This window comes from Lipophrys pholis (genome assembly GCF_963383615.2).
Source record: "Lipophrys pholis genome assembly, chromosome: 21".
NCBI classification, from domain to species: Eukaryota; Metazoa; Chordata; class Actinopteri; order Blenniiformes; family Blenniidae; genus Lipophrys; species Lipophrys pholis.
The window spans coordinates 4066529-4138617 of NC_137649.1; the positions used below are offsets into that span (position 1 = coordinate 4066529).

General features: G+C 43.9%; 3 protein-coding genes across 6 annotated transcripts; 1 reads left to right on the forward strand and 2 right to left on the reverse strand.

The window, feature by feature from the left end:
• Positions 1 to 482: 482 nt before the first annotated feature.
• On the reverse strand, positions 483 to 7401 carry pex3 (peroxisomal biogenesis factor 3). The gene is made up of 12 exons (XM_080490096.1): positions 7183 to 7401; positions 6006 to 6137; positions 5837 to 5918; positions 5666 to 5709; positions 5307 to 5428; positions 4623 to 4689; positions 4078 to 4132; positions 2996 to 3134; positions 2846 to 2916; positions 2628 to 2750; positions 2282 to 2378; positions 483 to 1860 (listed from the first exon to the last, which is right to left on the reverse strand). The coding sequence occupies exons 1-12, from the start codon at positions 7253 to 7255 to the stop codon at positions 1777 to 1779; spliced, it is 1089 nt and encodes a 362-aa protein (XP_080346222.1). The 5' UTR covers positions 7256 to 7401; the 3' UTR covers positions 483 to 1776.
• Positions 7371 to 10385, forward strand: adat2 (adenosine deaminase tRNA specific 2). Of its 2 annotated transcripts, none has more exons than XM_080490098.1 (6): positions 7371 to 8068; positions 8942 to 9046; positions 9164 to 9314; positions 9486 to 9592; positions 10131 to 10203; positions 10291 to 10385. In XM_080490098.1, exons 1-6 carry the CDS (start codon positions 7973 to 7975, stop codon positions 10317 to 10319), a joined length of 561 nt encoding a protein of 186 aa, XP_080346224.1. In that variant the 5' UTR covers positions 7371 to 7972; the 3' UTR covers positions 10320 to 10385. The 2 variants fall into 2 exon arrangements, with proteins under 2 accessions (XP_080346224.1, XP_080346223.1); XM_080490097.1 differs by having other exon boundaries at positions 7849 to 8068; positions 9128 to 9314.
• A 6275-nt stretch (positions 10386 to 16660) lies between these two features.
• Positions 16661 to 45713, reverse strand: aig1 (androgen-induced 1 (H. sapiens)). 3 transcript variants are annotated; one of them, XM_080491285.1, is made up of 7 exons: positions 45533 to 45704; positions 45354 to 45419; positions 39624 to 39779; positions 33918 to 34019; positions 20488 to 20603; positions 17639 to 17805; positions 16661 to 16784 (listed from the first exon to the last, which is right to left on the reverse strand). In XM_080491285.1, exons 2-7 carry the CDS (start codon positions 45408 to 45410, stop codon positions 16765 to 16767), a joined length of 618 nt encoding a protein of 205 aa, XP_080347411.1. In that variant the 5' UTR covers positions 45411 to 45419; positions 45533 to 45704; the 3' UTR covers positions 16661 to 16764. The 3 variants fall into 3 exon arrangements, with proteins under 3 accessions (XP_080347411.1, XP_080347410.1, XP_080347409.1); XM_080491284.1 differs by having other exon boundaries at positions 45514 to 45695; XM_080491283.1 differs by having other exon boundaries at positions 45354 to 45713.
• Positions 45714 to 72089: the final 26376 nt, after the last annotated feature.

Here is a 72089-nt window from a genome sequence, read left to right on the forward strand (position 1 = left end):
TTAAATGGATCAGAACTGTTATTGCATTAAATCGATGATATTCATTTGGGATTTGTGTAAAAATAAATGCTGAAATGTTTCAAACGCTGCAGAAGTATTATATTTTAAATATACAGTAAATAATATGCATTGAGTGCCAAAAACAAAAATAACGTAATAATGATTTTTATAGAATTCACATAAGAAAATGTATTATAACCTTCAAAATGTAATAAATGAAGTATAATCCAGATGCATTAAGAGCAATTGTGTCAATGAAAATACATCTTAGTTCTCAAATTAACATAGAATAGAGTTCTAACAGGGGCATTTATTTGCCTTTTATCCTGTTTTCAAATTAAAAGTCAAGTTTCCTCCGTATGAATTAAAACACAGAAACACTTTTAACAGACAGAAAGTTTCATTTCCTCTAAATTCAGACGGAGTGTCTGTCGTCCGGTTGGAGAAAAAGAGCGAGATAAGAAAAGAAGAAACACAGAAAAGACTGGATGTGAAAATCACATTTCATGTTTATTCCTTCGTTGATAAATTTCTACAAACATACACTTCGGCTGCCGTTAGCGGCGGCATTCCGTTTTTACATTCGGACGCGGGGATGTGGACTGGAGCAGCACCGCCTGACGCTTCTGAGGAAACGGGCTGAAATCTGAAGGGTTGGTGTGAACGGCCTCCGCCAATAAAAACCCAAAGAGATGGACTCACTGAACCGAGTTCCTCCAGAGCCGCCGTCCTGCGGGTTTTACACGAATCCCTGCATCAGCGCACCTGAATCTAATGACGGCGTCATCAAAAGCTCAATACGGAGCCCCTCGGTGATCAGGTGCGTTGTGACGACGAGTCTGGAAACTAGATTCAAGCCGATTCAAACTCTCCGAACGCTTCTCCTGTGATGAAGTTGAGCACGAGCGAAGGAAACTAAAAAAAGAACGAGAGAGGAAACATTCCTCCCGAAGAGCCGGGGACGTCCAGTGAGACGCGACCCGGACCGACCTCCCCTCTCAGCGGCGGTCGAACCGTCTGAACTGGACCGAGTTCAAGTTTCACTGCGCAGACCAGGAAGTGCCAACTAAAGTAGAAGCATGGAACTTGGCAAGGAAGTCATTAACGCAGGAGGACTTTGACCACAGTTGAGGAAGAGCGACACCTTCAGGGCTTTGGAGGAAGTGCAGGACTTTAAAAATGAGTTTTGACGTGTTTTTTTCCTAACTTGTTGACCCTTTTTGTGTTTTCATGGAGAAAAAAACTAAGAAATGAACCACCTGGCTGAATGATGCACGTTTGATTTAGTAAATAATAGTGACCACATATTTGATTTCCTACAGGTTCATTATACCGTTTGAGAAGTAATAATGACAACAGTTCCTTTCACCTACTAGTAGAATAGCTTCCGTTTTGTTAGAATACAAAATAATAAAAAAAAAAAATCCCTCACTTCCCTCAGTCAGCGTGGAAACAAACAGAATTCACAGTCAAAGTGGAAAAACAACTAATCAAGAAAAGAAAAGAAAAGAAATGCAAAGAAAGGGAGAGTCTGTAAAACTAGTTTGACTGTGGCGTCACTTCAACACACCAGGCTGATCAAAGACACGCGACGCGGCTCGTCCCTCCTCCGTTAACTTGGACAATCGCTGCAGAGCGGGACGCGGGGACTCTTCCTGTCCGGGACGTTGTCCCCGTCGACTGCTGGAGGATGCTGAGGAGAAAAGTGTCTTGGTGAGTGAGGGACTCACGGTGCAGGAGTTTGATTATTTCCGCTTTCGCGCGTCGTCCTCGGGATTATTTCTGCAGCTCCTGCGGCATGCTGAAGGACTCGTACACGTTGGCGGCAAACTCCTTCACCTGGTCGTTCATCAGCAGGTCCTGGAGGCAGAAACATGGGCAGAGACGGGGTGAGGAGCTGTAGCGGTAGAACAGACACGTTGGGGATTTTTCCCCCAAAATCAAATTTAACTGGAAGCAAAAAAAACATGTTTAATCTTTAAGATGAGGCGAAAACATCTTAGAAAGTTTTATAGTTTTGATATATGAACATAAACTGGATCTTTTGTTGTGTTTATGAAGTTTCATTGACAATTTGAGATGCTAAACTTTTCAGCTGTTTTACCGGATTTTAGAGCTTTCAATCTATTTTTGACGATTTTGACATTTTAGCAGTTTTAACCATTGCAGCTCATTTTTAAGCAGTTTTGTTTTGTTTTGTTTTTTCCCTCCAGCGAATTGACATCAGCCTTTAGGTGCAAACTGTTTTTGTATCTTTTGAAACTCAAACGTTCATGTTTACCTGAACAAAGTGGCTCGGAGTCTCACTGCAGATGGTGTTGATCTGCCCGTTGATGATGGGGATGATCTTCGCCAGTGGCAGGCTGACTACAGACAGACTGAACACACACACACACACACACACACACACACACACACACACACACACACACACACACACACACACACACACACACACACACACACACACACACACACACACACACACACACACACACACACACACACACACACACACACACACACACACACACACACACACACACACACACACACACACACACACACACTATCAATATAATAAACGGGGCCTCATTTATCTCAAGGCTCGTCCGTCTGCAGCTCACCTGTCGGGGGCGGAGCTGGGGGCGGAGTCGCCGGGAGGCGGGTGAAAGAACTCGGCCAGGTTGTCAAGGAGACGAGAGAAACCTCGGTTCAGGCAGGCGTTCAACACGGTGGAGAAGTCCGGACTGAAGTTGTGGAGACACAGACACACATCAACAAACTTAAGTAGAGGATAACTCCCCCCCCCCACACCCTCCATGCACCCCGGTGACGCGCTCACCTCTCCAACATGTCCCGGGTCTCGTTTAACAGCCGCACGGTGAGGATGTCGTTCTCAGTCAAGCCGCACGCCTGCGCGGAGAAGAGTTAGTCAATCGCTCTGGACGGTTTCTCCACGATGTGAATACCGTGCGAGTGAGTGGACAGCGACCTGCTCAGCCAGCGCGTCCTCGTCGTCTGCCAGCATGTACCAGCAGAGCGGGCGCTCGGCGCCGGCCTCCACCTCCGCCCGGATCCAGCTGAGCTGCTGCTCCAGCTCCAGCAGGGACAGACTGTGCTTCAGAGACATGCTGCACAACAACAGCCACAGTTTAACTCCTCAACGTCCATCTGTAGGTCTCAGTCTTTAAGAGGCAGAGATTACTGTCCGAGGCACCCGATTAAATAAACAAACAGAAAACAACCTATTTCTCTTCAGCACGTAACTTGTCCTGAACCGTCGGGAGCACGTACACATTAAGTTTAGTTTATTTATATCATTCACTGTGAAAAGAAAAAGAAAAAGCAAACAAACCCATTCAATACATAACAGAACAAAAGTTTTGCGATTTCTTCGACGAAAGGTAGCGGAAGAAAGAATAACTTGTCCTCCCCTTCCTCTCAGTTCATCCTTCCCACTGAACATTAACCGCAAATTCTAAACAAAATCACTATAAAGTAGAAGTGTGCCATATGAGACGGTGAAGGATTGGAACTTGTTGACGATCTGACAAAGCAGGAGAGATCGTAGAATCGTCGGTCAAAAACATTCTACATGTTGCAGCTCTATGCTGACGTACACCAGACCAGCCAATCACAGCGAAATACGAGCCCGTCTGTTTTGGTTGTGCAGCGAGGAGGAGTGGCTGAAGGAGAAGCTCCACGTCCATCGTGTGCAAATAGTTTGGCTTTTCACCGGATGACAAAACGTAAAGAACCATGATTTGCCCGACGTAATCCGTCAAAACGCTCCTCCGTTTCAGGAGGAGAGGAACTGTGTGTCAGATGTCTGCGCAGTAACATGTTCTAAAGCTGTTAATAATCAAGTTCTAGACACCGTTTGAATCGCTGCACGTTGAGAGAGAACTGAAGAGAAAGAGGCAGTTCAGCAAACCGTTTTCCGCAAAAAAAAACCCTGAAAGATTTGGTGAAAAACACAACATGGAGGGGACGCCAGTCCGCAGAACGCACGAGACTTAATAGGACAAGTTCTAGTTTTAATGAGAATTTTCCCACATGAAATTGGAGACTCACCTTCCCAGTGAGTTCTGCACCGCCTTCTTCACTACCGTCATCAACTCCGTCAGACCTGGAGGAGGCGAACAGACATGGACCCGGGATTCATGATCAGCTGGACTCCTTCATTCACACTAAACTCCTCCTCCACAGTCGGCCAATAAGGGAACGGCGGGTTTACGAAAGGAAACATTAAGTGGTTCTTCCAGGTACTTTCTGACTAATAGAAGCTGCAACGCGACACTGAGCTGATTTTCAACCGGAGTTACTGCCAATTAAAAACTGCAAATCTAGAAAAATCTGATTTGTTTTGACAGCCGAGTCGTCTGGAACGTAATTAGATTTTCTTCTTTGCGTAAAAATGAAAAGGTAACCTCTCTAATGTGTTCCCACTGAAAGTCACAATAAAAAGGAACGCAGTCCTTAAAGCAACGGCAGCACAAACACCAGAAATAGAGTCGCCACTGATCGACGTGGGCTGAACTTCTAAAGATTGACTAAACATACAGGAGTGAACTCGTATCATCAGAGATCCTGGTCGGTGTGTTATTGTGTGACTTTACCGTCTCCCAGGAGATGTTGGATACTGGACAGGTACTGCTGCTGGACATCTGGAGGAGCCAGAGGAGTCTGAGAAGAGACACACAGAGGACCAGTCAGCTTCAGGGACACCGGCTGCATCTCAGAGGGGAGTCGTCCTCATCGGGGGGGGGGGGGGGCAAAACTCCAGCAAGTTTCAAACTGATAAGATATATTTTTGCATAAACTTGACAGAAGCAACCAGATTTCATGCAGGTGGAGTTGAATAGCTGCACCATTGCTCCATCACATGCACACCGCCTAAGGTTCAAGGTTGCTTCATTTGTACCCGTGGGTCCATTTGTGATTGCCTTTGGAACGTCATAAACAAAAATAAACATTATAAACCAGGCAGGTACTTGTTCGAGTGACAAAGACAAATAAGACGAGTGCTCAGGGTTCCACAGTCCACCAATAAGTAAATAAGATCAAAATAGATTAACAAAATAAACAACAATAAAAACCTTAGAGAGATAAAATCCGTCTCCGACATAAAAGGATAAGAACACACAATAAAATCGTATAATTGATATCCAACTTACAAATATCACATAAATGTTGAATTTAATCGTTTCTCCGTCGACGCAGCGACAAAACATCATCGAGTATAACGAAGATTTCTAAACTTCCCATGGAGATTCACTGGAGGTCTGTCCAGCCCGACTCACCGTGGCAGTCTTCCCCACAGAGTTATCCAGGTACAGGTATCCCCCGATGATGTTGAGCTGGATTCTCAGCAGCACCACCAGCATGCAGGTGCTGTAGACCGCCACAATGCTGCGAGTGAAACCTGAACAACAACCAGGGTTTGGATGGACTTTCAGGGCCTGAAGCCAAAACACGACTGCATCTTCACTTGAAACACCGTCGTGTAAACGAGGCCTCGGTAGAATCAAAGTGCGAGATCATAAAATTTTAACATATCTTGGAGAACAAAAGGGACAGAAGCTCCAACTCATTGCACGTTGTTTGACAATGTTACAGTCATAAATTAAAATAAATCAGAGTTATAATGAAGACTACTCACTGATTATCTTCAAATCTTCCCATACCTCCAGTTTATTGGTCGGTCTGACAGAAGGAAAAAAACCCACAAAGTTTATTTCACAAACATAATAACAGAAGCAGAGGACTGGTTTAAGTCTGACAGACACGACAACATGTGATCATTAAGTTTTAACTTCATTTTTAATCTCACTTGGTCTTGAGGAGCGCGGTGAGACTTTCAGAGTTGAGCTGAGTGACGATGGCTTCTCTCAGAGGAGGCAGCATGGACAGCACTGTGTCACACACACACACACACACTTAGAATATCTCACCTTTACACCTGATTATGGGGGGGACAGAACAGTGGTTGGAAGACTCACCGGTCATGTTGCAGGTCCTCTGGTTGCTCTCGAAGTGGAACTGCCGTCTGGCCTGAGCAATGTACTCCGTGGCTTCTCTCTCCTGAAGCTCCCGCAGCTTCTTCTGGGCATATTTACCCAGGAAATACACTCCTGAGACAGAAGAGACGGAGAGACGGACAGCTGTTACTGGACACCTCAAGCTGAAGTAGATGGACCCACATCACTGAGGCCAAACACACAGTCTCCAGGTCTCATTGTGACATTAACAAATGAACACACTCATAATCAACACTTACTGTAGACGTCACTCCTTAAGACATTGTTTGAAATTATACAAACAAACACTCACATTAGGCCCAGTTTAGATAATGTTTCCAGTGAAAAAACATTTGTGTTTTCATTTCAGAAAAGTTGTAGTAACGCTGACAACGCTGATTAGGTTTTATTATGTGGAACCAGCTCCCTTTATCAGATAAGGAGACTGTCACAATCTCTACTATTATAAGGTAAGGCAGAAGACTTTTCTATTTAATAAAGTTAGAGCTACTTCAGGACACCCTGGACCATTTTCTAGTGACGCTGCAGTAGGTTTACACTGCTGGAGGACCTACACTTCGCTTTCTTTTCTCACTCTCCATGTGTCACTATTACATGTCACCAACATTTTTCCCTCTCTTTCAACATGTCTGCTGCGGTGGATTTGTGTCTGTCTGCTTGTTGCTCTCTGAAGGTTTCTTCCTGTAAAGGGGGAGTGTTTCCTTTCCACCGTCTCCTCTACGTGCTGATTAAACCAGTTGAGGAGGTTAACAATAACCAGCACTCATAATGAATGCTTGGGAATAGTTTGAAAACATTAACTAAAATCGTGAATTGTATTCATTCATTTCAGCTTCAATCAAGTAAGTCTTAATATGTTAAATCCTGAACATACTTTGATTACTGTGACATTATTCCCTTTGAGTTCTGCTATTAAGACTAAACAGCATTAAGATCAATGCAAGTCAACATATATCCCTAATTTTACATCAAAACAGTGCATTTCAATGAAATAATGTTTCGTAATGAAATGAGAACATGTGACATTAAAGCCCCAATGTTTACAGCTCTTGTGCACTCTCTAAATCTGGTTAAAAACAAAAACAATGGATTAAAATGAACAAATCGTTTGAGACAGCAGCTAAAGCTAACAGCTTACCTCCAACCACAGCTCCGGTCACAATAAACTTCCTTTTATGGCGTTTCACAAAGTTCCACACAGACGAAAACATCCTCAGTCGGGCAGAGAGTCGAGCCAAACCCCCGGAAACACTTTGCACGCCGCGCTGACTATTTTACAGACATTTTATGTGAAGAAGTTTGGCGGAGTTAGCAAGCCTGAGCGAGCGTGACCCTCTGACGGAAACAGCCGAGAAGAATCGAAGCCTGCCGAACGAGAGCGACCTCCCGCAAGGGATTTTCAAAATAAACCAAGAAGACAAACGCTTTTAAATAAAAGCGTCTATTAGTGTTTCCGAAGAACAAAAATAATATGGGATTTAACACAACTACGCTTGAAAAAGCTTAAAATCTGCAAAAAGCAAATGTCAACAATTGTCTTGGAAATCTCATCTTCACTCGTTTAGACAAGAAATTATGAAATTGTTCAACTCGGAATGAAAAAAAACTTATCATGGGGCTGAAACATCACAGTATCCACCTATCGTGAAAAAAAATCCAGTTTTAATGAATCAATAATGCGATTGACTCAATACAGAAAAGCGAAGCGTCTAAACAATACTTTTAATCTGAAGGCATCCATCTCCTGTCTTGTTTCCGGTGGATGACGCACCGGAACTTCAACGTGCCTATCTTTGGTCCGTCCAATATTTTCTTCCCCCTCAGAACGCATGTGCGACACGGCGATGACACTTTTTTATTATTATAAAGCAAACAAATATGCAACAAAAACACAGATAATACAGACACTAGAGAGACTCTGAGTTGAAATGGGGACAGAAGGAGAAAGACAGGATGATTCCGGAGGAAGTTGGAGTCCGAGTGATGAGGACATTGAGAAGTGGATGGATTCTGCTTTCCAAATGGTGAGACATGAAGCCAAATTAAATCTTAATAAAAATCAATTCATTTTAGACAAAATCTTTCACCCGGGTGCAAATATGTTGGTTATCATCCGTGCTTCTTAAATAACTTAGGTTTTAGCCAATAGACGCAATTAAGGTCCGAGCATTATAGTTAAAAGAATCGCACTTTTGAGGGCCTCAGCATACATAACGTTTTGTGAAACTTTGCACAGTCGTCAGGTCCCGCGAAAAAATTTATAATTTTGGGGGGTTACACACGTGACTTGTGAAATGGCTCATGACACGTTCAGCCGTGCGAGGATCCGTTCAACGCTGCTTGCAGCTTTAATTAAATGAGTTATTCTATATTAGAATAAAAGAATAGAACGACAAAAAAAAAGTCCCAAACTGCTCTGGCAAGTGAAAATCATATTATTTGTATAGTTCAGTTCAGCAATTCAAAGTGCATTGAAAGAATGCTACCACATTTAGGTTATATTTCTGAAGACCAGTAACATGATTCTGTATAAAATGAAGTATTTCAGAGCGGTTCAGTCTATCCACAGTAAAATAAGCAATGATGCACCAATCTGCAGACAAACCTTTGTGGAATTGATATTGTGCTTTGAGTACATTTTAATAATGTTTGATAATTGAAAACATTAGTTTATTTTAAAAACTGTTCATTGTACTAGTGCTTCATTTAATTAAGATCTGCGACATCCCAGCTGTCTCCAGTCTCCTCTGTTGTCCCCCAGGGCTCTGTCCTCAGTCCCGTCTTCTTCATTATCTATCTCCTCCCCCTGGGCTGTATTTGTCAATGTAAATCTAATATTAGATTTCACTGCTCTGCTCTATGTTTCCACCTTGCTGCTTGTGGATTTGTCTCTGCAGGCCAGAGACGCTCTGGACAACGGAGAGGTGCCTGTCGGCTGTCTGATGGTCTACAGGGACCAAGTTGTGGGAAGAGGACGGAATGAAGTCAACGAGACGAAAAATGTAAGACAAAACCAAAAAAACCAACATAATTACAAAATAATAATAAACATATATACATATATATTCTTGTTTTTTTTAAAGACACGTGTTTCTGTGCGTGTGTGGGGTTATTTCCAGGCGACTCGACATGCAGAGATGGTCTCCTTGGACCAGCTCCTGGACTGGTGTCGTCGTGGCGACTTGGACGTGGGGAGCGTGTGTGAGCAGACGGCGCTGTACGTCACCGTGGAGCCGTGCATCATGTGCGCCGCAGCTCTGCGCCTCCTCAGTATCCTCCATCTCCCCTCTCCGATGCTTCCACACGGCTTTGGCCCAACAGGCCTTTTGTTTGACATCTCTCCTCCTTCCAAAAGCCTCCAGGTTTTGCTCTTGATTTCCTAAATCTTCGCTCTCTCCCATCCTCTCTCCTCCGTGTTGTTGGTTCTTTACCGGCTGTCAGAGATCCCCCTGGTGGTGTACGGCTGCGGGAACGAGCGGTTCGGAGGCTGCGGCTCAGTTCTGGACGTCTCGTCGGCCGATCTGCCTCAAACTGGGATCGCCTTCAAGGTGCGGGTTGTCGCTCTGAGTGTCTTGGTGTTTCTGGTCATTGTGGTAGAAATAAACGTGTTATAAATAACGCAGCCCTGTAAATCGCTAATACGGGGATGTTAAACATAAGGCCTGTGGGCCAAAACCGGGTCCAACCGGCCAAAACATAAAGAAAATTGTAAAGAAATTCAAAGAAAACATTGACAAAATTTCTTAATAGTAGCGACAACACAACACTGAGACCCGAGCTGAGATATCGGTGATGCCGCCATGACGAATAACAAACTAGCATTAGCCTCACAGCCATGCTGTCAGGGTGAGTTTGTAAAAACAACCAGAATGCAACAGCTACAGAAGTTTTCTGGACTTTTCACCGTATTTTGCACCAGAAGTTGTCATTAAAATTGGCTTGATGTTGAGACTGTAGACCAAAGCTGCTGTTCACTGGAAGATGATCGCGTCACTAATCCAGACCAGACTGTCGCGTAAAAAGTCCCAAATGTAGCATTAGCATGTAGCCTGGGTAGACGTGATGAGCGTTACTTTGTGTGTTCAGTGTGTTTCGGGTCACCGAGCAGAAGAAGCTGTGGAGATGCTGAAGACTTTCTACAAACAGGAAAATCCAAACGGTGATCACAAACAAACAATCATTTTCTGCATCTTCCCACTTCCTTACCTTCTTTACTTCATTAGTCTCTTTGTTTTTATTATTTCAGCCCCGAAACCCAGAACCAGGAAGGTCTGACTGCCTGGACCGATCCTGTTACACTTGTATTGTTATTTGATGTAATAAAGCACATTTTGTATCAGTTTCACTGGAGTTTGTTCCGGGAAGAACCTGCAACTCTACAGGAGGAGAGGAGGCTCTTTAATTTACCATCTGTTTGTTGTTGGGACTGCCAACCGCACCTCCGCTGCCCAACACCAGCCAGCAGGGGGAGCCAAAGACCAGATTCAGGTGCAGCTGACGCTGCAATTACAATAGTTTATTTAAAAACAACAAATCTATCACTCTATTTATCTATAAATAATCGTAGTTAACCCAGAGTCCGGTTATAACAAAAAGGAACATTGTGTTTTGCTATGTTTTTTCTTTTAGTAGTTTTTTGCGATTTAAACATTTCGACACTTTTTGTACTTTAATCAATTTCTGAGTAAACTAACATTTCACGGACACGAGGTTTACGTTAGGTTAATGTTCCCACCGGAACTCTAAACGTCAGATGCTTTTGTTTTGCTTCAGGACTGGGAGGCGCGAGCCTCCGTTCGGCTCCTCCTGCTTAACATGCAAATGAATGCAAACAAATGCGGCGCAGAATAATCCACAATGCTTTAATGTGTCACCTCAGAGTGGAGGAGTTGACGTGTTAATTAACACACACGCACGCACGCACACACACACACACACACACACACACACACACACACACACACACACACACACACACACACACACACACACACACACACACACTGTTAATAAAGCTGACAGCCAGAGAAGCGGAGGAGTCGAACACCAAAAAAGCCGAGCAACAGTGTAATAAGAGATGTCATGTAGTGAGAACAACACTGCCACAGAAAATATAATTATTGTGCTGCCAGGTGACCTCACAAGGGGGGGGGGGATGTGTGTGTGATGTCTTTATTTCTCCTCAAACAACACTTCAGTTTCACGTCTCAGAATCCTTCGACAGGTGATCGTGCTGCTATAGTGTCAAACCCTCCTGAATCAAAGGAACAGAACTGACGAACCAATGAAACTGTGACACTAAACTATTGTAATAATACTCGGTCTGTACCTAATAAAGATTTATCTGAACATTCAAGGCCTTCAAACACCGAGAACAATGGAAAACCTTTAATGTCATTATTTGTGCTGTGATTCTTTATTGGCGTCGGGACTTTTCCATGTGTATTAAAGTTAGTGTGTCATGATCTTCCTATTTGTGCTAAAACCTTTTGTTTGTTCAGACTTTCATGTTCATGTTGTTGCTTTTGTATTTGTGTCATGACTTCTGTATTTTCTATCTTAACTTGTGTATTTGATGTGACTTTTGTATTGGTAACGACTTTTGCCTTTGTCTTTTACACCTTTTTATTCATATTGTTGCGACACATTATTATATTTGTGTTGTTTTATTTGCTTCCCGGTGGGCTCACCACCTGCAGGAAGGTTCTTAATCGGTGCGATGTGATCTGGGTGACGGTGCTCAGACTGACCCGGAAACGGATAAGCAGGGAGAAGATGGATGGACGTTTTATTTGTGTCGTGAGTTTTGTATTTGTGTTGCAAATGTTTGTGTTTATGATGCGACTGAATTGTGTCGTCCCTTCTCCTGTGTTGTGGTTTCTGTTTGTCCTCTGAGCTTCATGCTTCTTTATCCATGAACGTCGCTGCTGTCTTCACGTCGGAGGTCCCGTATTCCGTATAGCTTCTGCTTTCATTTGTTGTTTCTGCATTGACTTTTACAGATTTTAAGTGAATGTATTGTGGATCTGGTGACGGTTTTAAAATAACGGACGCAGCAGTTCTATTTGTTTTGTGAGGCTCTTCTCTCAGATCCTGCTTCTGCCTGTTTCACCTCTCACGCCTGCACATCTGGACCACCGATCTCCCTTTACTCGGGTTCGTCTGAGTCATTGCAGTGAGGGACGGACACCCGGGTGTTATTCCCATCATGAGCACTAATTGTTGTTTCAAGTTGAGGTTACCATGGCGACACAGAGCTGTGAAATCAGTCAGAGCGGGGATGGCCTCAGCTGAAGCGGCTCACCCCGTCCACCCCGTCCACCGTGTGATTGGATGCCAACAGTGAAAGTGAGACCAGACATGAACTCATCAGCGGCACACTGGGATTTCTAACTGAGGTCCGTCCAACACTCACTGACTCCAATAGGAAGCAGAAGCTCCGCCCTCAGCGGTGGGTTCAAGTGAAGCAGTGAGGAAAGAAGCTCACATCAGAGCGAGTCTGGCTGTAAGTCGAGCTTCATTAACATCCGGCCAGAAGAGCTGATCTGCACTGGAAATTCCTGCAGAACACAAATTAGTACAAAGTTTGTTAAAGAAAAAAAAAAAAACTGCTTTTCTGAAACCTGTCAGGTTTAATCTAGAACAGAGAACCACAAACACAACATGCAATGATATCAGCACAACATGTGTCCTCATCTGTGGGGATTTCAACATCCACCTTTGTTGTCCGTCTGATCCACTGGTCACTGACTTTAAATGTCTTCTGTCGTCTTTTGACTGAACCCAGACTGTGGACGGACCAACACACATACCTACTAGACCTAATTATGTCTCATGGTCTTGCTGTGTCACTTTGTCAAATATCAGACTCCCATCTCAGATCATTTCCCTCTGATGTTCTTGAGGTTCTTGCTCCTCCTCCTGTTCCTACAGGATGTCTGAACAGCTTTCTGTCATCTTTTTATTCCACTTGCTCTGGGATCCTGGACACTATTGCTTCTTGTAGGTCCAACAAGTCCAGAAGAGTCTTCCTGGGTCCTCAGACAGCTGCAGACAGGCAGAGCGTCATTGGAAGGACAGACGACACGTATCACTGGAAATACTAAGAGACAGTCTGGCTCAATACCAGAGGCTAAATCCCAATACCCGCCAACTCTTCTAAACACGCTATAGTGAGACCACTACTTAAAATAAAAACACTTCTTGAGTGTTTTATCCAATTTAGTTTTTGAACAATGTCTGTTTATTTTCAAATTCTAACAAAACAATATAAAAGCAGAACCTTTACATCAACTTCTTAATAACGACCAGCCCCCGCCCCCATACGGTTACTGGACCATCTGTAAGCTTACAAGCCACATTTTAAAACACATTGACGACAAAAGGGAAAATAGAAATATTAAAAATAACGGGTACATGGTCACCAGGGTTACATATCAATGTTGGCAGCTGCCATGTTTTCTACAAAGGAGATAAATGGCTGCCAGGTAATATAGAATTTTCTGGTGGACCCCCGAATGGTATATCTATTTTTTTTCTAAATGAATTGACGCATGACTTCTCTAATCCATTGGCCGTATGCTGGAGGCCGGGTATCCTTCCGTTGAAGTAGAATAAGTCTCCTGGCCAGCAGGGAGCAAAAGGCCATCATATTTCTAGAGCGGCGAGGGAGAGGAGTGGCCCCCCGGGGCCTCAACAAACAGTGAGATCATTGGAGAAGGATCTACTGTTGTTCCACATATTAAAGAGAAGGTCTCAAAAACAGATTGCCAAAAACTATACAACTTTGGGCATAGCCAGAACCACAGCATGTCTAAAGCACATCGAGGACGAGACAATTCTTTATATTTGCTTCTGGATTTTCTTTCATTTAGATCAATTTCCCATCTGCAATGGGGAGAGTCTACACATTAATCACATTAGATGTATTTAGTAATATACACATTCTACTTATTATTTGTTTTGTGTCGACTGCACATTTGAAAAGTGTTTCTCGTCGTTTCAGGAGGACATAATGAGGCGAACAGGTTCTCAATGTAGCTCAATGGTTCGCTGTTGCTCCTGCTCCTCTTCTTCACCAGATATCAAAAGCCTCATCCGTCACTGACGGGGCAAATCTAATTGTGTCTTGATATTGGTGCAAAACAAGAAAGGTCAATGAGATCTGAAGAGCACCCAAACTGATACCAGACTTTGAGCGAAAGAATAACAACTGGATTTAAGGTGAAGGAACTGGGAACATAATAAAGGTTCTGATGAAGTAGACCCAAGTAAAGTTTTCTCCAGCACCGCCCATTCAGAGCCGTTGACATCAATGCCATCATTTCTCATCCAATATAACAAGGCTCATATATTGGCTGCCCAGTAGTAATACATAAAAGTTGGAAGTGCCATACCTCCAGTTGAGCCGTAATATATTCATGTTGATTCTTGTGGGGTTTTTTGTTTTAATGTCATATGAAGGATGATATCTGGTTGTTTAAGTCGTGAAAGACAGACTTTGCCAAGAAGACGGGGAGACACTGAAATAAATAAATGAACTTTGGGGAGTACATTCATCTTAATTGTGTTGATCCTGCCCCCGAGGGAAAGAGGTAGAGGGTCCCAGCAGTCCAGGTCTTGCTTCACATTGAATAGCAGAGGATGGTAATTAGCCTTAAATAGATCTTTGTAGTCCACTTTAGTAATGGGAATAAGTCCACTTCTATGGAGGTTTATTTTATAGCCCGGTATCTTTGCAAATTTTGAGAGTGGAGCTAATATTCCAGGAAAACTTGATAGAGGGTTTGTGATAAAAAACAATAACATGTCATCTGCATAAAGTGAGACTTTATGCTCTGAACCTGCAGGATGGATGCCCTTGATAGGAAGGAAAGCCTTTTCAGCGTAAAGTGACAGAATTATCTCAATATTGTCGGGATGGTGCAGATTAGGACTATAGACAATGTTAAATAATCTCCTAATGTTCAACAACGAAATGGGGCGATATAAACTGCAATCAAGAGGGTTTTCCCCCGTTTTAAATAGCAAAGAAATAACTGCTTGGCGCATGGCTTTGAGGTAGGGACTTTGACCCTCGGCACAATCCAGCATTTCACTGCTACGCCTGTGATTTGCGACTGTATGTTCCCAAACAGAAGAGGAGCCCTTCAATCCCTAACAGACTGCATCACAAGCATCGAGTTGTGGTTGGAGAAAAATGTTCTCCATTTGAATGAAGACCAAACAGAGTACATGTTATTTGGGGAAAATGTTTCTGTGTATTTTGATTCTTTGTCCTCAAAGCTAAAACAATCTGTGGAGAACCTCGGAGTGATTTCCGACAGCAGTTCAAAATTTGACAAACAGATGGACAGCATGGTCAGAGGGTTCGGCTTTTTACCAACTAAAGTGAAGCAAATTCTAAATGTTGAAAGGACAATTCATGCTTTTATCAGCTCATGAATTGACTATTGCAATGCACTTAATGTCGATTTGTCCCAGTCGGCCCTCAGTCGCCTCCAATTGGTGCAAATTGTCCTTTTCTTAACAAACACGTCCAGACGTCGCCCCAGTTCTCTGTTCCCTCCTCTGACTCCCAGTTTCCTTTAGGACTGATTTAAGTTTTCAAGTAATATGGTGATGTTTGATTAGACTTTACTCTATTGTTGGTTTTCTGCATTCCCGTGGGCTCACCACCTGCAGGAAGGTTCTTCAATGGTGCGATGCGATCTGGGTGACAGTGCTCAGACTGACACCCCCGCGACCCGGAAACGGATAAGCGGAAGAAAATGAATGAATGAATGGTTTTCTGCATGTTTTTACTATTGTTCTCTTTTAATCTCATTTTGTCTCATTTTACTGTCTGATTTGACCTTAAAGCACTTTGGTCACCGTGAGTGTTGTGAACGTCGTCTAACTACATTTTAATTGATTGAATGTCTTATATTTGTCTTAGAACTTTTGCATTTGTGTTGCGAGGTTTTACATCTGTGGTACAGCATTTATTTTTTTATGTTGCATCTTTTGCATTTTTTAGCAGGTTTTGCCTTTGTGTTGTGGCATTTCTGTGTGTGACAGCGTTTGCATTCATATTTCAGCTTTTACATTCACGTTGCAGCTTATGCATTCATATTACAGGTTTTGCGTCGGTGTGGCGACACTTGAATTTACATTTCAGCTTTTACCTTGGCGCCGCGGCTCAACGCCTCAGAAAATACTCCAGATCTTCACCCCATTGACCGACAGACGAAATAAATTGTTCACTCAGACTTTATTGAGATTTTACAGACCTACAGTTTCTTTCAAACAAGTAGAGCGACTCAGACAATAAACAACATTCCAACACATTGTTGACTTTCAGGTCTACAGAGTGTGGAAACTTATAAAGGAATTAATTCAAGTAACTGATAGCAGGAAAAAAAGTTCAAATCCTGTGTGTGTTTGTTCTGCATGTACATGGATTCATTTCCTATGTGTTGTGTGTGTGTGTGTCCCCCCCCCCCCCCCGCCCCCGCCCCGGTCTCCATTTGTTTTTAAATCAACAAGTTCATTCATCAACGTTTTCTTTATGCACATTAAATGATTGATGACGTGTTGGAATCTTCTGATTTTACCGGATCATTTTTCGAAATGCAGTTCAAAAGGTAGCGGCTGTTTCCCCTTCCAAAGAGCTCGTCTGGGTTTGTTCTCGCCGGGGGGACGACGTCCTCCTTTGACGACGTCCACAGTTCAGAGGAGATCACTCACCTTTGACCTTTGCTGAAACAAAAACAAAAAGCAGGGCGCCGTTTACACAACAACGTTTTGAAGTGTAGAATACAAAACGTTCGAGGCATTTTGGGCGTCCGGTTAAACCACAGCGGTGCTCAGAGCCACTGAAAACAAAACTCTTTGAAAAAAACGCTCTGTCTCAGTGGAAAACACACAACTTTGGGAAAACTCTGAAATGGGGCAAAGCGCAACTTCTTGAAAAAGGCTTCCAAGGTGAAACTTTTCCAAAAGTGCTCGGACTCAGTGTCCGTGGAAACGAGGGAAACGTTCCCGGTCTCTGTGGAGAGATGGCAAACGTGCAAGATTCCAAAAGTGAGATGAGCCTTCGAAGAGAAATCCTGAGACAGGATGAGAAACACTTCTTTCTGTTTATGGAGAACTCGTGGTAAAGAACTAACGGGTGAGCCGCTTGCTGAGCGAGGGTTCAGTTTGTTCTTCGTGGTCCCACAGTGGACCGTATGGTCAGTGGTTGTGGGAAAGACAAAAGATCTGGAGATCAAGATTAAGATTCTTCATTATTTGTTTGAATATATTTTCTTTAATTTCTTTTAAAGCTTTAATCTTAATATATATACATTTTTTTATTCCTTTGGAAAGCTTTTCTGTATTTCTTTAATTTCTTTGTAACGCACTGTGAATTGCCCTGTGTTTGAATGGTGCTCTATAAATAGACTTGCCTTGCCTTACTTTTTGAAAACACTCTGTAGACATGCACAAGTTCTAACTTTGCTGTATGTTCATACGAATGTCAGTGTACTCGCTGTTGTTGATATTTCTAGCGCATTGTTCTCTGCACGTGTGTGTGTGTGTGTGTGTGTGTGTGTGTGTGTGTGTGTGTGTACCTGTGTGTGGCTGGTCCCAGATGTAGCTGTTGAGGATTTCTCCGAGGACGTAGAAGATACTGATGACGCCCAGCATCACGCTGAAGAACATGACTCGAGCGAGCGGCGCGATGCGCTCCAGCACCGGGTACACCCACACCCCGGTCACATGGTGCACCCAACACGTCCTGAATGGGGGAGGACAAAGATTAGTCCGCCTATCCCACGTGTGGGACAAGTGTTGTGTCCCGCATCAGTTGTTTACACAACGTTCCAAGTGAAAAGTCATTGTCTTTGTGCGTTAGCTTCAGAAAAGTTTCATTTCCACTGAAACGGCAGAAACACAGAAAATGATGCAGTTACCATGTAGGGCCACTAGTGGGTGCTGTTGATGTTTTTATTAACATTAACACGGACATATGACCAAGTTGGATTGTTATTACGGTGATTGTCAAAATAAAACTACCAAGTCCAGGAGAACCTGGACTGGGAGTCACGACGCTCTGGAGGAAACGTTGTTCCGATGGTCTCTACTGAGCATGTGCACAACCACTAGTTACTACAGCCGTGGTGTGCATAAGCTTGAAGATGATGTCACATAAATGGGGCCTTAGCGTTCTACTCAGTCATTTTAAACGGGTTGACAGTCGATTCGACACAAATACACTTAAAACATACAATAGTTCTGGAATCAGGAAAAGACATCATCCAATTAGACCGGTGGTCGACCTGGGGTCCAGTAATCATGACAATTGTCCATCGACTGAGTGCACAACAGCTACAACCCCTGGCAAAAATGATGGGATCACCCGTCTTGGAGGATGTTCCTTCAGTCGTTTAATTTTGTAGAAAAAAAAGCAGATCACAGACATGCCATAAAACTAAAGTCATTTAAAATGTCAACTTTCTGGCTTTAAGAAACACTAAAAGAAATCAAGAAAAAAAAAACTGTGGTCGTCAATAACAATTCCCTTTTTTCGATCAAGCAGAGGGAAAAAATGATGGAATCACTCAATTTTGAGGAAAAAAAATGATGGAATTACCCTGTAAATTTCCATTGCCAAAACCAACACCTGCATCAGATTAAATCTGCTCATTAGTCTGCACTTATAAACGGAGCGCTCACACCTTGGAGAGCTGCTCCACCAAGTGGACCGACATGAATCATGGCTCCAACACCAGAGTGTCAGTGGAAACAAAGGAGAGGATTATCAAACTTCTTAAAGAAGGTAAATCATCACGGAATGTTGCAAAAGATGTTGGTTGTTCACGGTCAGCTGTGTCTAACATCTGGACCAAGTCCAGACAAACATGGGAAGGTTGTAAAAGGCAAAGCGAGCTGGTAGACCAAGGAAGACATCAAAACGTCAAGACAGAAAGCCGACATTAACACCTAAACAGAAATAAAGAAGGTTAAAATGGGCTCAGGCCGACTGCCTGATGAAAACACGCACATTTCTACAGTCATTGACGATACGAGGCTGCATGTCAGGTAAAGGCACTGAGGAGACGGCAGGCAGTACGGCAGTACGGCAGTACGGCAGTACGGCAGTACGGCAGTACGGCAGTACGGCAGTTTACATTGACATTTTGGACACTTTTCTTATTCCATCAATTGAAAGGATGTTTGGGGATGATGACATCATTTTTCAAGATGATAATGCATTTTGCCATAAAGCAAAAACTGTGAAAACGTTCCTTGAAGAAAGACACACAAGGTCAATGTCATGGCGTGCAAATAGTCCGGAGCTCGATCCAACTGAAACGCTGTGGTGGAAATGGAAGACAAGGGTCCATGACAAGGCTCCAACCTGCAAAGCTGATCTGGCAACAGCAATCAGAGGACGTTGGAGCCAGATTGATGAAGAGTGCAGTTTGTTAAGTCCATGTCTCAGAGACTGCAAGCTGTTATAAAACCCAGAGGTGGTGCAACAAAGTACTAGTGGTGTGTTGTAGTGTTTTCTTTGTTTTTCCATGATTCCATAATTTTTTTCCTCTGCTTGATCTAAAAAAGCAATTGTTATTGACGACCACGGTTTTTTTTCCCTTGATTTCTTTCAGTGTTTCTTAAAGCCAGAAAGTTGACATTTCAAATGACTTTAGTTTTGTGGCATGTCTGTGATCTGCTTTTTTTCTCTACAAAATAAAACGACTGAATGAACAATCCTCCAAGACGGGTGATTCCATCATTTTTTGCCAGGGGTTGCCAAGTTTTCCTCCGTTTCCATGGAGACGGAATCAGAGCGCTTTCGAAAAGTAGCCTTTTCCTCAGAGACGGACTCGGGGCATTTTCACAAAATTGCGTTCCTCCCGTTTCCACGGAGACAGAGTTGAAGCATTTTCCTAAAGTTCTTCCTCGAGAGCCGTTTTCAAATAGTTGTGTTTTCACTGGCTCTGAGCAGCGTTGTTGTATAAATGATACCCAAGACGAAACAAAAGTTCAAATTTTTGTTAATGTTCATAGTAAATTATTCTCTATGCGCATGTGTTTGGAGTTTCATTACAAAAAAAACAACAAAAAAACAGCACTCAGCCGTGGCCCAACAGGCGAACTACATCCTTTTCAAAAGGTTGCCGTGTCAACATAAAACTTTTCTGAAGCGAAAACACAAAACGACAATGTTACAACTGAAACGATGCATTTTCACTTATAATGTTGTCATGTGAACTGAACCTCTGTGATTCCTGAATAAACAAACAAACAAACAAACAAATAAATAAAACAATCTGACCTGCAGTGTGAATACACCGCAGCAGAATACAAGTCAATCTTAAAAGAAGAATATATATATATATATTCTGGATGAATACGACAAAATGTCACAGCCCCTGACCACCGACGTGTCGTTTAAAGAGGAAAGGGCAGTTACCAGAGGACGTATCCCACCCCGAAGCAGCAAACGGCCGCCAGGCCCCACGACCTGCTGGGGTAGCGGTGGTGGGTGGTCCGCATCTCGATGATGATGAAGGGAAGAACGGTGGTGTGCTGAGAGACGGCCCGGAAAAACAGAGGGAGACATTTAAGAAAGCAGCTGGGAAAGAGTGAAACAGGTTTACTGCAGATTGCTGAAGCATCTTTAGCCGATTGGTCATTGGAGGAACTGCAACCTCATTGCTCAAAGGCACTCCAGGATGGGATACATGTGTCACACTGGTGAGCGAGTCACAATTTAAACGAAGGAAAGATTTTTACCGTCTTCAGACGAGTGACAGATGATAAATACAGAGAAAATGAAACGTTCAAGGAGAGAATGCTCAGGGGAGTTTACATCAAGTACAAAAAGACAATAATTGGAGACATTTATGATAATAAATTATCACTGACTCTAAACAAAACTCGCCGTTTGGGATTTGTTATAGGAAAACTAATGCAACAATACAGATCGAAGGGACTGACAATGCAAGAACTCATAAAATCAATCTTTTTTTGGTGAAATACTGGATGAAAAAATAAACGGACCGGAGAGAGGGAAGGAACATGAGCTTCTGCTTCTTCCTCCTCCTATGAGAGAATGTTAAGTTTTCACTGTATTCATTCCGTTCAAAATCAAATCAAATCAAACCAACCAACCCTCATTACATGGATCTGATTGGTCAAAGATCAATCATGTTAAGATACTGTGATTACTTTGTTCAACAAGTTACCAAAATACAACAAATGGCAAGAAAAAAAAACCCGCTGGATAATTTTCCCTGGTTTGTTTTCTTTTCAATAATTCATTGATCTCTGCAGACGACACGTGTGTGTTCAGATCTGAGTGTAATACATCTAAACACACAAGCCTTTAATGGAGGTCGTGGTCTGTGTGGCTATTTTCTGAGACTCATCCAACCTGAGAGTCGCGACTCAAATGGGTTTACACACACACACACACACACACACACACACACACACACACACACACACACACACACACACACACACACACACACACACACACACACACACACACACACACACACACACACACACACACACACACACAGAGAACAACCCGACTTCCCAGCATGCTTTGAGCAGCCACTTGACCCAAGAAGAAGGAAGCGGCTCCCCAACTCATGTGCAGTTCACTCTGTCAACACCAGGGGGCGCTCACACACAGGCACACGATCACAAGTGACGGTCTGCCGTTTCCGTTTACCATTCCCTATATGTCTTGTGTCTTAAGTGTGTTTTAAATATGTGTTGTATTTGTTGTTTGGGGCTTTGTTAAAGAACAATTTCTCTCACTGCTTGGGGGCAGACAACAAAGTTTCTCTTATGAAGCTTCCTGCTTCCTGTGCACTGGCTGGAGCACAGCTGGAGCTCAGTGTGTGTGTGTGTGTGTGTGTGTGTGTGTGTAACCTGCAGAGCCTTCACACTCTTTCCAGTCCTATTAGATTTAGATTATAATTACAGCCCACAGTCATCCAGAGAACGCGTCTGCTGGCCTCCAGCTTTAGTTTGTTTCACTGGAGTGTCTGCACCGTATCTGTACCGATACCGAGGGAAGTCTTCTGGTGGTCGTGTGCGTGCGTTTTTTATTCCTATGTTTAATGTATGTGAAGCACTTTTGTATGACAAGTCCTGTATAAATAAAGTTTGATTTGATCTGATCTGGTGTCGGACCAGAGAGGATCTGTTGGGTTTCTCTCTGTAAAAAGCACCTAGAAATGACTGACTATATAAATAAAGTTGAATTGAACAGAGATCAGCGGCTCACTGAAGAACACAGTGAATAATTTGACACTGTGGAGGAACACTCAGGAGAAACTGTTGATTTGAGGTAAACCATCCAGGGTTCAATACTCTGTTGTGATCAGCAGAGTAAAAACTGGATCATGTTTTGGAGATTGTTTTTCTTTTATGTTTTACTGGTGATCAATCCGGTTCAGTCATTCTAAGTTCAATATGCAGCAGGCTGTCCGGAAACAAGACATGTCTACTGCAAGTTACAATGACTTGTGGTGACCAAATAAATATGTTTACTAATCTCTGTGTTGCACCGACGGAGATGACGGTCTCTTTCATTGACGATATCTCGCTCTCAGAGAGGCGGATCACAGAAGCCAAAGGTGCGTCACATTGTAATCACCCATTTGCTCGATGTTTTCAAGTGGAAACAGTAAACTTTCTTTGCTTTTCGTTGGTTTGCACGTCAATGGAGACACGAAGCCTCCGAGAACGAAACGTTCCTTTGACGGAGAAAGATGCAACTTTTCTGAAACGCTGCTCCTGTGCACCACGTTGGTAGTAACTGGTTGTTCTGCTCGTGCTCAGTAGACGGACAACAAGAACCATGTTTCCTCCACAGTGTCGTGACTCCCAGTCCACATTCTCCTGGACTTGGTGGTTTTATTTTGACAGTCACTGTAATAACAATCCAACTTGGTCGTCTGTCCATACGAATGTCAGTGTTCTCCCATTGTTAATATTTACAGCGTACTGTTCTCTGCTGCATGTGTGTGTGGTTTCACTACAAAAATACACAACAGCTCCCACTGGTGGCCCAACATGCTAACTACATCGTTTTCAGCGTTTCTGTGTCAACAGATATTTTCCAAAAGTTGCCATGTAAGCATGAAACGTGAAACTTTTAAGGTCTTAGAGCGTTCAGGTGGATGAAGGACTGACAGGAATCCTAGGAGCGTCCGTCAGCGCTTTCCCACCAACTTAAAATCCCTCAAGGTGCTTTACGTTGTTCGTCACATTGATCTGGTGACCGATACACCGATGGCACTCAATCCATCCATTCCAACAGTTTGGGGTCCAGTGTCTTGCTCAAGGGCATTTGGACAGATGGGGATCCAACCTGCAACCTTCTCGCTCTACCAACTGAGCCACATCTGCCAGTGCAGGCAGTCTGTGCTTCCCCAGGGGGCTGCAGGATCACAGGTCGATGTAAATACATCACACTGAACCCAGACCTTGAGACGGAAGCACCGCTTCAGTTAAACTGGCTCCAGCTTTGATTTAATGAAAGTCTTCTCAGCGACTCCTCAGAGTGTGAGAAACAGCACAACGCCATTGCTGGATTGGTTCGGTTTGAGGATAAAGCAACAACGCAGCATCAGCAAACAGTCGTTAACTAATCAATCGGTGCTGCAGTGCTCGCTGATTACCTTCGCTTCTGTCGGGTTTTTCTTGCCGCCTAATTAGCTGATCCCGAGGCTTTACAGCCGTTTGCAGACCTGACGGAGCTGAGAGACAGCTGGGGCAGGATTAGAACACCAGGCTGAGGATTTCAAGATAAACCATGAAAGCCTTTTTCTCCAAAAACTGTAGGAGGTGGTCGGTCAAATTAACCAAATTCATACAGACCTATCCAACAAGGCTGCCATTAAAGGTGCTCTTACCATTTATTCAGGCGCACGCTCAATCAGGTGAAAACGCATCGGTTTTTGTTTCAGAAAAGTTTAGCGTTTACACGGCAACGTTCTGAAAACGATGTCCATTTCCAACAGAAATGGCAGAAATGTTGAAAACGGTGTAGTTAGCATGTTGAGCCACTAGAAGGTGCTGTTGTTTTCATTGTAATGTAACCACAGACACATGCACCAGAGAACGTTACGCTGTGAACATTAACAATGGGAGTACACGGACCTTCGTATGGACAGCTGAACAGGTTGGATTGTTGTTACAGGCGACTCTCAGCATGTTGCTGTAAATCAGGGACGTCAAACTCATTTTAGTTCATTGGTCACATTCAGCCCAATTTCTTCTCTCGTCGGCTGGACCGGTAAAATAATGCCATCATAAAGTTTCAACTTAAACGTTTTTCTTTGTTTGTATGCAAGATGAAAATGTTGGTATTTTCACAAAAAACTAACAATTACTACAATCTCAACATCAAGCCAATTTAAATGAAACCATCAATGTTTTCTGTGAAATGTTTACAATTTTCTTGGTGTTTTGGCCGGATTGGAGCCTCTTGCAGGACGGTTTTAGCCCACGGGACGTATATTCGACACCCCTGCTGTAAACCCTATCATTAATGTAATCAAAACACATTGAAATGAAAATATAGTGAAAAGAACCTCTTCAATAAAATCTCCAAATTATGAAGCAGTGATTGGATCTGGCCCGCCCTTGAGGGCTTCACATGATGGCCAGACTTTGTCTGCTGTGACGACGTCCAAATTATATCAGAAAACCATAATGAGACACTTGGGGACAAATGGGGACTTTCGTTTCCGTCTATTCTGTGTAACTTATTTCAATATCTTTAAATCAGGGATCAGAAAGTGGCTCTGCAGCATTTCTTTACCGGGGTGTTTTGGAGACAAAGGGTTGAAAACCACCGCAGGAGGCCACTGTGTCGCAGCCTGAATTTGACCCGTCAGTTTTCAGGTTTTCCTCAGAAAGAAGGTCAAACTGAGGTATGTGCTGAACTGTCAGGACAGGAGGACGGCTTTCTCTTCTCTCCTGGGGTCTGAAATTGTAGGTTTCCCTCCTGTCATTATACTGCGCGCACACACACACACACACACACACACACACACACACACACACACACACACACACACACACACACACACACACACACACACACACACACACACACACACACACACACACACACACACACACACACACACACACACACATCCTGATGCAGCACTTTTACCCAGCATGCCTCAGAGGAATTCCAGTCCTCTGGTCACGTTTAAGTTTAGCCTCTGCCCGTAAATAAAACTCTTTATTCTCGCTATATATTTTTATTTCTAGGTCTGTTTCTCTCTATTTGAACCCCCCCTCCCCCACCCCAAGTTTGTGGTTTCATTTCAGCAGCCAGCTTTCAGCCTCTGTGGAAAATCCCCCCCATTTGACGAACAGGGATGGTTCGATTCTGTGGTCAGGAGCTAAAAACAGGACAAAGCATTTCACGCAGTGATACACAGCTTGGTCACATGGGGGGGGTGGAACACCTCCCAGTGTCTACTCACTAACAGGCACAAGCATTGGAATAAAGATATTTACTGTCGGGTAGCAGGTGACAGGAGAACCCATATACCTGTCCTCCCCTCTACAACATCTGTATCAGGACTCTGCAACCTTTCGGACCAAAAAAGCAGTTTTCAGGATTTTTCACCAAATAAAATAAAATCTGTCTGGAGCGGCAAATCAGGCCACTTATCTGGAAATAACGCAACCACACACACACACAAAACCCCTATAGATTCATGAGATGTCATAGTTACAATTTAGATATATTCTATTACATTTTTAGCCTTTGTGGCCATTTTTAAGGATTTTTCCTCTTTTTTTTAATGGATTTTGCGACGATAGAAATTTAGCTGTTTACAGCTGCCCTGCTTTGGAACGGGTTGCGGTGCCGGAGGTGGCGGCTTCAAGGGGTGAGCCGGTCTTGTGTTGGACTCAGGGGTGGGTGTCCTGTGTCCTCTGGGACCCTGATGTGCTAGGGACGTATCCTACGATGACACTGGGGTCTGGGTGGGGCCGGAGAGTGCGGGTTTACCCCTGGGCGCTCCGGTTGGGCCCGCGCCGGCACCTGAAGCCATTTCCCTTTATGGACCAACCCCTGGCTGTGCTGGTTTTCCGAGGCTGACCGCACTCGGCTGGCTCGTGGGGCTGCTGCCGAGAGCTCCTCATTCGGCCTCTAAGGTCGTGGGGTGCCTCCGGCTCTCTGGGGTCGGGATTTGGGGGTTGTGGGCGGCGGTCAGGGTGGGGGGCTGCCTCGGGGGTGGCGACCGCTGTGCCTCTGGGTCTCCAGGCTTGCGGGCGTTCTCTGCGGTCCTTCCGGTGTCTGAGCGCCGCGTCCTGTGGCTCGTGGCCTGGGGTGGTGTTGGTCTTCGGGGCTCTATCACGCCTGGCCCAGACTTGAGGACTCTTCTGGTATGGGTGAAAATCACTGGGACCCACGGACGCAGAGAATCCCTACAGGACTCACTGGGCATAGTTGGAAAACACTGGTTGTTTGCATCTCTCATCTTGGTGGAAATCTAGACCTTGTGCACTAAGCACTTAAAATAAAAATAATAAAAAATAAATAAATTTTCTTTTTTTCCTTTGCTTTTCTTTTCCTGAATAAAAGCTGTACTATCGATTTAAGGTTAACGACGACTTTAAGAATGAGGTTAAGGACGACTGTCACCGAATAGAGGATGAAACTGGTGATTTGAACATAAAATAATATTTTTAAAGGGTGCTAAATTACCCCCTGGATTTGTGTGCGTTCTGCAGGTGGTCATTAGTAAATCAGCTTCCAAATATTAGCTAGTTTTATACACACAAACTTTTAAATCCTACAATTGGTATAAGCTCTACAATGAGTAAAAACAATGGAGGCTGACATTGTTGTTATTGTCCACCGAGTTGCAAATGTACAGGAGAACCATTTACTACAGCCAAGTTGCGTTTTGAGTGACTGTGAGTGTCATTGTCGTGTAAATGGACAAACAAAACACAACAGAAGTTTTCAGTTTTCACTTGAAAACGTTTGCGTGTAAACGGGGCCATCGACTTCTCACGGGAAAACCAACTGGAGTCGTCCTGATCAGACGCCCCAAATCTTGAATATCAATGAGCGAAGACGTGTAGTGTTGGTGTACGATAATCACTTCACATTTACAGAGATTAATTACTTTTAACAGGCAGCTCTTAAACTTAATGACAATATTCTTGAGATTTAAGTATACACTCATGTTAATTCTGTAAGTACAGTAATTTTAACAAGTCATAGGAACACTACATTTGTTATGTTGACATATTTCACCAGTCACATCTAACTGGGCGGAGACTCTGATTCAGACCCAGGACCTGTTAGAGAGAAGTTGTGGGAGATTGGGATTCCTGAGCTTTTTTTTCTCTCAGATTAACACTCAATGTAGATAAAGTGCTGGAAAAGGATTAATGGGTGGATACTCAATCAAAACTAAACCATTTGACAACTCCTGCATGACATCAGATTCAATTTCAAGTATGCAGACTCATATTTTTGAGTTTCTGAAATGAATTAAAAGAGAAACGTTTGACCTGACTGGTATGAAAAACAATAAATGGTTTGGTGGCTGTTGGTTGAGAGAGTGCAGCAGCTGAAGCAGAGCGTGTTACTCAGTATTTCTACTGATGAAGCTTTTTAAATAAACTCCACTTGACCGCAAAAAGCCTCTCTTGTTGACACTTCCCTCAGTCCTTTTCCAACTTAAGGAGCTCACTATGTCAGAAAGGAACAATCCGGCTCTACTCTGGATCAAACGCCTCACTGGTTGAAGTCTGAGGCCGTTTTTCAATTCTTAGAAGGCCAGTGCGTCCTCGCATACGTCATGAGTAACTACTTGCAGGGTGTCCTCGGAAGTTGGGATCTCCTCCGCCATCTCTTGCCAAATGCATTATGGGTAATTTGTCTTCCCAAGCCTACACAGGTCAGTGTCAATGCATCTTCGATAAAGTGGGCGGAGCGAGGACACATGCGGGTATTCCATGTGTCCTCGGTGAGAAACGGCTTAAGAATTGGAACAGTACTTGGTCTCCCACTGGTGACGTTTCACAAGTACACGAGAACACAAGTATGGCCGAGTATGGGTATTGGAAAACGGCCTGAGGATTGAACTGGTGTGACCCCTGCGGGAAAACGGCAGCCGAGAACCGTCAGTTTGGCAAAAAGATGCAAACTGTAGTTGAGTTCATATTTCAAGACGGTTTAGTTTAGTTCACAAACATTGAGCCTTTTTCCTAATCCTGAGGCTTCTGTATGTTCAGCGGTGATGATTATTCTACAATTGCAGCCAAAGACTTAAAAAGATGTGATTTATAAAGTCAGTGACTTAAACCAATAGACATCAATCTGGTGTTTAGGAGTCCAATAAGTGCTACATTGAATTTACAGTTATTCTAGTGGCTTTATGAAGCTTTAAAAAGGCATTAGAAAAAAGAAAACAGCAGTTAAATACATTGGAATCGATTTCAGTGTACTTAGATTAGCAAGCTAAGCAGCTGACCTCAGCTGACCTCTCCAGACTTGTAGATCCAACATCTACTGAGTACAAGAAAGACAGGTACACTTGGAAATACTACCAAAGAAACATCTAAAACTCGTACTGAAATTTAGACCCCCGTTTCCACAAAAAGTTTTGAAAGCGCAGTAAGCATATTGGCCCACTAGTCGGTGCTGTTGTTTGTCTTTGTAATGAAACACACAAACATACGTGCAGAGAACAAATCCGTTATAAACGTTAACAATGGGAGTGCACTGTAGGACGACTAGTTGTAATAGTTGACTGCAACTAGCTTGTATCTGACGACTCGTCGGTAATTTAATCAGCATGATTTTTCTACAATTTAAAGTCTAGTAATTAACAAACAATAACTGTCAAACAATTAATCAGGTGATGTTTGTTTATAGCGTCCATGTTTGTTTTAAAGCTGATGTATATACTTCCATTGTGGAGCTGATTTACAATTGATGCCTACTGGCGGTAACAAAAGCGATTTAAAGTACTTCCTGTACGATGTCTAGTAGTGCCACAAACATTGCCTATTAGTTTACGGTGTTAACACCATGTTCTCTTTTCGCATAGGCAATTCTGCAGTTTTGTTCCTTAAACAAAGTAAATTTTCAAACTTCACCACTTAGAATGGAACTTTTTTACTTTCAGAATTAGTCAACCCTGCAGTACACGGATATTTTAGTGAACAGACGACCAAGTTGGATTGTTATTACAGTGACTGTCAAAATAAAACTACCAAGTCCCAGGAGAATATGGACTGGGAGTCATGACACGCAGGAAACATTTTTCTGATTGTCCATCTACTGAGCATGTGCAGAACAACTATTTACTGCAGTTGGGTTGTGCAGGACCAGTAGCAACGTTTCAGGCTTCCTCAAGGAGCAGGAGACCGAACTTTGTCAAAAGGTTGCGTTTCCTCGTTTCCACGGAGATGGGAGTGTTTTTAAAAAGTTCCATCCTTAGGAGCCATTTAATGAAAGTTGTATTTCCATTGGCTCCGAGCACCATTGGTATGCAAACGGCCAGCCAAATGCAACAAAAGTTTCCAGCTTGAACTTGCAAGCATTCTCACTACTGCCACCTGATGCATGGGAGTGGCATTACTTAAAACTTAAATACGGCTTCCTTAAGATCACCAGGCATGTTCGCCTTTTAATTACTCACGTTCACAAGTTTCACACGTTCAAAACGTTTAGAGAATCAAGTGACCTCCACTGTTCCCCACCAAGAGGAAGCATGACTAAAGAGTTTAACTGCCCGAGGTGGATTTCTGAAAATCTTCCATAACCTGAATATCAATTGTTTGGCGGCGGCTAGACTTTGGTCTTTGTTTACTCCTGTTTCATTGGTAAGACAGATAACAATCAGGAGAAGCTTTTGTCTGCAAGCGCTGCCGAAAAAGTAAAAATATCAGGAAACACTTCAAACACACGCAGAACGAGAATAATGCAAGCTGAGCACACAAAGTGAGGAGTGGAGGCTGACCCCAGGTGTGTGTGTGTGTGTGTGTGTGTGTGTGTGTGTGTGTGTGTGTGTGTGTGTGTGTGTGTGTAAAAGCGGTATGTAGTTGCGTGTGCGTGCACTTGCATGAGTGGGGGTGCCTGAGTGTGTGTGATATTGTGTGCGTGTGTGTTTTAGAGTGTCCTCTCATATTTGTATGCATATAACATTTTTGATGTCTCTTTTCGTGTGTGTGTGTGTGTGTGTGTGTGTGTGTGTGTGTGTGTGTGTGTGTGTGTGTGTGTGTGTGTGTGTGTGTGTGTGTGTGTGTGTTTTAAGGTGTCTCTTCTCATGCTCCATGACTTAATAGAGTGGTTGCTATGGCGGCATAGCCAAAGGCCAAAACAGCCAAAACACCACCAGTGTGTGTGTGTGTGTGTGTGTGTGTGTGTGTGTGTGTGTGTGTGTGTGTGTGTGTGTGTGTGTGTGTCCAGTCCGGGTTGTAAATATTTTGCGGTATTCCATGGTATCACTGTTGTTTGTTTACTTCGGCTGCCGTGGTAACCGTGTCACCATTCCCACTGGTGGAGGGAGGAGCCGGGTGAAGTCGGTGGAGGGAGAAAGAGGAGATGCAGGATTTTAATACAGACGTGGAACTCAACTACTCTCAAATTCGTTGAAAACAAAGTGACACTTGAGCCGCTGAAGATGGAAGTTGGACGGGTGCAGCAGTGGGTAGGCCGGTCCATGTGGGCTCCTCTGGGTGTAGTCTGCATGTTCTCCTCCAACCATTCAAGGACCTGCATACTTGGATATTTGGACTCAGGATTGGTCAAAGGTGTGGATATAGAAAAATACTAAAAATCTAGACTGAGGCCCCGTTTACACGACAATGTTTTCTGGGGCAAAGGGTAAACTGGTGTTGTGCTTTGGGGGTCCGTTCACATGACATCGATGGTTGGAGCTACTGAAAAGGCCACTTTTTGAAAACTGCTACCAGGGTCGAACTTTTCGACAACGCTCTGACTCGACCTCCGTTGAAAACGCCACTACTGTGGACGCGCCCCACAACTGCAGTAACTAATTGTTCTGCACATGCTCAGTAGACACGACTCACCCTGAGACCACAACAGATCCAGAGGGAGTGTGTGTCTCAGTACGGAACATCGAGCTTTTTATAGCGCGGTGAAGTTGCTTGAATCACTTTCAGTGGACGCAGCATGTGACTTTCCCTGCATCACCACAATCAAAAACCAGGATGGGAATCTCATCTTATCAGGTCAACTACATGAACGCTACAGTGAAGGATGGGGGTATGTGTTCTCCTGGGAGTTTCTCAAAATGAACGCATGTCATTAAAAAGCTGTAAGTTCCAGTCAACGTCTTGTATTTCTCTGTGTTCTGTGTGATAATCGAGATCCAGTTGATCTGTCAACACAGTCCCGCTCGAGACACGTCTACAAACATAAACTGCACAGTTCCTGGTAACAGTTAATACATGAATGATATCCAGTAATTCATTATTTGTCGTTGTCCTCGATAGTACTGCATGTGGCCTGATGGCCTGACAATAACCTAGTCTACTGCAATAACAGATTTTCAGCCCGAGATGGGAGATGCTCTTTTAACTTCGGTTGCACGCTGGCTGCGTTAACGCGACTTGTTGATGTGAGGAACAGAAGAGACGCTAAGTGGAACTTTGCATCACATGCACGACGTGCAGGACATACGCGGAGTAGAAACCAAGAGAAACGCCACGAATCACGCACACGTTTTAGCAGAAGGTCAATAAAAACGGGCTCCTGGCAGAGTAATGCTCCCTTCATTGCTTCCACCCAGTATAAATAACATGATTTTAGGGGGTGGGGTCCCCGTTTGGTTACTAAGAGAACAAAACAAATCCAAACTCTTTGGTTTTGCTAGATACATATTTAACTGAAGTTATGGCCTGTCGGTCCACTTCGAGTTACTGCCAACGTCAAGTCCTCATGAGTGGAGCTAAATCAGACTAATTGTGTTTGTCTGTGCCGCTGAATGTGTGTGTATGCAGGTGTGTGTGTGTGTGTGTGTGTGTGTGTGTGTGTGCTCTTTTTGTTAAAAGTCAAGCACACACATACATGGAGAGCGAGGTTTCTCCTAGCAACGGAGGATTATAGTCACACAAACACACAGGCACGCAAACACACACACACGCACACACATAAACACGCACACACATAAACACGCACACACACAAACACGCACACAAAACACAAACACGCACGCACACACAAACACGCACGCACACACAAACACGCACGCACACACACACACAGCTTTTGTTATTAAAGCCCTACTGGCCGTGGATCAGCTGTTTGTTCGCATCTGGTGAATCATTGTCAGGTTTGGTTCACACACACACACACACACACACACACACACACACACACACACACACACACACACACACACACACACACACACACACACACACACACACACACACACACACACACACACACACACACACACACACACACACACACACACACACACACACACACACACACACACACACACACACACACACGTTATATGCATAAAGCTGTTTCCATGCTTTACGGGGACATCACATTGATTTGCATTCATTTTCAGACTCTGAATTCAGTCATAACTACCGATTACAGAACCGTTACCATAGTGACGTTAGTCGGCGTGGATCTGTTTGCAATCAGGTCACACCAGTACAGATGAACAGGAAGAACAAGAACACACAAAGACGGCACACACGCTTCATGTCTTCCAGCCCAGAGAGCATTATGGGAACAACCCCGGCAGCCGCCAGCTCACCTCTGACTGCGCTGAGGATCAGGTTGTAGCAGGAGGAAGTTTCACCCTGAGGTGTTTGCATGTTTCAGACAGGCTGCTGGAACATTTCCCGATTATCTCACTGGCCAGCGTTATCAGCCTGAAGTCGCCGCGCGGCGTTGTCAAAACATCTGATTAAACTTGCTTCCACTAGATGGCTGATCAAAGCGGCTCCATTCAAAAATTCACTGCTGATAAGATTTTCATCAAGATTCTGGAGTTTAGGATCCACTGAAATTAGCGGTCATACAAAAAGAACACGAGGCTCTAAGACCCAGTTTACACGGCAACGTTTTCAATTAAAAACACAACTCTCATTGCATTTTGGGTGTCCGCTTACATGACGGTGCTCGAAGCCACTGAAAACACAACTTTTTGAAAAAGGTGCACTTTGGAAGGTGGATCTTTTTGAAAATGCTTTGACTTCGTCGCCGCGGGAACAGGGAGAACGCAACTTTTCAAAAATCCTCCGCCTCCCTGGAAATGGGGGAAAATTGCAACTTTTTAAAAACAATCCAAGTGTGTCTTTGTGGGAACGGAGGAAAACGCAACCGATTGAAAAACGGTCCGAGTCCGTCTCCGTAGAAACGGGGGTGAAACGCAACTTTTCAAAAGGCTTCGGGAAAATGCTACTTTTCTGAATCGTGTCGTTTTGTTCTCTGCACGCATGTGAGTGTGTGTGTGTGTGTGGTTCAATTACAAAAAGAAACAATAGTGGCAACTTGTGTCCCGGCATGCAAACTACATAGTTTTCAAAATGTTGTCGTGAAAACGCAAAACTTTTCTGAACCGAAATGTTGCCGTGTGAACGGGGCCAAACCGTTTATCTCACAGTTGATTGGGAAATGTTTCCTCATTGTGCTTCTACTCCAAAGAAACACAAACATATACCCAACATATTACACTCAATAACACACATCCAAGGTTAAAGTATACACAGGCTGTCTGGCTATTTTAAGTTTGAATCCCCAGAAGGACAATGCAACGGAACCAAAATCTGTGCCGCTCTTTAAAAAGACATTTTACCCATAAAGAAATGAATGAAAGCATGGCTGTGACTCACCATGCCGTGGTTGAGCCACTGAGGAATGAAGTTGTCAAGTAGTTTGGGGTACACCAGCTCTCTGTCGTACAGGTAGAGGGACCAGAAGGTGAACACCACAAACTGAGGAGAGAACAGAAGACACAGGTTCAGACGACACACAGCAAAACACACAAACGCAGCCATCCAATCATGCTTTGTCTTCCTGTGATGTTCAGTAAAACTGACGCCGTCCCGCAGATTTAAAGTTCACATGGTTTACTATTTTCTTGAACTATGGTGCCAAAGTTAGAGGCAAATTTTTTTTACTTATCAACCATGTAAACCATCAGGAGGCGTCTAATTATTGCTGTAGAGTTGATGTCAGTGAGAATCAGCCTAAACATCAGTGAGACGCTGCCCCCCCCCTCCTCCCCAAGCCCGAATCTGAACAACAGGGAGCTTTTCATGAGTTTACAGCACAAGTGTCAAACACATTGTAGTTCCGGGGCCACATTCAGCATAATTTCTTCTTTGGTGGGCCAGACTGGTAAAATAGAGCCATAATAACATTCAAATTTAGATTCTAAAGTTTTTCTTTGTTTTGTCGCAGAGTGTACAAAAATGGAAATGTCTACGTTTTTGACAAACCAAACAAGTACAATGGGAAATTACTCCAAGCTCAAGGTAATACCGGTGCATCCCTACTGTGAGTGTACGACAGAAAGACACGTCGAATTTACTGGAAAAAGGAAACACTGCACTGCACTGTTTACAGGTAAACTCAGGCATTTAAATATGTTAGTGGTTGTCTCTCAGGAGGGTTGCAGGTTGGATTCCCTATCGCCCCCCTGTCCACATGTCGAAGTGTCCTCGAGCCCCAAACTGCTCCCAGTGGATGGACTGAGCTCCTCACATGGCAGCCGCCTCCACTGGAGTGTGAATGTGATTAACAGTGTAAAGCTCTTTGGGAACTGCTCCATCGCTATATAGGTGAAATCCAGCTACCATACAGTATTTGCGAATTCGCCCAACCAACAGATTTACACCCTCCCTCCATTTCCACGCAGTTCTTTTCCTCATTGTTCAAGTTGTCCAACTGCCTCATGTGTCTACTGGCACGGCAGTGGATGTCCACTCTTGTTTTGTTCTCGTTGCACATGCAGATCTCCGGACGGAGCATCCGGCTGATCGCAGCCGCCTCGTGACCCACATGTCCCGAACACGACATGAGCCAACAAACTCTTTGTGTCGGGCATCTCCGGTGTTTGGATGGAGGCCAGAGCATGTTCTGCAGGACGGGGGTGGAATTACCTGACCGTCATCTGGGCTTCAGCAAAGCTCCCTCCACCACCTATTGTACCCTGACCAGCATGTTCTCTGCTTTCAGCAGGAAGCACACACTTTGTCCCTGTGCTGCACACACACACACACACACACACACACACACACACACACACACACACACACACACACACACACACACACACACACACACACACACACACACACACACACACACACACACACACACACACACACACACACACACACACACACACACACGCGCGTCCACATTTTTCCACGGTGCCACAAAGCACTTCGATGGCTTCGACACATGCAGCTGCAGAGTCATGCATGCAACACACACACACACACACACACACACACACACACACACACACACACACACACACACACACACACACACACACACACACACACACACACACACACACACACACACACACACACACACACACACATCTCTTATCAGCCGGGCAAGGTTTCAGGCACTAGCTGTGGTGATAATCATATCTATTGTGCTGAGTGTAAGCTGAACTCTGTGTCCAGCTCACACACATGGAAACATACCAGGTGATAGTTTCTATATTGTGTGTGTGTGTGTGTGTGTGTGTGTGTGTGTGTGTGTGTGTGTGTGTGTGTGTGTGTGTGTGTGTGTGTGTGTGTGTGTGTGTGTGTGTGTGTGTGTGTGTGTGTGTGTGTCAGAGTGTTATTGACGCAGTCTGGCTGGTGCTCGGGCCTGCGGGAAGCAGTTAAGACGACATCGCGAGCAGGAATCTGTGCTGGTCAGATGGAGTGTGTGGGTTCTTGGGCCCGGCGGCGACAGAGCGTGCGAGACGGAGGAGGAGTCTGAGGATCAGACAGAGGTCGCCGTCTGGCCAAGGATGACTTGACAAGGTTCATTCACACACAGATTTCCCGGCTGAAGTTCTGTGGGTGCTCGGAGTAGTTTTTTTCTCCAAAGTACCACTAACCTGTGTGCTCTCTCCATTATTCTACTCATCATTTATCGAACTCAAGCTGTGTATGTAAAAGAGGAAGAAGCCATCTTAGCAGTTATGAGGCTGATATAGTAGCAGGGAGTTGTGTATATATGTATGTATCTCTATTTGTGTGTCTTTATTAAACAAACAGTAACACAACACAGCCTTCTTCATAGGCATGCACACAAGGCAAGTAAAACAATGTGTTGTATTAGTCTTTACTTATATGTCCGTGCACAGTGGGGCTGAGCATGGTGTCACTGGAAAGGACTGCATGCTAAGTATGGAATCAATTCTGTAAGATTCTCTATAATATTTTATTCTTTGTGAATAAAACTTCCTCCTAAATTGCAGATAAATAGTGTGTGAGGATTCTCCTCTCTGGTTGTTGGTCTCCTCTCGCTGCTTCAGGCTGGCTCCTCCTGATCTACACTAATGCAGTGTTTCTCACCATGCAGTGTGTATTACACGCAGTAGAGTAATTGTTCATACTCAGGCTGTGGCTCCATTCATTCAGATCATGTGATTTTGATTCCTTGTGGGGCTTGAAGCCCGAAGCTCCACCAACAACGTCATTTAGAAGCTGGGAGCTGATTGGCTGACGCTGAACCGGATTGAGTCGTCATGAATGCTATCTCCTGAGCAGCGAGAGCAAATCAAAATGAATTAGGTTGAATATTTACTGGAGTACGAGTTTGAAACTCCTACTTTAGTGGAGAAACTGGTGGAAAACTGAGTGACAGTGTCGAAGACATTCAAATTATCTCATGGTTATGTAACTTTGCCGGTCGTCTCGTGGAGGAATTTTCATCTTTTGAAAAAGTAGACCCAGGTTCAAATCCCTTAGTTGCCTTTTTTTTTTTTCAATTGAGTTTTTTATTTTTTGATCGGTTGTTTTCAGTTGCACAACCTTTTCACAGGATCAGCGTTTATATGGTTGTCATAATGTTGTGGCTAAAAAGTTGTGCATCCACTTTACTTTGGCGTTCAGTGGTGTCAAATAAAAATGTTGCCCCAGCAAGTATTTACATATTGGAATGCCACTGTCTGTGCATAGTTTTATTTGTCCAAGTAGAAGGCATCTCAAAAGCAACCCGAGGCCCCGATTAAAAGACGTTTCAAGTGAAAACACGCGGCTTTTGCGTTTTCGTTTGAGAAATGTCTGACACTTGTTTGTCTGCATGAGGGGGCTATGGAATGTTTTACGTTTCTAATTTTTCTATACGGTGTGCATTTTATATTTGACTTGATCAATATATGGTGACCGGGAGGGGGGTGTGCTTGGTTTATCTTTTTTTTTTTGGTTTTTTTTGGGGGGGGGGGGGGTTTGCGGGGCATATGCTGTTATATTTGACACAATATTAATATTTGAAATCCCATTACCTGTAGTAATTGTTTCTGTAAAAATTTAATAAACAAACTTGAGCAAAAAAAAAGAAACTGCCCCACGTCCCTTATTGCCACGTCAGTCTTTATCACAGTGGGTGGCTACTGTTACAGTAGAGCAGGTGAGAACACCTGTGCTGCTCGGGGGCAGCAGCACAATTACACAAGAGCAATCAGAGATTTCTGACCTCCGCCAAGGGTAAACATGGACACAGGGAAATGACACATATTGCACATCAGCTGGCTATATTCATTTTAGTTTGGTGAGCCCATGATTTTATTTCAGAGTTTGAAAAAACACAAGATAAGACAATATTGTTAACTTCTTCCACGTTAGCATCCAAACCGTAGTGGAGAATTGAGAAATGACTGTGTTGTATTTTGGTGCTATATAAATAAAGTTGAATTGAATGAATACACACAAGTAGCGCAACAGGACAACAACAAACTGTACTTCCCAAAACCAAAACATGCTATGACTCCATTTCCCACAATGCACTTGTCATTTAAAGTGACAGGACAAGCATGTAACAATATATAGTGAAATTAATATTTGTAACAATTAGTTTTGATCTGAGCACCAAACTTTTATGGGTTCATGGAGGCATTATAGCAGCAAAACTATTTGTAAATGTAGAGAGAGTTTTATTTCAATATGTCTGTCCCAAGTCAGAGTTGTCAATGTGAACCTGAATAAAAGTCGTCTCGTAATTTGTCTGTCTGTAACGAGGTATTTAAATGTGTAAATACTCTGCTCATCTGTATCAGAATTTGAACATGTAATAAGATTTGTCAATGCATACAAAGATATTTGTAATTGAAAAGTCTGTTTTCAGCTTCAAATGCTGAACATACGGACAACTCACCAGTTACGAGTCCAGCAGTTTCACACTTGTCTGTTTTCTACACGTGACTTGTGCTACACTTCTGCCCCCTGAAGGATTCGAAGCTGTGAAGTCTGGGTTTTAATGCCCTGAGTTTTTTGTGATGAAACTACACACACATCCATCAGAGAACAAAACACTATAAAACTAACACTGAAAGTACACGGACATTCTAGTGGACAGACGACCAAGTTGGATTGTTGTTTCAGAAACTGTCAACTATAAAACTACCAAGTCCAGGAGGATACGGACTGGGAGTCATGACACTCTGGAGGAAACGTTATTATTGTCCGTCTACTGAGCGTGTGCAGAACAACTCGTTACTATAGCCGTGGCGTGCAACAGCAGGGTTTTTGAAAAGTTGTCGTGTGAACGTGAAACTTTTCTGAAACGAATAAAAATGAAAACTGTACGTTTTTCACTGGAAACGATCTCGTGTACACGGGGCCTCCGCTGTCAGTCCACACCTCAAGGAACAGTTGCACTCCTTGGTAGATGGGAATGTCCACATTTTGGACGAGGACAGACGAACTGAGAGAAGGTTAAAATTATATATCTACGAGAAAAGCTTCTCTTAACAGAGGAGAAGGCGTAAACCACTCGTTCGTTCTTTTCTGCCAACAAAATTCAATAATCCAACTTCAAGGGGTCACGATCGATCACTGACCTCCTTTGACCTCGTGTGACTCCATGATAAAAGTCAATGAAACGATACGCCATGCCCTGTGCCCTATAAAATCCATCAGCACAGAAACCATTACTTTATGTAATCCTGGGTGACACACCCAAAGAGTTTAAATACCTGAGCTGTTCAAATAACAGTACCATGATATGAACCTGGAGAGTCTTCGCTGCCTGTAAACCATTTTTCTAAAAATCAATAAAGTGATGAGACACGGAAGATCATTTTAACCCCATCTGAAACGAATAATCATGCATTCAATAAGCCCAGATCTTTTTATTTAATTGGCAGCCATTATTCTCGTCTACCGTCGTCGCAGAGGTGCTCAGTTACAATTCTGTTGGCCGCATGAAAATAAAGATAAAATGTTTGTCTCTTTCACGATGATCAAAGATGCCAGATCCTCGTCTGGATGATTAGCGCTTTGCAGAAAACTGGGAGAAAGTGTGTGTGTGTGTGTGCGTGCGTGCGTGCGTGCGTGCGTGCACGCGCGCGTCTATCGCCTCACCGCTCCGACAGGGAAGGCCAGGACGGCCATCATCCAGTCCCTCAGGCCAATCAGCTTCCTGAGCTGGCGCTCCTGCTCCCTGCTGTCGCCTCCCTTAGTCAGCAGACTGGACACATCGATCAAGACACACAGACCGAAAAACACCGCCTGGATCACCTGCAGGGAGAGACGGGGAGAGCTTTCACACGCCAAACAAAGAGACAAAGGGGGAAAGGACGAGCTGAGGCGGCGGGTGTTTTTTCAGAGGAGGCGAGGCGACACCGGGCTGCTCTGACAGTAATCATTAGATGTTGTGGTTTACACATTTTTTCCCAGAACCTTCCTCGTCTTCATCGAATTCAGCCAGTAATTTCATGTATTACAGCGAAGTCATTTCTAGTATCCCAGAGCGAGGAGGGCCTGAAATATGGAATTCACTCTGAAAATGAGCATGTGTGGGCATCAACAGCTGCTTATAACAGAAAGAATATTACCTGAGAAGTGTTTGGTGGTTGATGTCTATTGACCGAAAAACCACCGCCCCTGCACACACGAGCTGTAAAAGTGGCGGCTCACCACGGGGTGGCCAGCCTAACACTTCCCATAATATACAGTTTTTCACCAGTGTCGCATTGGTGTCAGAGGTCCAGCAAAATTGTTTCCACCTTTGGTCCTGAATTTCAACCAGTCTAACAGTCCCTCTAGTGAGCTTTACTGAGAACAGGTTCTTTCAGTTTCTGTACCTTTGAATATCAATGAGCGGCGTCTGTCCACGCATACCCAATGCCTGTTTTCCGGTAGCGTCTGCAAAGAGGAAAAAAAACGGCGTACGCTCATGATTTTAGAGGGTAGAGCTATTCCCCCCAGATGATGTCATGAATGGAAAATCTGCGAATCGCCTGTCTGAGCATACATTCGCTAAAATGTGGTGCAAGCAAGTGAGGGAGATGACGGACTTAAAACAATCAGAAAATAATGATCAGAAAAAGAATCTACAGATTAACTGATGAGATAAATAATCGTTAGCATCAGCCCGAGTAATTTTATATTAGAGAGCCAACTGTGATGACTTGTAACATGTGCCCACACTCTCATTGTTAATGTTTGTAGCTTATTATGTGTGTTGTTTCATTACAAACATATAAGAGCACCCACTGGTGGTGAGAACTACATCGTTTTCATTGTTTGTGCCATGTAAACGGACATTGTTTCCAAATTGTTGCCGTGTAAATGCAAAATCTTTGGGAAACGAGGACTCAAAAACGATGCGCTTTTACTTAAAATGCTGTCGGTTTGTCCAACATGAATAAATCCTCAACAGCAGGAAACACGGGCTTATTCTGCAAAAAAAAAAAAAAAAAAAACCCAAATCGGACCGATTTCAACAAAGCCGCACAATGTTCACCTAAAACAAAGAAAATCTGGCCAAATTACAAACGCTGCATTTCAAGGAGAATCTCTCCGACAGCAAGTAGACTGAGGTGAGAGGCGGCGCACAGCGGCTGGTTATTTTAACCTCTGTATGTGTGTAATAACACCCTCCTATCGATATATATTCACGGTGGTGGATGCGACCTCCTCCTCCAAGGAGAGGATGCAAACACCTATCCCCCCTCCCCCGCTCCGGGAGTATCAGATGTCGCCCGCTGGGTGAGGAGACGGCAAGATTATGGAGGCATTTTAGCCTCGACGCCATCCAAATGCATTTATGTACAGTACAGAGCTCAAGCATGATTTTGAGCATCAATGGACCATCAGAAGAAGTACAATGTGAATTTTACTGTTAAATACATCAATCAGACAGTAGAGAAGAAACACTTTGCTGAAGCACTACGGCAAAACCAGTGTATTTATTGTACTATGACCATAGATTATGTTCAATAAACCCAGTGTGGATCATATGGATCAAGATTAGTACTTGAACATAGTTAACGTTAGTTAGAGGGAGATGCTCTATAATCTATATTATAGTGGGAGGAAGATGCTCTATAATCTGGATGTGAGTGTGAGGAAGATGCTCTATAATCTATATTATAGTTGAAGGAAGATGCTCTATAATCTATATTATAGTGGGAGGAAGATGTTCTATAATCTGTATGATAGTGGGAGGAAGATGCTCTAGACTCTATATTATAGTGAGAGGAAGATGCTCTATAATCTGGATGTGAGTGGGAGGAAGATGCTCTATACTCTATATTATATTGGGAGGAAGATGCTCTATAATCTGTATGATGGTGGGAGGAAGATGCTCTATAATCTGTATGGTAGTGGGGGAAGATGCTCTATGATCTATATTATAGTGGGAGGAAGATGCTCTATAATCTGTATGGTAGTGGGAGGAAGATGCTCTATAATCTATATTATAGTGGGAGGGAGATGCTCTATAATCTGTATGGTAGTGGGAGGAAGATGCTCTATAATCTATATTATAGTGGGAGGGAGATGCTCTATAATCTGGATGTGAGTGGGAGGAAGATGCTCTATAATCTAGATCAGGGTCCTGCACATTTTGGATGCTTCCCAGCTTCAGCACACCTCCATCTAATGATGTCATCATCCAGCTTGTAAAAAATCCCAATAACGAGGCTCTTATTGTGTTCAGGGTCAGTGTGTCAGTTTCATATTGAAGCGCAGCCGCACAGACACACACACACACACACACACACACACACACACACACACACACACACACACACACACACACACACACAGGGAGCCAGATGTGGCTGCGCTGTGTTTCCTGGCTGCTGGTGCGTTCGGCTCTTTAACAGCAGTTAACCAGGGAGGAAAAGTTTAATGTGGAAAATATAACACAGCTTTCTCACACACACACACACACACACACACACACACACACACACACACACACACACACACACACACACACACACACACACACACACACACACACACACACACACACACACACACTTCAGAGGTTGTTATTATGACTTAACAAGCTTTTCACAACAAAGCAAACTGTTCGTTAGTTTCTTTCAGGCTAGTTATTTATATTGAATTAGTTAAACTATTACATAAGACACGTTTCTATCGTAGTAATGTTAAACATGTGGCTCGCTCCCCATAAAGAAATGAGAAAACAATAAATAAATAATTGAAAAAAGCTGGAGAAACGTTCCTTTTCCTGGATCACAGATTATGTTGAGGATACAACGCAGTTGGATTTTTAAAAACTTTTAAAAACATTTTAAAGGAGAAATGTTTCACTCAGGTGCAGTGGTAAGAACTTGGAGAAAGAGACGCTTTACTGAAGTTGGCAAAACCTGATATATGAACTTTAGACCATGTTCACGTGACATTCCAAGGGAAAATAAATCCTTTTCGTGTTGTCGTTTCAGAAAAGTTTCGTGTTTACACAGCAATGTTTTAAAAACAATGTCCGTTTACACGGAAACGGCAGAAACGCTAAAGACGATGTAGTTAGCATGTTGGTCCACTAGTGGGTGCAATCAGCTCTAAACATTAGAGCAGACATTCGTGGACAGACGACCAGGATGGATTGTTATTACAGTGACCGTCAAAATAAAACTACCAAGTCCAGGAGAAGATGGAGTGGGAGTCGTGACCCTCTGGAGGAAACGTTGTTCTGATTGTCCAGCTCGTGATGTGCAGAACAACTATTTATTACCGTCGTGGCGCACTGCAGCAGAAAAATGTAAAAAAAAAAAACTCTCCTCCCAATGGAGACAAAGTTTTTCTAATAGTTGCACGTTCCTCCGTTTCCACGAAGACTCCGACTCGGTCCTGCATTTCTATGTTCACTCTGACTTTTCAAAAAGTCGGCGCATTTTCAAAAAGCTGCGTTTTCCTTCATTTCCACCGAGTTTCGAAACGCTGCCACCTCGGGCGGCATTTTCAAAAAGTTGCATTCTCAGTGGCTCCGATGTGTCAACGGGCTGAAATCAAATAATATTAATAATATAAAAGAAACAATATAGATATTTCCACTCTTGCAATGAAGGGTTAAAAAAAACTAAATGTGCGTACTGGCCTAAGTACTCAGAATCGGTGAGTACTCAAATGCAAAGTACTCAGTGTTATCGGCTCATCCCTCGTCTGAATCATGAATCTCTTCATGAGTAGAATAAACAGGCCGAAGTAAAACCAGAAAGAAGCTCGTCCTTTCTGTTTTTCTCAGACCGGCTTCCAGCAGCTGATTGGCCGCACACAGAGCCGGCTTTGTCGCATCGCTGCCTTTCTGTGTCGGTATGAATGGCGGCCGTGTCTTCCTCTGATTTCTGTTGGTGGTTACAGTGTGAAGCCCCTAATTGGATTTCGCTGGTGGATAAAGGACGGCGATTGTAAAGAGTTCTATGTGGTCCGCCGCCGCACCTCCGCCGATGCACCCGGCGGCTTTTACAGGCACAATAAAGAGCGGCAGCACAATGACTCAGGAGTTTTCCCTCGGCGTACAGCACAGCGCGATCGCCGCGAGAAACAAGAGAAAACTACTTTCCCTTACCGAGAGTGACGATTGTGCAACAAGCCGCTACAAGCAGGCGGAGCTTTTGACAAGCTTGGAGGGTGAATGTCACGTTATGATGTTACAAAACCTTCAAAAAATTTACGAAAATTAAAGTACGTAAACATTTTATCTGCTGTGGAAATTCTGAAAACAGTTTAGAAGTTGTTTGTTTTATTTAAAAGGCCCAGTTTAAAAGAAATTTCAAGTGAAAACGTTTTTCGTTTTCAGTAAAGTTTTAGGTTTACGCGGCAACGTTAGGGTTTTTAAAAAAAGGTTTTCAGTGGCTGAGCACAGTCTTCATGTACACAGACACCCGGAACGCAACTGAAGTTTCCCGTTTTCACTCGAAAATGTTGTAAATGGAGCCTAAGTTAAGGTACTTCAATAAATTCTGAATTAAAAAGAAAAGCATTGATTTAATTCATTTTTGAAGTGATGTGTTTTTGAAATTTTAGATAATTATTTAGAATTTAAGTGTGCATGTGTGAAGATATATATATATATATATATATACATACAAACTTTTTTTTGTATGTTTGTCTTTTGTGTCATACCATGGCTTTGACATGTCTGACATGAGTCAATATTAATAATAAGAATCATAACAAGAGCAATCAGAGATTTATCAGAGTTTAGACATGGACACTGGGAAGTGACACACATTCCACATCGACGGCCTTTATTCATTTATCTAGTTTGGTGATCTGGTTTTATTTCAGAATTTGAAAGAACACAAGATCAGACAATATTCAGCAAAATGAAAATGTTCTATTGGAATGATTATTTTGATCCGGATCACCACCAGAATATAAAAGGTTCTTCCTCTGATCAAAATGCACCACGTGTCTTTTATGAAGATTCGCTCATTAGTTCTTTAGACAGAAAGACAAACAGACAAAAAAAACTGGTGATTTTATAACCTCCCCGGTGGAGGTAAAAATAAATACATTTATAAAAAATATTGGTCTCTGGGACTCACGGTGCACGCGCACCGCGCCCCCGGAAGAGGGAGAGCACTAACGACTGAGCGAGGTTTTCGCAGCACAACACCTGTTCCGGTTCAGCCTTTTACACGTCAACCTGCCCCCCGTAAACCACATTGCCCCCCCCCCCCCCCCCCCCCCCCCCCCCTCGGGACAGACCCCGGGAGACTCCAGGGCCCCGCTTATTGTTGTTTGCCGCCACAGCTTCCGGTAAACAAAGGGAAGCAGCACGTGAACCGCTGAGTAATCTATTATTTCTAACGTGTGTGGTGTGGTCGTTACCAGGTCGATGAAGGTCAGGAACTTCCAGCTGCCCCCGTACGTCTGGTGCGCCGGCATGTCCAGAGCCTTGTAGTGGCAGAGGATGGAGAAGTAAGACAGCAGGATGGCGACCCGCAGGACCTGCGAGGGGATCAGCGCCATGATGCTCGGCTCCGTCTACCTGCCCGCCCGCCTTTCACCTCTCTGCGCCGGTCTGACTCCTCCACCACGGCCCGGCCGCTCTGGATTCTGGACCCGGGACTGTGGACCTGATACTGTGGACCTCCGTGTGTCTGCGAGCCGCTCCTCCTGCGCCCCCCTTCTCCCCACCGGCTGCTCTCTGGACTGCTTCCGTGTTATGGTGGTGACGTCATGGGGGTAGAGGCAATGTAACGATGTGTGAAACAATGCATATGACGTATTTATAATGGATATTATTCATCATTGTAATAATTATTTCAGTTTAAATATAACATTTCACATTATGTTGATATAAAGAGTAGTTTATGTATAAATTGTCTGTGTGTGTATATATGTACACATGTACAGGGAGAGAGAGAACCATTAATCTGAAAAGTAAATTTAACGAATCCGTGAAATCAACAATAAAATTGTTCGTATCAAATATATTGAAATAGTAATAATACCTTTTTATCTATAAAGCTCCCTTAAAAAAATTTTTTTTTTAAAAGTCCGACAAGCACACATCAAAAAACAAACGGTACAAACACTTTATTTTTCAAATTTAAAGAGTCCTTGAAGTAAATTAAAAGCTTCTTTTACAAATAAATAAACGTAATGTGAGCAAATCTTTTGAAATTCATACACACACACACACACACACACACACACACACACACACACACACACACACACACACACACACACACACACACACACACACACACACACACACACACACACACACACACACACACACACACACACACACACATTGACTATGAGAATGAAGATAAACAAAGGGGGGATTGACTATAAACAATCAAACAGTTTATACAGATGATCTGAGGATACAGAGACAGTAAAAACACTAAGTTCACTTTACTCACAACTTTGTCACTTGTAGGACCACTTCCTGTAGATACTGATCATTGTAGACTAGAAACAACCAACAAGAGATGCAGTCAAAGAGATTTTACAGTCTGATCCTTCTCAAACTCATATTGGTAATTGGTAATTGGTAATTGGGCAAACATTTATCTCCTGAATCACTGCAGGAATGATGGGCTTTTCAACCTCCACTAATCCTCCATCCAATGATAAATGACCAGTAATTTCATTATCTTGAAATTCATTTTACATGTGCTGACACTAAAAGAAAAGAGTTTAGGAGCCTGTTTACAGCATTTCTGTCCATTAAGAATGCTTCTGCTAACAATAAAGTAAAAGCAGTGTAGCTCAGCAGAATTTCCTTGCTGGTCTGATACAGATTTATGCTTGTGATGCACCAACTAAATCAACATCTAACTGGATCAGACCGTCTTTGACCAGCATTAGATGAGCCTGGTTTGGCTTAGACCAGCATCAAACCAACGTTAGACCAGCACAGAACCCGGTCAGATATCAGACGACCATTAAAAGGGTCATATTATGCAACATTCACTTTCTAAAGGTTTTCCATCGGTAATAATCGTCCCCATACCTGGAGTGACGTCCCAGAAGTGAAGACAGTCTGTCCTCTCTCTCCCTGGCTTGTTTCAGGTTTTAAAACGTGTGTTGCTCCAACCAGCCAATCAGAAATCAAACCCTATATAGTGTCATCAGGGGTTTAGCCAATCCCAATCAAGGTAGGCCCTCAATTTGACTCCTCCCATAAATAGACAGCTCTGCTCTAGCAAAAAATAGCGGAGGTGTTGCTCAAGGCCATCACCATCACAAGGCCGTCACCATCACAAGGCCGTCACCATCACAAGGCCGTCACCATCACAAGGCCGTCACCATCACAAGGCCGTCACCATCACTACTCGTCACCGTCTAATTTTGCCTGAATTCATCTTTTTTCACCGAAATATAGCAAATTATGGGCTCGTGTACACAACTCGCAAATGACTTCCGGTTTTGTATTAGGCCCAGTAACAAGCAACATGATTGGTCAATTGATACCATGCGGTATATATATATTTTGAAAGGCGGCCTCTGATTGGTTCTAATTCTGTGACTCATCCTGGTGCGTTCAAATACTAAAGCAGAGAGGAGGATTTTGCTTTCCAAGACGCTGAGGAATTATATCTGCAGAATCCACACAGGTGGTATTAATAACCGTAATTTCCGGAGTATAAGCCACTACTTTTTTTTTCACGCGGTATGATCCCTGCGGCTTATACAATGGCATGGCTAATATAAGGATTTTTAAGGGTTAACGGGCCTTCAGCTCAGTCCGAGGAAGGCTCACTGTCTCTGCGACGCGCAGCCAGCGCTCACGGGGCTTCACCCCTGGAGCTCCAGCTTCACACCCCACCTGCTGCTGCTCAGTCTGATGGAGGCACACTGTCCCTGACACGCAGCCCAACAGACCAGCATCAGACCAACAGACCAGCATCAGACCAACAGACCAGGAACAGACCAACAGACCAGCATCAGACCAACAGACCAGCATCAGACCAACAGACCAGGAACAGACCAACAGACCAGCATCAGACCAACAGACCAGCATCGGGGCAGCATTAGACCAGCATCAGACCAACAGACCAGCATCAGACCAACAGACCAGGATCAGACCAACAGACCAGCATCAGACCAACAGACCAGGATCAGACCAACAGACCAGCATCAGACCAACAGACCAGCATCAGACCAACAGACCAGGATCAGACCAACAGACCAGCATCAGACCAACAGACCAGGATCAGACCAACAGACCAGCATCAGACCAACAGACCAGCATCAGACCAACAGACCAGCATCAGACCAACAGACCAGGAACAGACCAACAGACCAGCATCAGACCAACAGACCAGCATCAGACCAACAGACCAGGAACAGACCAACAGACCAGCATCAGACCAACAGACCAGCATCGGGGCAGCATTAGACCAGCATCAGACCAACAGACCAGCATCAGACCAACAGACCAGGATCAGACCAACAGACCAGCATCAGACCAACAGACCAGGATCAGACCAACAGACCAGCATCAGACCAACAGACCAGGATCAGACCAACAGACCAGCATCAGACCAACAGACCAGCATCAGACCAACAGACCAGCATCGGGGCAGCATTAGACCAGCATCCAACAGGACATTTTGATGTTTTGTTTGTTTTTTTAGCAGGTAATTAAGTCTTGGTATGAACAGAACAAACTGTTGTAATGCCGCCAAGCTTTGTTTTGAGAATCAACTATTTCCGACCACATATGACACTTGTGTGTGTTAAAAGTGCCTCAGCAGGTGAGGAAAGAGGTGACGCTGTTGCCATGGCGATGCTGAGCTTCCACTGCCAGAAATGTGGCGCCGTCTGTGCACTTACAGGATGGACGGATCCATACATGAACGTTACACAAGTCTAATATGAATATCGCGTACTGTCCTTTTCCTGCATCAGTCAGTGTCTTACTGAGCCTGTGACTTCTGCTGCATTCAAGCCTTTTTCAAATGCCTTATGAAATCTGCCCATTTTTCACGCAAGCGTTTAAAGCTTACTTCACTTTAGCTTTTAACACAATTCAGTTGGAATAAAATAGGCAAGATCATCTTTGTGATTTGTCAATTTCCTTAACATTATAGTACTTTGTGTTATTAACCAACTGTTTATCAAGTGTTTTTGCCTTCATTAATATGAAATATAAGGCATGTTGGTGCAAAATATGAATACATAATAGGAGTTCACGCTGATGGATTCATATACAATGCTGAATGTGATGTATAACATTTGAAAACCTTTTCTCTGTTGATAATTTTGTTGGTTTTCAATATATTTCAAAAGGTAGCCAAATTCAGATTTATTTGCTCTAATATGTGTGATAACTTCCTTAATTGACTCTTGGCTAAGCCCCACCCCCGAACGCAAAGAAACCAATAGCATTCAACTACCAACTGCCCGGATTCGGACGTGGTTTATGAAATGCATTGTGGGAATCCGTGTCCACACCTAAGTATCCATAGAGACATGTTAGTGTGTGTATGTTGGGGGAATGCGAGTTTCCCCTGTAGCAGGATGTCGGCCTCCGGCCGTATGCGGAGCCATACACTTCCAGTAATCTATGCGAGGCCTCTGAAGAGTTGGCAGCGGCGTGTTTCCTTTTTCCCTCTTCCTCCTCGTCTTCAACTATCATTATCCAAAATGTTCCACTGTGGAAACTCAGCTGACTCACTGAAGCTTAGAAAAGGAAAGTCGGACTCACGCACAGGATCTTTCTGAGAATAAAACTCTGCCTTTTATGTCACAAATAGCGGGTTTAATGACACCCGTCCTCCTGAGAGTACAATGACAAACGTTTTACCCTGGAAATACCGTGGGCTGCAAAGATTCCATGGTTTATATGGTTTATATATGTATGCAATATCAGTAGAACTGCAAGGTAACGACCAGATGTTTGGGGAATTAATCTCAATTATCATCACACTTCACAGTAATATCACCGTGGTTGTAAATCTGTGATTTCAATTCAATTCAAGTTTACGTCATTAGCGCCAAATTCAAATCAGTCATTTCAAGATTTTGAGCATCACATGGTCCCATTTTGGGTTCAGTTCAGTTCAGTTCTGGTTTTATTTTGTTTACCACTCTTTCTATGATAAACAGAACATTTGACTGAATGAATCATGACACAAACATTCAGAATAATAATATAACCCCTGGTTATTTCAGTAAAATATTGGCACAGATATTATCTTGTTTTTATATTATTGTTTGTGATATTTATCATTGTTGTTCAGATTCTTTTTCTACTCTTTTATTACTGTCCACTGGCTGCTGCCATAATGCAAATTTCCTTATTGTGGGACAAAAGAAGGATTATCTTATTATATCCTAAATAACTAAACAAAAAACATAGTTTGTAAGGAACATCTCAATTTCTGTGTAGCAATAATAATAATAATAATAATAACAATAATAATAATAATAATAATAATAATATAAAAAACTTACAAAAAGATGAAAAAAGATACACCAATAATTTCAAATCTATTTCTAACACTTTCAATATTAAAAGAAAAGAAACGTGATATTATTGGACAATGGTTGGTGTGTGAGTCCAGGTCTGACCATTAAGGGGCGCTGTTTGACACTGTACATTGACAGATTGATATGTGTGTGTGTGTTGTGTGTGTGTGTGTGTGTGTGTGTGTGTGTGTGTGTGTGTGTGTGTGTGTGTGTGTGTGTGTGTGTGTGTGTGTGTGTGTGACCTGATCCTGATGACTCTATCTTTACATGTGTCATCATCTGAACCTCACACACCCTCTGAAGGTGTCCTCTTAAATTATTATCTCGTCTTTGACCTTTATTCTCTCTTTACATAACATCTGGACCACACCTCAGTTTTTTGTGCGTGCGTGCGTGCGTGCGTGCGTGCGTGCGTGCGTGCGTGCGTGCGTGCGTGCGTGCGTGCGTGCGTGTGTGTGTGTTAGCTTTCTGTCACTCTGTGGGAAACTGGGTGTGGTAGAGAGGTACAGTCTTACTGTGTGTGTGTGTGTGTGTGTGTGTGTGTGTGTGTGTGTGTGTGTGTGTGTGTGTGTGTGTGTGTGTGTGTGTGTGTGTGTGCGTGCGTGTGTGTGTCCTTGTATGACTAAGCATTAGTAATCCGTCAGCTGTCACAGAAGTGCTTTGTCTTGCTGAACGTTACAGTTCGACTCCAGGACAAATGCTTGAGGCAACTGCTTGGTTCTGTGTGTGTGTGTGTGTGTGTGTGTGTGTGTGTGTGTGTGTGTGTGTGTGTGTGTGTGTGTACATCTCTGATGTAATGGATTATTCACCACTGCCCGTAACTACTCAGCAGGTTCCTTGTTCATGGTTGTTTTTCTTGAGGTGCACTGTGAATGTAAGGCATGAATAGGGCGGATTAGGAGTTCCAGTCTGGGACTTTAACCAGCACATTAGAGCCCGACACATGACTCACTTCCTGGGATTGTGGACACACTCGTTACTTTACCCGATACTCAAACTGAGTGAGAGGACTGCCATCACATGTCATCTCTGTGTCGCTGCCGCAAAGTCGCGGTGGATGTTGAGACATCTGTCCTGTGTTCTCGCTCCTGGTTTTGGTTCTAGAGCACCTTTCCTGTGTCTCTTGTCAATTGTCTGATTTAGTAAACATTCACTGAAACTTTATACATCTTAACTATTCATGCACGTTCAAGTCATTGAAATAATTTGAATCTGTTGATTGGTGAAGAGAATATGTCAAACACCCTTTTTCCCAAGCGCAGCTCTCCTATCCATAACACTGTATATCTATTGCACATTGACAGAAAATAACACAAGGAACAAGACAGCTTATTAAAACTTTTTTTGGACGATTGTAAGATTTGTGAGACTGGATTGAGATTAGCCAGTTGAGGAGGTTCAGGCATGAGATTGGAGGTTCCTGAGTTGCTCCCCTATTGGACGTGTAAAGGGAAATACCAAATGGGACTTTATCCAATTAGATATTTCCAAAAGAGGAAAGAGAGTAACGGTCTCTGGGGCTGTGAGACGTATGGGACAGAGATTGGGGGAGTCCTGGGTGGACCAAGGATTTGGAGCTGTGGCTCAGCTGGCTTTGGTCACCTCCGTCCTTCAGATGGCTGAAAGCCTCAGACGCATCTTTCCTTCACTTCCTTCACTTCCTTCCTTCACCTCACCCCCTTCACCCCCTTCACCCCCTTCACCTCCTTCACCTCCTTCACCCCCTTCACCTCCTTCACCCCCTTCACCTCCTTCACCTCCTTCACTTCCTTCACTTCTGTCACCTCCTTCACTTCTTTCACCTCCTTCACCTCCTTCACTTCCTTCACTTCCCTCACCTCCTTCACCTCCTTCACCTCCTTCACTTCCTTCACTTCCGTCACCTCCTTCACTTCTTTCACCTCCTTCACCTCCTTCACCTCCTTCACTTCCCTCACCTCCTTCACCTCCTTCACCTCCTTCACTTCCTTCACTTCCTTCACCTCCTTCACTTCCTTCACTTCCTTCACCTCCTTCACCTCCTTCACCCCCTTCACCTCCTTCACCTCCTTCACTTCCTTCACTTCCTTCACCTCCTTCACCTCCTTCACTTCCTTCACTTCCTTCACCTCCTTAACTTCCTTCACCTCCTTCACCTCCTTCACCCCCTTCACCTCCTTCACCTCCTTCACCTCCTTCACTTCCGTCACCTCCTTCACCTCCTTCACTTCCTTCATTCCCTTCACCTCCTTCACCTCCGTCACCTCCTTCACTTCTTTTGGCCGGCGTTTGGCCTCCGGCGCTCCAGCCTTCGTGAGCCGCCGCCCCGCTGAGCCTCACATGAAAAGCAGATGCAAATCGAGGTATCAGAGGCAGCGGCGGCTCGCTCTGTCGCCATGGAGCCGCGTTGCCACGGCGTCGCCATGGGGACTCTGGGGTCACTGATGATGAGGTCACATCCCTGAGAAATGGCAGACGTTATTCTACTGATATACAAAAACAGCAGGAAAATAAACCTATTTATCTATCTATCTATCTATCTATCTATCTATCTATCTATCTATCTATCTATCTATCTATCTATCTATCTATCTATCTATCTATCTATCTATCTATCTATCTATCTATCTATCTATCTATCTATCTATCTATCTATCTATCTAACTATCTGTCTATCTATCTATCTATGTGTCTGTCATCTATATTTCCATCTGTGTATTTGTTGATCCATCCATCCATCCATCCATCCATCCATCCATCCATCCATCCATCCATCCATCCATCCATCCATGTGACGTCTGAAAAACATTAGAAATGATACAAGCAGCACAAAACTCGTCCAGCTTTTAAATCAAGCTTCATGCCGATAATCAAAAACACATTCAGTGAAAAATTGAACATCTTCGTCCACGAACTGATGTGATTTCGGCCATCGTCCAGATTATAGAGCATCTTCCTCCCAATAACTGATATAACTTGTTACTTTCACTGTCATTAGTTAGTGACGTAACTATTAACTGGAATGAGGTCAAACCTTTCAGTATCTTGAACCCTGGCTGAGCCCCTGACGTCTCGGTATCTCCTGATGTCCCTGCTTTTCTCCATAGACACAATTATCAGACCGTTGTGTGTCATTATCTGTTCCCTGGTACTTTTTGAAGAAAAGTCTGAAATTTTCCACTTCATCTCCGCAGAGGATTGTTGCAGCGGAGCATCTTTGGACCAGAGCTCAGCGTATCACAGGGATCGAGCCCTGGAGGCGTCAGACTGCGGCTCTGTGTCCACTCGCTCATCAAACTCCGCCACCTGAAAGACCAAACCAGTTCAGCGGCACAAAGAAGAGCTGGATCTGTCAAAAGGAGAGCGGAGGAAAGGACTGATTGAATTCATTAGCAGGAGGGCTGCCGAAATGAGCTCCTCTGTGTTTCTAAATGTGGTTCAGAGATGAAAAGAGCAGGACCAGGCGTGTTGTTTGAATCCGGAGGAAGCAAACCCAATAGAGCAGGGGCGTCAAATATAAGGCCTGCGGTCCAAAATCAGTCCGCAAGAGGCTCCAATTCAGCCAAACCACCAACGGAGGAGTCCCAGACGTTTCATTGTATTTTGCACCAGAAGGTTTCATTTAAATTGGCTTCATGTTGAGATTCTAGTCAGTTTCTGTAGGAATTGTTTTTTTGTCAAAATATAGACATTTTCACCAGGTATATTCTGCACCATGACAAAGAAAAACTTTAACGTTTATATTTGAAGGTTATCACGGCACTATTTTACCCGTCCGGGTCATTTGAGAAGAAATTGGACTGTTTGTGGCCCCTGAAGTAAAACGTCTCTGACATCCCTGCAATAGAGGAAAGAATCTCTCCCCAGTGCTTTGACTCGTTTATGCATCATAGGACACATACTGTACATACACATAAAAATATTCTTATTAATAAATGGTACAAATCCCAAAGTGACTCATGTGTCAGGTATTCAGGATACAGACATCAGGTTTGTCCCAAAAAAAGAAAAAAGAAAAAACCTCCTGGAGATGTTCCACAATCACAAACAATGAAATTAAAGAGCCTCGACTAACTGCACAAACATTTTAAGAAAACAGAGCTGCAGCTAATATCTTTGCAAAATTTTTTTATCTTTATATATTTTTTTAAATCCAATTACAGTTTGTTCATTAATCACTTAATTATTTTATATAAAATTTCAATCACAAATTCACGGATGTTGCGATGGAACGTCAAGGAAAAACAACTGAATCTTTCATTTCATTTCAGATTATTTAAATATGTAATTATAAATAAAACATTTTATTTACTCATATATATGTATATATGTGACGTGGCATAATGTGTAGGTATTTTGTCTTGTGATCTGCGTTTCAGTGCGTCTTTACGCGTTGGATGTACAGAGGCAGACGTCAGACAGGTCGCTCCAGAGGTGACCGGGGAATCCTGTTCTCTCTGTGCCGGCAGACAGAGCTTCCTCCTCGGCCACTGCTCCTCCTCCTCCTCCTCCTCCCCTCCTCCTCCTCCCACTGCCCTGGTTGCGCGTTGGGGGATCCGACGACGTCACACAAGCGCACACGTACAGACAGGCGCACACATACACACGCCCTCTCGCTCTCTCTCTCCCTCCCTCTCTCTCTCTCTCTCTCTCTCTCTCTCTCTCTCTCTCTCTCTCTCTCTCTTCCTCTCTCCCTCTCTCTCTCACTCTCACTCTCCTCTATGCTGCTATTCTGGGAAGTGGCGCTTGGAATAACCCCCCGTGTGCGTATGAGTGTGTGTGTGTGCGTGTGTCTCCTGATTTCACCCTGAACACACACGCACACACTCACAACACAGTCAGACACACACACACACACACACACACATTTTTTTTTCCCTGTAACAGTCTGTCTGACTGCAGCGGTGGAGCTCCGGCGAGTAGAAATCCGGTCGGAAAGGATTCCTTCCATTTTTGCGCGCAACTTTTTTCCCCTCTTCTTCCATCGGCCGCAGCTTTGCGCGACGTTTACCAACAGCGTCCTCGACTTGTTGTGGATTTTCTAACAGCCGCCTCCTGGCTCCGTGAAGCGGACAAGCAGCGGGGAGTGATCTCCTGTCACCGGTTTTTTTTTTTTCTTTTTTTTTTTTTCTCCCTTCTCTTGTTGTCATTTTCGCCCGGAGACGGAGACGCGCGCAGCCGGAGCTCAGCCACAAGGAGGTAAGCAGCGGGCAACACGGACTGATTTTCACACACATACTGACAGTAAAGGCTTTGGGTTTTTCTCTGCGCCATGGCGGACATTGAGAGCTTGTTTTCAGGGCACTTGATCTTTTTTTTTTTTTTTTTAGCTTGGCTTATAAGGGCAAGGCTATGCAGGGGGAATACCCCGGGCACGCATTGCATTGCATGCAGATTACCCGGGTTGCGTAATGTCCTGAGGAATTTGCAGTAGCCTGCACGGCTGCAAGGCCGTGAGGGAGGGGGGGGGGGGGGGGGGGGTTCCATAGAAAGATGTTTAGTTGGACATGAAGCTGTGGAAGTGGAAGGTGCGATAGTGTGCACAGCTCGATCTTGTTGATTGGTCTGTTTGTGTGCGTGTGTGTGTGTGTCTGTGTGTGTGTGCAACATCGCAGGTGTTTGGATAAAAAAACTATCACCTGCACGCGCGCAAAGACATCCACTTGTAACCCCAGTTTGATGAAGTCAAGTGTCCCAGCAGTGAGTTGCAGCTGTGACCTCAGCGCGCTCTCACTGGTATTTCCTTGTATTCTGCTGGTCAGTGTGACACACACACACACACACACACACACACACACACACACACACACACACACACACACACACACACACACACACACACACACACACACACACACACACACACACACACACACACACACTTGTTGCCTCGGTTTGGAGTGTGTTGCAAGATTCTGTCCCTGTGACACGGACGAGCCGAGCTGGTTCTCAGATGGGAGAGACTTTATCTCATATGCTCATCATTTGTCTGTGTGTGTGTGTGTGTGTGTGTGTGTGTGTGTGTGTGTGTGTGTGTGTGTGTGTGTGTGTGTGTGTGTGTGTGTGTGTGTGTGTGTGAGAGAGAGAGAGAGAGAGAGAGAGAGAGAGAGAGAGATGGTGGGTGGTGCGCTGGCTGGTTCCGGGAATGTTCCATGACGTGTTGCCGTCGAGAGAGGGGCCCCAGCCGGGGAGACTGAGACGCACGGCCGGCCCTGCTCTCTCTCTCTCGCGCGCTCTCTCTCTCAAGCTTGCTGATAGCTTTATGGCTTTATGCTGGAAAATATTTCAGTCTTTCTTCACCTGCATTTCCATCATATAAATATGCTACTGCGCCATAATCCTCTGTTAGAAAGATTCCAATTTAAAAAAAACAACAACTATGCTGCACTTCTGCAGAGAGGTCAGAGGTTAAAGGTCTTGATCTGCAACAGGTGGTTTGGGTTCCTGTGCAAGGACGTGGTGCACGCAGTCGGTCAGCAGAGCGAGGCGACAATGTAGCGTTTTGAAATGGAGGGACATTTTTTGAAAACGCGATGATTGTCTTCATGGAAACAGGGGAGACGCAACTTGCATGCGCAGTACCCCTTCTGTCGTCTTGCGCACCACAACCATAGTAACTAGTAGTTCTGCACATGCTCAGTCGATGGACAAACAGAACAATGTTTTCCTCCACAGTGTCGTGACTCCCCGTCCATCTTCTCCTGGACTTGGTAGTTTTATTTTGACAGTCACTGTAATAACACTCTAACTTGGTCGTGTGTCCATACGAATATCTGTGTTCTCCCGTTGTTAGTGTTTACAGCGTATTGCTCTCTGCTGCATGTGTGTGGTTTCATTACAAAAACAAACAACAGCACCAACTAGTGGCCAACATGCCGACTACATTATTTTCAGTATTTCTGCTGTTTCCGTGGAAACGGACATCATTTTCAAAACGTTGCTGTGTAAAAGTGAAACCTTTCTGAAAGTGATGCATTTTCACAAACCCGGCCTGAAACAGCTGAAGGACACTATTTTTCCCTAATCTGCTGCCATCATGACTCGCTGCTTCTCTTTCGATCTGTTTGATTTTTAATATGTTGCAGGATTCACAAATAATAACTTCAAACAGCTTCTCCTCAAACTACTCGCAGTAATCGAATACACGAACTCTTCAGAAGCACAAAATCAAAACTTTAAACATTACGACAGTTATATTAACTTAGTTTAACTGATGTCCCTGTATAGTTTATGATCTCGTTTCTCATGAAACCAGTTAATTTCATACCAGGATTGACACAGTACCGGTGTTTCTCTTAGAAAATGCAGAGTGCTGCAAAATAATGACACGAAATGGAAAAAATATTAAAAAAAAGGTGTGAAATAAAGAGAAGCACTGTGGATAACTGCTTTGTTTCTGTTTATCAAAGCTGCACAGGAACAGCCAGGGTTGTCCCGTGTGTGTGTGTGTGTGTGTGTGTGTGTGTGTGTGTGTGTGTGTGTGTGTGTGTGTGTGTGTGTGCGTGTGTGCTGGTGTCCGTGGAGTCTGTAGCCTGCAGCTGAAGAGATCATTGCAGTGTGTGTTATGCTGTCGGGACACATGCTGGCGACTGCGAGCGTGCACGTGGATGCATGTCTGAGAGCGTGCACGGAGGCAGGCCGACCTACGTACCATCTGTCCCGCTGCCACCTCAGATGTGCGCCGTGGCGTGCTGCACCGGGGCGGAGCGCCCGTGCACGCACACACATGCACACAGAAGCGCTGTTACCAGGGAGAACATGCATGAGGCTTTATTCATCACAGTTCAATTAATTACGTGTGTGTGTGTGTGTGTGTGTGTGTGTGTGTGTGTGTGTGTGTGTGTGTGTGTGTGTGTGTGTGTGTGTGTGTGTGTGTGTGTGTGTGTGTTAGAGTTATATAAACAGCAGAGTGGGACTGAAACAACCATCCATACATCTACTTAGGGGTCACAGAGGGCGTCAACGTGTTGCTTGTCCACCACTGAGAGAGAGCGAGAGAGAGAGAGAGAGAGAGAGAGAGAGAGAGAGAGAGAGTTCACACCTACACACCAACTTGGAGTGAGCGATCTGCTTCAGGCTCCGTTACACAACAATGTGTTCAAATGAAAACGTAAAACTTTCATCATGTTGTGTGTCTGTTTACACGACAACGTTGCTCGGAACCACTGAAAAGGGCAATCTTTTGAAAAAACCCATGGAAATGGGGAAAAGGAAAGTTTTGAAAACGCAGGTAGCGTGCATGTTCATTACAACAACAAACAACAGCACCCACTAGTGGCCCAACATGCCAACTACATGGTTTTCACAGTTTCTACCACTGCTGTGGAAACGCGGAAGTCCTTAGTAATCTGAAGGACAGAGAGTCAGGCAGGCAGATCCCGGAATTCCCTTTGTGCTAAATAAAATGTACACCGCCTGTTATATTGCTTGAATTCTACCAATTACCCGTACCTCACGGACAATAAGCCCGGGTTCGATTCTGGGCTTTGCAGGCTATTTGTGTGATGCTTGCATGTTCTCCCTGCGGGAGGTTCTGGTTCAACCGGTTTCTTTTGAGGTGAAGGGGAGACTGAATGACTCGCACCTGTAAATATGACTGTGTGTGACTGTTTGTGAATATCAGCCAGGGTCTGAAAGAGGATAAAGGGTATAAAACAACATGTGGATGAGGTGCTGTCGTTTAAAAATACTTTACTTTTCAGAAAAAACTACTCAAAGTGTAAGTGACTTTGTGACTGCATTACCTTGAACTTGCATTGTTAAAGCACAATTCTTGACAAACAGTGAGATGCAGACAATCAGAAGGGATTTTTAAAGCATTGAAGTACATACATGGTGTGAATTGTACTTAGTGAAATTATACATTTGAACAAAAAGCAACAAAGCCTAAAATACTCCTGAATAACAGCAGTGGTCCCTCTGCGGTTGCACAGATCGCTCCAGTTTTAAAGCTCCGGAGGCAAAAGAAACAGTTGAATCGAGTGAGAATGGGAAAGTATCCAGTGGAGAGAATCCCTCCCCGTTTCTAGTTTTTATTCTGATGTACGTAGGATCCTCTTCCTCCAGTGTGTGTGTGTGTGTGTGTGTGTGTGTGTGTGTGTGTGTGTGTGTGTGTGTGTGTGTGTGTGTGTGTGTGTGTGTGCGCCCCTGATGCAATAACAGAATCAAAGCTGCACTTTGTGATGTCAGTTTCCTTGCAGGATTCCCCAGCAGGACACTCCACCGGCGCTTTACAAGAAATTGTGGAGTTTGCATGTTCCTCCTGTCTGTGCAGGATTTTCTTTCGTCTCCACGTCCTCCGGTTTCCTCTCCACAGTCTAAAAACACGTCCGGCGGGTCAACTGGTGGCCGCTTTGTCTCATAGTCACATAATGAAAGATCAATACCTCCAAACGATGTAGGTTGGATTCACAGATACATGGTGAAGCAGTGATTTACAGTGTGAAGCGAAGTAAAACTGTTCTCAGTGTGAATCTACAGCCCGATGGAGCCTTTCAATTCATCCTCACTTCAGAAAACCCAGCAGATCTGCTCCTACCTACAATATCTGGTAACAGAATGTGTCTGAACCACTGCTGCTCTGCTTCTTTTAAATGTGGCTGCAGAGTTTTACCCGCGCATCACCTGAGAGCTGTAAAGGAACTCGAGAGCGCTGCGGCGACCGAGGTCCTGACAGCGACGACTGAATTATTAAGACACACCCACACGTGTGCGCGCACACACACACACACACACACACACACACACACACGGCGTAATGAGCGGGCTGACCGGCTCCTCCGGGTGAATCGCTGCTCTGCGGTTTGGTTTCATACCTGCAGAACAAACAGAGGAACCAACATGACCGTCAATTAAAAGCTGCTGGATTGTTTGTGATCCTGTCCGATGGTTTCATGAGGCGTCTTCTGAAAGGACGAGTGAACCGGATTTACAAAAACTTATTTATTTTAAAATTTTTTTATTGAAGAATGGAGGGAGGGTGGAGATCGGCAAGATGCGGAGAAACCGATAAAGTTCGAGGCGTTCCAAGTAAAAATCGTTTTTGCGTTTTCGTTTCTGCAGGTTCATGTTTCACAACAGCGACGATGTCGGTTTTCACGGAAACAACAGAAGCACTGAAAACAATGTAGTTAGAACGTTGGCCACTAGTTGGTGCTGTTGTTTGTTTTTGTAATGAAACCACACACGTGCAGCAGAGAACAATACGCTGTAAACAACAACAACGGGAGTGGCACACATATTCTAGTGGACAGACGACCAAGTCAGATTGTTGTTACGGTGACTGCCAAAATAAAACTACCCAGTCCAGGAGAAACTGGGCTGGGAGTCACGACACTCTGGGGGAAAACATTGTTCTTAGTGTCTCTACTGAGCATGTGCACAACTACTAGTTACTCCAGCCGTGGTGCTCATGAGCAGCGGGAGCGTTTTCCCGCCGTTTACAAGATGACAGAGTCAAAACTTTTTCAAAAGCGCCGCTGTCGTGTAAACACACACCCAAAACGCAAGAAAAGCTTCATGTTTTCACTCGAGACCGTTGTTGTGTGAACGGGGTAAAGGAAGCTAAAAGCTGGAAAGGAGTGGAGGAGAGAGAAAAAAAAAAAAAGAAGAGTGAACATGACAAATGAAGACGCAGGAGAGGGGAGGATGAGAGGCTTCCACCGGCGGAGGAGCGACTCTCTCCTGTCAGCTGACGCTGTCTCATCTGAAGCACTTTGCTCGGCGGGGTGTCGGTCTTGTCCTCAGCTGCACAAAAGGAAATTCTCTCTCTCCCTCCGTCCTCACAGCGGGCCCCGCGACTTGTCTTTCATCCGTCTGCCAATCAGCCATCGCTTTGCTCCCTATCGAATAGATCCGTGGGCTTGGACTCGGCCAGCGGTGAGGCGGCGGTTCTTCTTCTTCTTTTTTTTTCTTTTTTTTTCTTTACAGAGGAGAGAAAAACGTGACGGTTTCCTTCTCACCTCTGACGCTGCCTGCTGGGACTCTGAGTGCTTGTTTGTTTGTGTTGCTTGATATTGAAACTCTATCTCTCCTCGCTCAAAGGGAGGCTGTGGACGCGCTGTCAAGTGTGCACCAGTGTGTGTGTGTGTGTGTGTGTGTGTGTGTGTGTGTGTGTGCGTGTGTGTGTTTTAAATGGACATGGAGATAGTGCAGAGGTACAGAGAGAGAGCGAGAGAGAGAGAGAGAGAGAGAGACCTTTACCCAAACTGGCCTACTTTCCCAACAGCTTGTAATTAGTCACACTTCATGCATTTATGCATCAGACAGTGGAGCTAAATCAGTGTTTTGTAATCAGGAAATCCCAAATGACACAAACCAACAGTGAAGTCTTCCTCCACTGAACTGAAACACTGCCAGCGTGATCTCCTAATTCCCAATTTACACTCTCAAATCTTCTGTTTTCGTGGATTCGTAATGGAGATCTTACAGTCACATCTCTATAATCACCTCGCTCTGCTTGTAATCATTCATTATTGAAGCTTTATTAACTATTAACAGTCGATTCAGTCACTTTTACACCTGCTTTATTGACGTTGCAGGAAGCAGGGCAAACAGCTGGTGAAAGTTTAACAATGTTAACACGTTGTGTGTAAACACACACTTCATATACACACACAGCTACACTTCGATTAAAAGTCCAGTGAGCCCAAATCCGGTCTAATCAACCAAGGAGGAAATACCATGCGTGAACAGGACAACAAAAAAAGCCCAAGATATGGTGTAGCCTGCAGGTTAACACCCTGTTTCCATGACAACGCTGTTTGACAATGCATTTTTGCGCTTTTGTTTCTGGAAAGTTTTGCATTTACACTGCAATGTTTTGAAAAACGACATCCGTTTACACGGAAACAGCCAAAATGCTGATAACGCTTTCCCAACTTTAGTAATCATACTCACAACCTTTGATGCCAATGCTAGTTTTTTAGCAATAAGATCGCTATGCTAGCTAGTGTTTTCTGCTGCCTCGCCACGAGAATTAGGCCTTGTTCATACATTTGAAGTGAAAACGTTTCCGAAAAGTTTCACGATGAAATGGCAACTTTTTGAAAACAATGGCAGAAAAGCTGAAAAAGATGTGGTTAACATGTTGGGCCACTAGTGGGTGCTGTTGTTTATTTTTGTAATGCCTTGCTTCAGAAAAGCTTTTTGCGTTTACAGGGCAACGTTTTAAAAAAACGAAATCTGTTTGCGCGTAAACAGCAGAAACAATGAAAACTGTGCAGTTAGCATTTTGCTCCACTAGTGGGCGCTGTTGTTTATTATTGTAATGAAACCACACACACGTGCAGCAGACAAGAATACGCTATTTCAAAAAGTGGCGTTTTCCCCGTTTCCACAGCGATGGAGTCTGAGCGTTTTCAAAAAGTTTCGTATTCAACTCCGAGCTCTGTTGTCGTGTAAACGGACCTTAGTTTCAGTTTCTTGTATTTGTTGCTGCACATTAAGAATGAACATATTTGCTGTTGAAAACACAATAAAATCAGGGTTTAAAAAAAAAACCCATGAGCGTTTGGTTTAGTGGTGAAAATCTTCCTCTTATCTAACATTTTTGTTTGTGGTGCAGAGCCTTCATGTAAACCTCATGGCAGAACAGCCTCAGATGTGTTGATTGTGCAGATCTACATACATTTCATAAAGACTCCAGAGGGGCTACATGAAAAAAACTAAGAGAATCTATGTTGACGCATATTTCTTACAAACATTTACCCGTCATTTCATTTTCAGGTATCTAATTTTGTTCCAGGTACATGAGAATATTAAAGCCTTCTACTTATTATCTTAATTATGTTGCTTAGCAAGAAACAAAAGAAAACCAAGATCCCGGAAAGTAAAACTGATCAAACCCAGCAGCTCAGATAAAACATGTGCATCACATTCCTGGAAAAGGAGAATTATAAGAAGGCTCGTTGATAAAAATGAGTCTTTAACTAATGAGATCGAGAGAAAACTGGAGGTACAAGTGAAATATTCTCGACATTCTCACCCTGCGGCTTGTCTTACGTCAGGATTTTTTTGTTTGTTGCTTATCTCTCTCTTGCATAATAATCTGAGTGAACACCTTTGGGCTTTGGACTTGTGGTTTGACAGTAAAAGATATCCGAAGACGTCACCTGAAGAGTTTCAATTGGTATGTGTCGCTCTCGGCCGCAGTTCGGCTCTTTGAAAAGGACGTTTATTGCCGCGCTCTTTCTCTGTGATGCATTGATGCCATGTCTCAATAACTCAGTGGTGGCGCGGTGGTGCAGTGGGTCCTGCTTCCTTTGCATCTTGTCCTAGTGCCTGCTTGGGTTCTACTCTTTATCCCACAAGTTATGAAAATATGTAGTTTTTCTGAAGGAGAATTCTTTAAGGATGTTCTTGTTTATGTAACGTCTGTGGATTTTGAGATTTGGAGAATGATAACTCAGACCCCATTTACAAGACAACGGTTCAAGTGAAAAAAAAAAAAAAAGCATAGTTGTTGCATTTTAGGCCCTTATTACCCGACAGGATGGAGCTCGCCTGCCCGGCCACAATTTGGTGCTGTTGGTTGTTTCTGTTCCCTTTCTTGTCTATCTACACCGAAACAAAGTCTGAGTCTTTTCAAAAAGTTCTGTTTTCCTCCATTTTTTCATAAAGACAGAGCATTTTAGAAAAGTTCCACCTTGGGAACTGTTTTCCAAACACATGCCCAAAACAAGAGTTTTCTGTTTTCACTTAAAAACGTTGTCATGCAAATGTGGTCTCAGCTTATTTGGAACAATAAGAGCTTTCACTTTCTTTTCCCTGAACGATATGTTGTCAAGAATATTGATGTGAAACGCCACCGTTGTCATTTCCAAGTTTTGAGACGTACCGCTGAAGCGTCATGCGAACAAAATTCATTAAATCTGGGGACATCATGTAAAGAAGAAACTTTTGCAGCTTACACTGGTTATTCTTTTCCTCCTAAATGCGATTTTATTCCTAATATTGCTGTTGAATGTTTGTTTTGTACATTTAGAGGTGTAAGCTATGCTATCTTAGCTTACTGCTAGCCATAGAGACATGAAAAACAAGGCAACACAGTGGACCAGTGGGACAGTTTGCATGTTGTCCCTGTGCTCGTTAGGGCAGTACTCATGCTTTTTCAGAGTAAAATGTGATACAGACGTTCAAGGGGAACTTTATTCAGTCTGGAACGTGCTGTCTTTAGCTTAGCATTAGCGATGAAAGCACAGTGAAACAAAGCTTCCTTCAAGTGTTTGGGATGATTACTAATGGAAGGAACCTGCAGTCCGTATGCTGGCAAGGTCTATTACTCAATATAATTCAGGTTAGAAACTGATTTTTCCTCATCAGGACACGACTGAAGGAGAAAACTGACTCCACGTTGCTTCAGAGGTTTGAAGCTTGATAACTTAGGGTCACACTGGAAGCAATCAGCCATCCTTTGCCTAATAGTAAGAATCTATTCTCCGCTATGAAAATAACTATCTCCAGTCGTCAAGCACCTGCCCGGGATTCTTTCGGTAAAGAAAGACATTTGAATGAGAAGAACTGTGCCCCTTCTGTTGGAGCTATCCGTAAGCTCACTGCACACACACCCCAAATGTTGTTTTATTTGTTCACCTGTGAAGTCGCTCAAAACTGAGCTGACAGGCTAAGAAATGTCTTTTTCAGCGACACAACTAGCGGCTTCACTAAACCGTGAATAGTAGAGTGAAGAATAATACATTTTCTTCTGAAATGGTAAAGCTGGGAAGGCTGGGTGTGTTGGAACAGATCCATCCATCCATCCATCCATCCATCCATCCATCCATCCATCCATCCATCCATCCATCCTGCACATGCTCATATTCTCCTGGGACTTGGTAGTTTTATTTTGACAGTCACCGTAATAAAAATCCAACTTAGTCGTCTGTCCACTAGAAAGTCTGTGTTCTCCCATTGTTGAATTTTACAGCGTATTGTTCTCTGAGCTCTTGTGTGTGTGTGTGTGTGTGTGTGTGTGTGTGTGTGTGTGTGTGTGTGTGTGTGTGTGTGTGTGTGTGTGTGTGTGTGTGTGTGTGTGTGTGGTTTCATTACAAAAACACACAGCAGTGGTCCTATATCCTGTATCGCTACATCGTTTTCAGTATTTCTGCCGTTCCTGTGTAAACGGACATTGATTCCTAAATGCAAAATGTCAAAGTTGCGTTTTTCCCAATGTCCACGGAACGGGAGCATTTTCACAAAGTTGTTTTCCCCCCCCGTTTCCACGGAGACAGTCTTTTCAGAAAAGCTTGCTTTAGCAGAAGGATTATTTCCATCCATTGTCCCACACATGAAAACATACAGGTTTACAGATGTATAAGAGCATTTAAAAAAAAATAAAAAATAAAAATTGCCCTGCCGTTTCCACGGAGATGGAGTCAGAGTGGTTTTATAAAAGTTCTACTTTGGGAGCAGCTTTCAAAAACATTGTTTTCACTTGAAACGTTGTCGCTTATATGGTGCCTGACACTGAAAAAAAAGAAACCCCAACCACACAGGCACCTATGGGATATTTATATTACACCTTCTTGACTTGTCTTCAAATGTTGGTGGTTCGATTCCGAGCCTTGCTCCTCTGCCCGTCGAGGCTCCTACAAGGCCACTATGTGATTGTGAGTCACATTGATGAAATGAGCCACACACCAGCTTCTGTTCCCGGCTGCCTCGCACTAACTGATGAGTCCTTGTCGTTTGAAACACTCCTCTTCACCGGCCTCCTGACGTCAGTCGCACAGAATTTACGGCCGCTGCTTTGCAGCGACGTTTTGCAGTCATTCCGAGAGAAATCGACGTTTCTGCACCCACAGCAGTGAAAGCCACAAGCGGAGAACCGGTCGAGTTTTTAGTGTGAAACTCGACTGGTTCTCACAGAGGGGAAGTCTCACTTTTCATGCTTCTGCTGAATAACTGACATTTTCTCTCGGGGGGGGGGGGGGGGTGTTTTGAGAAAAGCACATTGTTGAATGCGTGGAGAAAAAAAAAATGTTGTAGAAAATAAGAGAGCTGCTGCCTCTCTGTCCAGCTCACAAACGAAATGTTTTCCAAAGCTTCAGGCTTACTTTTTCACTAAACTCCTGTTAATTGTAACCTTGTAACTTGAAATAACACACGATGACATCCTGACGATAGAGCATCTTCCTCCTGATGTCACTGCACTAACATCCAGATTATAGAGCACCTGTACTACTGAATAGGAAAATGCAACTTATTTGAAACTAGTTTTGTAGTTGACAGTCGCGGTGATAACAATCACACTCGGTCTGTCTATACGAATGTCTGTGTTCTGCCATTGTTAATGTGTGAAACCAAAACACAACAATCCATTTTGTGAGTGTTTATAACCTGCTTTTACACATAGGAATCTGCTCCCAACCATAAGTTCGGAATTTACGATATAAAAGATGTAAGAATATTTAAACCCGTTCCGATTGAATTCTCATTCTCTTGATTTTACCTACATCTCCACAATAAATTAACATTAGGAAAACAGTTACAGTAAGTTTGAGGTGAGATACTTGCATAGCCACACACACAAAAGATTCAAAAAAAAAATAAATAAAAAAAAAACACTTCAAAAAGTATCAGTGGATGAAACGAGATCCAATCTCAGCGGGTGAGACAGTGAACAGAAACCCCAGCGGGACTTTAGAAAAAAATAAATAAAAAATCACCCGAAGAAAAGACAAAGTGAAAAGCAAGCTGACGGGAGCGATCCGAAGCGCCGCTTGTTTGTTTGTGGGAGTCGCATCTGGGTTTGGAACGTCGGTGTCAAAAGTTGAGGATCCACTAAGACGACAGCTGAGACTTTTTTTTTAGAAATGTGTGATTACAAACTGCAGGATCAACGTGTCACCGCTGTTTGTTTTATGCTCATGGAATTATTTAATATTTTTATTCCCTGACATCAATTAGAATTCAAAAGTGATATTTATACGCTGAGCGTGTCTCAATAGTTTTTGACCTTTGAAATTGTTTATGTTATTAAAAATGCAATTTTTTATTTTTTTTTTTTATCATACTTTATTAATGTTCTTGGGGAAATTCCTTTTTTCTGCATTGACCCATCCTATTGCCAGTATGCGGTGGGCAGCACTCCGGGGTGGAGTTCAGGGAGCCACAGTGGCCACCGCTGCCGAGATGCAATGTATGAATGAATGAGGCCCCGTTTCCATGACATTTCAAGTGAAATCGCACCGTTCTTGCGTTTTTGTTTCAGAAAGGTTCTGCGTTTACAGAGCTGCTGAAAACGATGTAGTGTTTTGAAAGATGTAAGTTTTGATTTGGCCTTTTCAAATTTGACCGAAATGTTTTGTTCTAAAGGCCAAAATGGATTTGAAGGTGATTTTACAGGAATAGGCAGGAACCCAGGTCCAGGTTTAATGCATGTGGTTTGGTTTGTTAACAAAAGTGGTCATTTGCATAAAAGTTTACATCCCGTCTCTCTGTTTGACCTCCACAGGGGCAGGTGGCGGGCCGGAGTGCAAACTAACTCCAGGTAGGAGGCATCGAAACTGAACACTGTGTGTGTGTGTGTGTGTGTGTGTGTGTGTGTGTGTGTGTGTGTGTGTGTGTGTGTGTGTGTGTGTGTGTGTGTGTGTGTGTGTGTGTGTGTGTGTGTGTGTGTGTGTGTGTGTGTGTGTGTTTGTGTGTCCACACTGTTACATCTTTAAAATGGTAAAAAAAGAAGAGGAACCGTGACGGTGACAGTTTTGCAATTCTGAAAATAACACAAATGTGCTTTTGATTCAGAGAATTTCAGATAAATGTGTGTGCGAGTCGTGTTGTGGCTGAAGTGGAGGAGAGAGCTTCGGAAAAAAAAATACTGTTTGTATGAAGCCATCATTATGATTTAAAATGGCTGATTCTTTTGTCTGGAAGGGGGGTGGGGTGGGGGGGGTGGAGGGGTTGTGGGGGCACTCGAGCCGTATTCATTTACGCAGAATTACTCCTGGCTGGTTGCTTCGTTACCGGAGGTGCAACCTCGACTGGGAGTGTAAAAGCCTCAATGTTCACGCAGCCGGCGGTCATCTGAAGCTTCCAGAGAGTGACGCCACTGTTCTTCCATGTTGTTCAACATAGATTTCATTCTGAATAACTGGGGAATGATTTGATGCATTTTGGTCTTTTTTATGTAATGCGACAACACAAGCACGTATACTCTGTATACTCTATGTATACTCCTGATATCTACCCGTTCAACACATTTTAGTTCAGAGGCACACAGAGTTCACAGCCCATTTACAGGTTTTTTCTTTGTTGTGGTGCAGAGTATACTGCACATGATGGAAATGTTTATTATCTCACGAAAATCACACAATTACTACTGAAAATGACTCCAAGCTCGACACGAAGACTAATAATTCTAATGAAACCTTGTGGTGTGAAATACAGTGAAAACTTCTCCTATAACTGTTGCATTATGGGTGTTTTTATAAACTCACAGCTCGTGGCTTTGAGGCTGTTTTCTTGTTGGTTTTGTCCGATTGGGGCCTCTTGTCAGACGATTTTATTCCAAAGGCCTCACGTTTGTCACCACTGACCTAAAAGTTTTGCGTGTTCTGGTGTGAACGTGACGTTGTTGTGGGGGTCGGAGTAGTTGTCTTGCGATTACGAAAAACCAACCTTCCAAAAAGGAAGCGTGTCACTACATCAATCCTCTCCAACAGTTTTAAAACAAGAAAAATACTTTTGTCGCCGTAGAGCAGGGGGAAGAAACACGCTCGTGCACAGTATCTTTTCCTCACAGAAATCTCAGACTCTTATCGCATTCCCGCTCTCCTTTAACCATCGACTGACTCTGTTCTGTCGGGTCGACTCAAAGAAGAATTGACATGAAAAGAACCTAGACGTGATTTCATTCGGCCTTGAAACACACGAGCGAATCCCTCAGCTTGTGCCGTTGCTGTTTGCTCCATTCACAAAGGCGTTGAAGGAAAGTAGAACATGGAGTCATCAGCGAACGGCTCGAAGGTCGAGAGGCAATGCAAACCTCGAAAACCACACGCGGCGGATGATTAGCATCTCGCTGATCACTGAGGCTGATGCGTCTGGAGAAGCAGCAGAGGAAGAACAGTGCCGACGAGATGGATCGTGGTGAGAGGAATCCTCTTACAGCCGTGACTATAAACAGATAGAGGATAATACACCAGGCTGCGGAGAAGATTAAGCTTTAAAAAATGAAAATGGATGTATGGGAGAGGGAGCGGTACTGGAGGGTGGAGATTAGTGGTTGGCCTTTTGCTTTCCTCGCTTTTGAAATGCGCCGGTTGCACTTGGGCGAGCGCAAAAGTGTCACTTCCTGCTCCGCAGACAGCTGGGTCTCGAGGACGAGATGAACTGTGCCATGCAAACGTCTCCTCCTCCTCCGAGACAGTCGGTCGTTGCCCACGGCTTCTGGTGTGTGGTTGAGTCAGGCTGAGCACTGAAATAGATCTAGTAAGGTGCAGAGATTACTATCTGCACCTCAGAGCGTACCTGGGTGGGCCTTTGAACGGTACTGTGTCACTCGTGCATGCTCACGATGTGTGCTGGCGCTCGCTGAGCGTGCACAGGAGTGTGCACGTGGTTTCGGGTTCGTCAAGTGGGTCACCAGGACGTGGAGGACGATTCACTTTTCCATTCAGTTTTCTTGATATGCAGGGGAGAGGAAACACTCCACCTGCAGAACCAGAAACATTCCACCTGCAGAACCAGAAACATTCCACCTGCAGAACCAGAACACTTTAGCTGCAGAACCAGAAACATAGCCTGCAGAACCAGAAACACTCCGCCTGCAGAACCAGAACACTTTACCTGCAGAACCAGAAACACTCTGCCTGCAGAACCAGAAACACTGCCTGTAGAACAAGAAACACTCCACCTGCAGAACCAGAAACACTCCACCTGCAGAACCAGAACACTTTACCTCGAGAACCAGAAACACTCCACCTGCAGAACCAGAAACAATCCACCTGCAGAACCAGACACACTCCGCTTGCCGAACCAGAACACTTTACCTGCAGAACCAGAAACATTCCACCTGCAGAACCAGAAACACTCCACCTGCAGAACCAGAAACATTCCACCTGCAGAACCAGAAACACTCCACCTGCAGAACCAGAAACATAGCCTGCAGAACCAGAAACACTCCACCTGCAGAACCAACCAGAAACATAGCCTGCAGAACCAGTAACACTTTACCTGCAGAACCAGGAACACTCCACCTGCAGAACCAGAAACACTCCACCTGCAGAACCAGAAACACTCCACCTGCAGAACCAGAAACATAGCCTGCAGAGGGAAAGCCAGGACAGAGATGAAGAGCAACAACCATGATTCAGACAGGGCGCACCAGAGGTTCACTAACGTTTGTTTCCACTGTCACAGTGAACAGACGAAGAGAAAAGAGAGGGAATATCAGCGATGTGAAATGGTGAAAAGAAGAGCAGCACGTTAAAGCAGGTCTCCATGAAGCTGAGGCCCCGTTTACGCCACAACCATTTCAAGAGAAAACCCAAAACCTTCACTACATTTTGTCGTCTGTTTGGTTGGAAAGTGCTGTGACTCTGTCTCCGTGGAAACGGGGGGAAACACAACTTTTTGAAAACTTCAGTTAGACTTTCAAAACACAGATAATATTGAGAGTGAGGAAGGTCTTTTATTAAAAGAAGCTTTGGTTGAAGAAACAACCTCAAGAGCATAAATAAAGACAAAACGAAGAGCCAACGGAAGATTCAAGTTAGAAGCAGCAACAAAACTGAACCACACAAAAATGACAATGAAACAACAGAAAATGAGATAAAATGGCAAGAAGGTGACAAGAAATAAAAAACAGATGAGGAGAGGCAACATTCAGACGTGGACTGCATGAAACCACAGTGAGAATTACACTAAAAACAACAACAACAAAACACACACACACCTTCACTAAACCGTACCCTGTGAGAAAGAGAATGCAGTAAAAAAAAAAAAAAGGCCGGAGGTGAAGAGGAGGAAAAAGAAGCGTGTGCTCTGTTACCATGGTGACCACAGCTTGGCACAACGGATGCAAGCTGCGCCCTTGACAGCATCACATGGACACACACACACACACACACACACACACACACACACACACACACACACACACACACACACACACACACACACACACACACACACACACACACACACACACACACACACACACACACACACACACACACACACACACTGACAAACAGCTATGTTAAAATCAAAATGAATGACTTCTCTATACGTGTGTGTGTGTACGCATGTAGCTGTGTGCTCGCACAGGCCACAAATGAGATAACAGAGCGGCAGGATTTGAATAGCATTATGGGATATGAATATTGCCGAGGCAACAGCAGTTAGTTCGGTTCCCATTTCCTCCAAGTAACCAGAAGTCCACTGGTCTTCCTGTTTGTGCATTCAAATCTCATGGAAAGCTGTGTTCTGTGTTCTGTGTGTGTGTGTGTGTGTGTGTGTGTGTGTGTGTGTGTGTGTGTGTGTGTGTGTGTGTGTGTGTGTGTGTGTGTGTGTGTGTGTGAGTGTGTGTGTGTGTGTGTGTGTGTGTGATGCTATAGTGTTTGGGTTCAATGCAGCACAGTAAAAAGCTCTGGTTTCACTTCCGCATCGTTCTCCATGCAAATGACTTGTCTGGTGCTTCTGCAGCTC

What these genes read in the sequence shown, in the direction of transcription:
- pex3 (XM_080490096.1), bottom strand. Translation starts at nt 7,255, where the DNA reads ATGTTTTCGTCTGTGTGGAACTTTGTGAAACGCCATAAAAGGAAGTTT. An exon ending in GTGCAGAACTCACTGGGAAG is followed by an intron (nt 3,135 to 4,077) that starts GTGAGTCTCCAA and finishes GTTGTTGTGCAG; the next exon opens with CATGTCTCTGAAGCACAGTC. An exon ending in AGGACGCGCTGGCTGAGCAG is followed by an intron (nt 2,917 to 2,995) that starts GTCGCTGTCCAC and finishes TTCTCCGCGCAG; the next exon opens with GCGTGCGGCTTGACTGAGAA.
- adat2 (XM_080490097.1), top strand. Translation starts at nt 7,973, where the DNA reads ATGGGGACAGAAGGAGAAAGACAGGATGATTCCGGAGGAAGTTGGAGT. An exon ending in AAGTCAACGAGACGAAAAAT is followed by an intron (nt 9,047 to 9,127) that starts GTAAGACAAAAC and finishes TTTTTTTTAAAG; the next exon opens with ACACGTGTTTCTGTGCGTGT. An exon ending in CGCAGCTCTGCGCCTCCTCA is followed by an intron (nt 9,315 to 9,485) that starts GTATCCTCCATC and finishes ACCGGCTGTCAG; the next exon opens with AGATCCCCCTGGTGGTGTAC.
- aig1 (XM_080491283.1), bottom strand. Translation starts at nt 45,494, where the DNA reads ATGGCGCTGATCCCCTCGCAGGTCCTGCGGGTCGCCATCCTGCTGTCT. An exon ending in TCCTGACCTTCATCGACCTG is followed by an intron (nt 39,780 to 45,353) that starts GTAACGACCACA and finishes CTCTCCCTGCAG; the next exon opens with GTGATCCAGGCGGTGTTTTT. An exon ending in AGTGGCTCAACCACGGCATG is followed by an intron (nt 20,604 to 33,917) that starts GTGAGTCACAGC and finishes GCCGTCTCTCAG; the next exon opens with CACACCACCGTTCTTCCCTT.